The following is a 71,164-nucleotide window of genomic DNA, read 5'->3' as shown; positions in this document are numbered from 1 at the left end:
TCGACTTCCTAAGCAACCTTGTTTAGGGAGTCGGATTCATTGCTTTATCATAAATAGGCTGCTGATGGGACCTCATTCATTCTTGTCCTCACGCTGCCGCAGACGGCGCGTGCAAAAAGGTGGCAACTCCTAACTTACCTCGTGGGAATGAACGCCATTTCCCATTTTCATTTCGCCATTTTCAGGACAATCAAGGGAATTGGGTGAGACCACGGCCACATTCGTAATCTACACCTCAAGCTTTGTGTTTTCCATGTGGTTCCCATCGCGTCAATTTCGTGATGCGCTGCTTTTAAATGGCATCTTCTTCATTACTGATGAATTTTCTATAATTCCGTCCAAGAGTAGAAACAAAACGGAAAGCTTAATTTTTAGCTTTTCAACAAACTTCTTTTGCTTCGTAGACATGCTTCTTTGCTTCGTAGTACTCTCAACTGGACTCGGATAAATACTCGAACACTCTGCAACAACCGTGTGTATGCTGGGGTCAATGTGGTCATAGCAGATTGCAGAGTTTCGAAGAGTCCAAAGGAAATAGCATCGCACATCGAAAACACGCTCCTATCGAAAAGATCGGCAAAAACGCATATTTATTTGGCCAAGTGAACAATTCCTAAATGGAGAAGAATGGAGAACCGGATAAGGGCGACTATATTTTAGTCTGATATGCGGATTACTATGGTGCTGATTTAGTTGTCTCGCTATTGTTACTCCAGAATAATTGAAGATTAAGAGATGGAAATTGCTTCCGTCGCTCCTTCGAGCCATTTCTCGAACATTGACAAAAGATCGTGACTGTTGATAGCTACACCTCCCACATGTATCAACCACCAGTGGAATATCTGCAGATTGCTTCAAGACTGTTCCTTCAACCCGTTGCTGTCTTTTAACTGCATGAATGCTCTTCAAGAAAGAGCACTTTCTGTTACACGTATGTCAAAAATTTCGATTTAGTCGATTTTAAGATTTGAACAAATTCGTCGTTGTACTGCTTCTAGCAAGTTTAAACGTTAACGGGAATTCGTTGCGAATGCCCAAGGAAAGTATAGATAAAGACTAGAAAATAATCATTCTAAATTATATTTGCACTGAACGAAGTTCTCACTTGTTCGTGAACGCTAAGTACAAAACGTTGGATTAACCTAAATCGATAAAACAGAAGTCTTTAGCCTTATTTTTGTTGTTGGAAATATAGAGAGTTTTCATCCTCAGAACATTCGGAACAGGAATTTCAATCACGTTTTCTATGCTATCTACAGCGTATTGTAAGCCTATCCTGTCAGACATTGTTCAACATTGGTTTCCTACTTGCTTCGCTACGGAATATCAGGTTGGGCAAAGAGTTTTACCCAAAATATTCGAAAAAACTTGTTGGTTTTAGCAAAATAAACTAAGAACTTTAGTGCGATAAGTGTAACTTCAAAGGCAGGGTATCACAAACTTGACGTACGGTGATTTAGTGGAAAACATAGAGGTGTACGTTAGGAACATTAGGCTCGCCCAATTTCCCCTGATCGTCCTTGAAAACAGCGTGGAAACGGCGTTTGTTTCTGCGAGGTACGTCAGGACGCGTCACCTCTGAACATATTCCGTTTCCCTCAACGGCCTATTCGTTAGTTCTTCCTGAATATGTTGGTGAGGAAACCTCATTTATCTTCAACCTTTCGCTCCTGGACGCAGCGCTTGCACAAAGGTGGCGGCTTACCTCGTAGGAACGAACTCCGTTTTTCAGGACAGTCAGGTGAATTGACTGACGCCACGCTCATAATCGTAGTCTACGCAACGGATGCTATGTTTTTCATCAGGTTTCCACACAGCGTCAGTTTCGTGATAAGCTGCCTTTAAGAAGCTTCTCGACTACATCGATCATCGTCGGTTGACAACTGAATGACTTGGATCGAAGAACGAGAGTTACGAGCTAGCATCTTTCACGAGTGGCGACACGAGCTACCAATAGCTCAATCAATTTCAGTTTGCTGCTGGATATACGATCCTCAACAATGAACCGGCGAATTTTAGGAGCTGCTCGTACTAGATAAGTCTGACCGCGCTCTCTACTGGCGGTACATGGCGGTACAATATCATCTCTCGCTCACCAACAACAAAAAGAGAAATAAGTGAATGCGGTCGCAAAAAAACACTCGAGGTCATAGATCATGCATCTCCTGCATGATAACGTGAGGCACACATCAAGTTCAGGAAAAAAAAAACAATAGTTAACGAACTAAATGGCAAGCTGTTTCCTATACTCTCGTTTGCGCCTTTTCTTTCCACCTTTTCTTCAGGAAAAACCGTCAACTACCATGAACCTCGACAAAAGTTATTGAAAAATTGCATAGCAGATGGGGAAAGGTCGTGGATAGCAGTGGTGATTGGAACATCGATTTCTGGTTATCGGAACGGATAGGATGATGTGCTACATAATAATGGGTTCAAACCGAGGTGTCTGTGTGGTGTGGTGTGTGCGAATGAAATTCCAGGAGGCAGGAAGACGGGTCGAGCGGCGTTAGACAGGTGCGGTAACCCCGCCTGGGATGAAGCGATTCCTACACGTCGAAGTGGAGCACCGACGAGAAAAAGGGAAAAGGGGTGAGATGGGTCCCACACGTCGAGTTGGTGCGCCGGTGTCCGAAAGCGGTAAATGTGAGTGAGACGAGTCGCGGGACTCGAATTTTGCCCCAGAAAACATTGAATGAGATCCGATGGCGTTTGCTTGGTGACGGTGCAAGAAGCCGGGGTCAGTACGTTATTGGTTCACCAGCTTTGCGCAATAATTCCGTGCGAATTTACAGGAATAAAATAGCAGAGAGACTTATTTCACGACAGTGACAGCTGTGTGAGTAGCGTTTCAACCTAATGTACTGCTCCGCATATATTCGTCATTGATCTCTGAAGGTGTGCTGGGTGAACATCGCAGAAGGTCTGTAAGTGTCACGCTAGCCGCACGTTCTTATTGGTTAATAAAGTAATTGAAGGCTTTGCTGCTAAACTTTCTTCTCGGTCTAATGATATCAGGAATGGCACGAAAAAGTACGCGGTACTTTTGCTAGGGCTGAGTAGAAAGAATAAATGCTGTTGCTTCGGTAGTAGAGGCACTGTTAGACGTAGCGCTGCTCAAAGGACTTGATACTCGCTCTAATAAGCTCCAATTTTATATTCCTCATCCTACATTCATCTAAATCATATGCACGAAATTTTTTAGTAGTGCCCATTTTCATAATTCTTCGTTCATTTTGGCACAGTTTGGTACCATACAGAGTTGTTCCGGCAAAGGCCAATTTTCTATTCCAGAACTTGACTGATTTCTTAATTTAGTACTTTTATGACCTCGGTACCTACTTCATCATTTTCAAGTCATCTTCGAATATTCACACAGTTTTTCTCCTTGTTTGCATGTATGTCGTTGTGCATCTTTATAGTGCAATAAAGTCGATTTCACACGCCGAGTTGACGACCACCTAAATTTTGGTGACATTTACTTCAACTTCAATAATTATATCGATCAAGCTCAAAATCGCGTAACTGGCAATTCGTCTCGCGACTGGTTTTTAAAAAAACTCATGCATGTGTACAGATAGGTCAGAAAAGAAGAGATTATCTCTAAAAGTTCGAATACTTCAGAACTTAACTGATCTGCTGTGGAAGGAAGGAATTCGATCAGCGCCTCGAACAATGTTCAGACACGTTTCCATCGCCTTGGTTCATGCCTCATTTCCGATCGCTTCAGTTCTGTTGAACGTGGACCTCTGCCCTTTCGTTCAAATGTTGTGCCAGGAAACTAGTCGCCGACACTCATTGCCTCGAAATGCCACCTGTGCGAGGTACGGTGCAACCCGTTGCTATCTGGGCTGCCCTATGTAAGCGATTCAAGGAATTGGCGCCGCCACTCAAGCCTGAGCTTCGTCTCCCGGGTGTCCGTGGGAAATCGCGTCGGACGTGCGCAGGGGCAGAATTGTGCTTCGAAGTGCTTTGAAAAATGATGAACACCGCTTTGCGGAATGATGATGAGGGTTTATGTCTCCGCTAAACATTTGTATCCGAACAATTAGTCTCTGCGCTCACAATTATGGTTGCCACAAACCAACACACACCATCGAAAAGATAATAGAGGTAAAAACAGTCCAGATTTCATTGAAGTCCTAGGTTGTACCAACAAGGTTCGCATGAAATTCAGTGAAGCGTACGCAGAGCAATTTTAACATTCAACTCAGCGTAAATTTATCAGTTCTCAGCGGAAGGTGCTTCTAAGAAGAAATCACAAGAAATTAAGGCTATATCATATGTTAGAGAAATACAAGTAAGTGTACCCAACATGAAATCTTTTCGAGCAAAAACTATTAATAACTTGGGAAAGCAACGTGCAATTGACATTCCAGGAGCGTCGCCTGCGAGGAGTACGTCACTTGCTGGATTCCAGCGCATCTGTGTTTGGGTTCACATGATTGCGTCGGTGCATGAGAAAGAAGAGCGCTACGAAGAATAGCAGTGCGAAGAGACCCGTGGTTACCATGAATATGATCGTCGTTGCTGAATTGATAGTTCGAGTACAAGGTAAACAGCATTCTTAAAGAAGTCGCTAAAGCATCGACTCACGCTCGATTTCGCATTTACATGAAGAATTCTCATGGTGGCTCTGAAACGACAGAAATTCCACGTATTGGCAAAAACAAGAAATTAGTGTTTCTTGACTCACCGGACAGAGAAGTTCTGGATGGTCGTTAGAGAACTTTTCCACTGACTTTGAGAAAAGTTCCAAAAGACAATATTGTGTGTTCTTACACCCGTTTACGGAGTGGGTTAGTTCATTGTACTCGTCTGTTCCTGGACCGCGACGATAGAAAACCTGTGATTTGCTCATAATCATGAGATAACCGACACAGTGAATGCGCATATCTATTGTGCTTAATTAGGTGTATCGTAACATATGATATGTAAATGATAATTAAAAGGAGTGTAGTCTCAAAAACCGATTGCAAATTCTGGTCAAAATAGCTTAATAGTTCTGTAGAATTTGTCAAAAACGCGGCGAATAACGAAAATCCAGATTTCTTCAGCAGAACTGAGGATTACATGATCTCCCAGAAACGACTTCCTATAAAATTGTCCGGAGTTTTTTTGATATTGACTGAATGAAATTTTTCTGTGCTTCTAAAAGCAGAATAAAAAACCCGTGATCTAATCAGTCATCATTCATCAACAATTGTGGTAGCGTGATAAGCGGTAGTGGGATAAATTGAAGACGAAGAAAACCGACTAATTTTTTCACAACCAATTCACATTTCAGTCTAAGTCATCGGAATTGTATGTGGCATTGAGCGGTAGGTCGAAGTGATAAACTTTGCTCTCACTTGGTGATAATTAGCAGAGGAGAAATCCCACATACCTTCACATAATTTTGCGTGTCATTCCGCCATAATTCGAAGACAACAGTAGCTGTGAAGGCTGGACGACCTTGTGGAGCTAATGCATGTGGAGCTAGTGCATCTTTTAGTATACCCATAGACTCTAGCAGTGCCGAAATGGTTACGTCGTGCTAAAAACTGCATGCTGCTTGGTTAAGTCAAGGAAAGGAGAATCTGATTTGACCGTGGAATAAGCCAGGAACTTTTTGCCCGTTGGTTCTTGTTTAGTCGTTTTTTGCATGTTTTTTAAAATGGTTGCAAGTAATTTGCCGGATCGCGTGTGAATCCATTTGCGACTGTGAAATTGACCAACACCAGACATGAACTCGACAGTCTGAAATGAATTATAACACTTCTATTTCTATATATGTCTTTTTCTAAAAATTCTATTCCTCTATAGAAATGCTCTACTTGCAAGAAAGTTGTCACTCTGCCCTAGTCCAATTCAAAATTCTTTGAAAAGAAACTTTTCGTAAGAAATTCGACTGACACATTATGGAATAATTGTTTCCTTATACGTGCCTGCTGATACAATTCCAGTGGTCGTATTCATCGTCGGGTTTATCCTACACAGGCGGACCTGTTAGATTGAATATGGGTAAGTCGTGCACGTTTTTTTTTTCAAGTGAAAAATCCACTTAGAAATAAGCAACAAATAAATAACAATAATTAAATGAACGGATCGTCTGAAACGCTCGGCGGTCAAAAATATCGAAGGATTTCGCAATAACCTTCCAGTGAATGAGGACACGGGGACCCGTTGCAGTGGCGTTTTCATTGGACCTCTGGATCCCTCATCTCAACCAGGATCGCTCGCCCCTGCAGTTACTCGGCAGAACGTTCACTGTTGGCATCCAGCAGAAAGTTGAGACAGGAAAGACTTGTTCTAAATCTTCTTCCAAGCTTTCGGCTCGTATCTCTGTGGAAAGCATCTAGCCGGTTTCTCATAGGTGTAAATGTTCCGACTTGGCAACAAATTTGAAAAACGGAACGGTTCGTGTACAGATGTATCATCTTACGGCTAAACTGGTGCAATTTCACTGCTCGAACGCTAAAACCAAATGCGAAACAATGAGCTCACAAGATTTATTCATACTAGTCATCTCTTTGGGTTCCTTGATTTTCCATCGCCTATGCATCCAAAGCGCTCATCTTCAGCAGCTGTTTACTGGCAGCAGTTAGGTCAGGAACCTAGGCTAAAACGAATCTTAAGACACCGTTTTCAAGCAGTTCCTTAGTGAATTCCGAGAAGCGATGCAAGCGAGGTGTTGGAAGGATCTTTGTGGTGCAGATAAGGACTAGCTTGTACCAGTTCGAAACAAGGTCGTAGCCTTCATTTTGTCTCAAAAAGAAGCAGAAGAAGCTAGAATCTAGAAGCAGCTCAAGCAAATCAATAGAAAAGCTACGTCGTAGTGTTCGTTTGGTGGAATAGGGACAAAAACTCCTCCGAAGTGGGACTGTCATATACGATTTGAGTATTATTCTATTTTTGATAACGAGAAGTTCTTTTCATTCTGGTCGAAGTGGTGGTGTCGATAGTGTTTTCGCTTACAGGAGGCTATGATGAAGCATGTGATTACTAAAACGTCAAATAAATATGAACCATCCTTCCTTGGTGAGTGTGTGGTGGTCCACATATGAGTTGCTTTTGTGCGATTCCCATGTCCGCCAGCGATGATCTATATTTATAAGAACCTCACTGATGAGAGGAACGGAAGTCATCAAATCTAAACCTCTTTGTAGGAACCTTCTCTCTCTAAATGATGAGTGTACCGTTACTCGTACTGCTCTTAGTCTGCAGAGAGATCACATTTTGTTATGCCCCAGGGCGTTTGCAAAAAAAATTATTATCCTGCATCCCTCCAGCTAGAAGTAGTCAAGAACCCGTATCAGCGCACTTTTCTCATAGCATGTCGGTCTTCACTCTTCTTTGTAACAGTTCCTTCGGCGTCTTCAGTGCGTATATTATAGAAAACCAAGAAGCGCAGTATATGTTCGTTGACGATGCTATCTTCAATTGTAAGCGAAGTTGAACAAGGAGGTTTCCTCAGTCCTTGACTTACTTGACGCACAAAATGATCCTTTTCATTTATAAAAAAGATGCATGTATCCATGATTTCACTATGTTAAAATGTTAAAAAAAGTACGAGGGGGAGCCAAACTGCTATAAAAGTGTAAAACAAGAAAGCAGAGGTCTAAGAGATTTCCAGTACGCCGACCGTCTAAACATTACTCAAGTGAATAACGTAAAAAAGGAAAGTCACTTTTAAAGGGTCTACGGACAAAAGTGAAGATAAACTTGAATGGCGTAAGAGGAGTGTTTTCTTTAGAAAAAATAGAGAAAATCAGAATTGAAATAAACATGAATTTCTAATTACAACACAATTAGATTAAAAATTCCAAGTGGTGAGTTACTTATCAGCTGGAAGTCAGAGTGATAGGTGGAGAACAAGGAGGCCAGAAAAGCACATTTGTATGCATGAACTATGGAGGAGTTCGTTCAGTAGTCAATGTTTCAGTGTTTACTTGTGCAGATCTACCTCACTTTAAGTTTAAAGATTCGTCAAATACTAAATGCTGCCTAGTTTGTAAACATTTGCTTGTTATGAGGTGAATTTCCAAATTACCAAGTCAAGTAGGTGATCTGCCTCCTTCCTCGCGTCATCATTAAACCATTGTGGTACAGCAAGTCCTGATTCGTACTGCAATAGAATATTAAAACCAATAGAGGGAGTAATTAGGGAATGAAAGAATAAAATTTTTGGAAAGCTTGAGCATTCTTAAACTAGGTGGTTTTTAAATCACTGCAGCAGAAATTCGACTATTTTCCGTGCGGAGTGATTTGTAAGTTTACTATGAACCATCGCAACCATCGCAAATTACAGTACCTACCAGAAATTACTCTCTCGAGCATTGCACCATAAACCACACCGTTTTGACAGGAATGTGGCAAAGACAATTCCTATGCCCAATTTGCCTCACAACACAAAGACGACGAAATGTGGAAAGATAGGTCTTTAGGTGAATCTACAGAGGATGATGCTCATGAGGAACGGATGGTGTTTGTCGCTCTATTCCCGCTCAAATGAGCGGATCTACATGTGCTCTGCGTATCTCTGCTATATATAGCCGGGTCAAAACGACATGAAGCACGGACCGTTGCGTAAGCGGCTGCGCGCTCGAAGCGGTGCGGTGGAGACAGCGTTTGGAATCGAGGTGGGACCATGGCGAACTGCAGAGATGGGTGGCGGTAGCGAGGATCCCTACACGACCCCAACCACTACGCGCCGCTTCGAGCGCAGCGACTTGCGCAACTGTCCCTGCTTACCGACTCAACTATACATATATTTACGTCAAAAGTGGGCATAACAAACGATGAATGGGTGAAGGTAGCGATTGTGAGTTCTATCCTACGCCAACAATCAACCGGTCAGAAAACTAGCTGCAGTGGTCAATGAAAGTGAAGTAGGGTTAGCCCGGGTACGTGATGCGCTTCAACCACAACAGTTGAGCATGAGCTACTGGACACCACGAGATAAACAAACACAGTGGGAACACCAGAGACTCCATTGCCAGATTTTTCACTCAAAGAGTCGCTGTCCCTTCAAATTTGAGGGGGACAAGAATAAAATTAGAAGTAAGAAGAATTCGATGCTACTCATATAACTCGCGAACATATCGACTGATATGAGTGATAATAGTCAACAACACACACTAAAATATGACGAGATCCAGTTACTTTATTCGGGATGATTAACTCGCTTTTGCAAAACTAATGTCACTATAAGCTTGTCAAAACGTTGAGCTAACGTTACCTCGAGAAACAAAGGCTCAAAAATTTTGAGCCTGTCACCGACTACATGAGTATAGTTCATTCGCTTTGATTCTTGTTCGAATAGCTCAGCTAGCAAATCGCCCTAAAGCAAATAATGATGAGTTCGGGCAGGAAGAAAATGAGAAATGTTAACGCTCACCAGATTCCATGTGGCTCCTTCGACTCTGAGCTTTTGCATCATTTCTCTCAGTACAAGAGGACAGTGTATTCGTGGTAAGCACACCTCCAAGAAGGATTGTAATCAACAATATTGACGTGAAAAGGTGACAATCAGGTTTCGAATAAAACAAACGAATTCTTTATCCCTAGGAGCAGTGAAAACTGGGACAAAGGTCGGCTGGCCAGTTTCGGTTTCGTTGAAAATGGCTGATGCAACTGCAGAAGCCGTCATTAAGCATCTTTCCGATGGGCTACTTCGGAACATAACCTGAAGAAACGAGAAAATTTCGGAACCATGCTAGAGGCGCTACCACGTATTTGAACAGATAATCACCTCAGAAGGAATATATCGAGCATCCAAAAGACCTATGTCGGCATATCGACGCTTCAAACTGAGTCCTAGCTCTCGCGCTTGATCGAGACCTTTCTGCAATCTCGAGACCATCTTTCAGTAAGCAGTGTTTGTCTTGAGAAATGAGGTCTCGATCATTGACTCATTATTATAACATCATACATCATTACCTGACTTATGGCTTTGTTCAAGTGCTCGATCATTACATGGAAAAGTAGAGGTTCAATATATTATTACTATGTTATCAGGTAGAGCAAAGAGTCCTTTTTCCTACGATCAGAGAAGCGCTCTCTATGAGAATCGAATAATTGCACTTTTTGGTGAAGAAATCACTTAAGAGCATGAAACAGACAGAAAGATCAAGGGAATAATAATAATCAAGGGATCAAGGGATGGCCGTTCTCCAGTCAAACATCTGAAGCGGGAGGCGCAGCAAAAAAGACTTTTTGGTTAGGTGTGCCGTGTAATCGTCGGTGATAACCGTGCCTTTGCCAGTGAGCAACTTCGACCGTTACCTCCACGAGCAATACAACGAAGCATTGGATTAGCAGTTATTCCGTCAGGACTACCAGGCAGCACTTCTCCGTGGAGAAGCAAGAGGTGATCGTGTTACGAAACTGACGATGTTGAGGTATTTGTAGACATGTATAGAGGTGGAGGTCTAAATTGCGAGTATAAGCATGACCCCCTCAATTCCCAACAATGGTCTTGAAAGAGAGCGTGGGAATAGCGTTTATTCCTACAAAGTACTTGAAGACTCGATACCCTAGTACACGCGACAGTTTCCTTAAAGCCCTATTTATTGGTTTTACTTGAATAGGCTGGTGAGGACACCTCATTGGTCTTCGACCGCTCATTCGTGGACGTGGCACGTACATGAGTGTGAAGCGTTTTCATGTACCTCGTAGGAAGAAACGCCGTCTCCCACGCTTTTTTTTGGACGTCTAGGAGGAATTGAGCAGTGCCACACTCCTACTCGTAATCTACACACCGAACCATATACTTGCCCACAATTAACTCAAAATCGTCAGTTTCTCGATGCGTTGCTGGTATCTACTTCACTGGAAAATGACCTGACCTATGCTGAGAAACATACAGATGTTCCAAGCTTCCAAGTGGAACAACTTTTTGATCGACCCGGTAATGAGACCAGAACAAATCAAGCAATCATAGTACAATATCCGTAAATGAGAGCATCGAGGTATGGTTAGGTACCTGCAGCCGATTATCTCCAGCCGAATAAGTGTCTCCACAGGAGGCTGTTGGTAGGCCAGAGCAGGCACACCTTAGGCTAGCTGTGATCACTAAGTCACGCCCATCCATCACCTCATCACTGAGGTCATGTGCCGTGTTTGTATTGCAATTACTTGGTAGAGTTGGCTTCTGAGAGGGTTCAAAGAACAAAAAGATAATAACGTAGCAACGTAGAAAGTGAAAAAAAAACGTAGGAAATGATAAATGAAGCAAGAACGTAGGAGATTAGTACAAAAACAAAACAACATCAGAAGACATAAATGAAGCTCAAAACGTTCCGAAATAAAAGTTAAAAAGTGTAAAAACAAGAAGATGGTCGTTGGAAGACGTAGATTTGTGACTGAAAAAATTATATCGAAGATATATATATATATATATTCGCATTTATACAGAGTATTTAATGCATGTAAGATGCTGCAATAATTTGTAAAAGTTTGGATTTCTTTGTTTTATACGAATAAAACACTATTATTTTCTATTTCCGGGATTTCGTGTGCAATCGTTCGATATATGAGCGAACGATTGCATACGAAATCCCAGTATTCGTATTCATATTATTCTTCTTTCTATTCTTAGCGCTTCGTGTTCTCTATACGTAAGCGATCAATACTCCGCACAGAAGCAATACCAGAGCTAGCGTGCTCCCGCGAGGGATGTTTCGCACCTCATTTGACGATGAGGGCCGAAGATGGTCAATGTGATGGGCGGGCCATAAGCGAAACGCAGCGCAATGCGCTGCTGACGCTATTAACTGCTGCGCAGCGCAATTAACGATCGCCGTTGCCAGTCATTTCCAATAGGGAAAGGTTGTCGCGGAGGCTGCCGGTACCTAACGATACGCAACCCAGTGAACGAAGTAGTCAATAGGTAACAGATCAAACATAAGGAAATAGTTGCATAAGGAAGTAGTTGCGAAATAGTTTGAAACTTGTTTCAAAGATGTAATAGTGTCAAAACGACATGAAGCAGGGTACAATTGCGTACGCGGTTTCTCTTGAGGCGCTTCGGTGGAGCGTAGCGGCTAGGAGCGTGGTGAAACCCTCAACCCGTCGTTGCAGTTTGGTCCCACCTCGGGTCCAACCGCTGCCTCCACCGCGCCGTTTCGAGCGCGGACACAAATGCACCGTGCTTCATGTCGTTTTGATTCGACTATATCTCTCTAAACGTAAACTGCCTGAGCGAACAAACCAGAAAATGGCTGTTCTTAACAACAGAATGAATGTTGGTCAAAAATCATGAAATCATCCTTGTGCTAGCGTGGAATGCTTAGAAGATTGCTCATTCATTCTTATCTCCATATTCTAATCCTTCTTTTCCCGTACGTCACTTCGGGTGGTATTTGGTGGAGGAATAAATCTTTTTCGAGCTTAAAACTGTAGGTGGATGTAAGAAGTACTTCCAACGTTTTATCCATCATTTGATGGACGTGTTTCCACCCTACAAGATAATTAGACTTCAATTCCTTGATTTCACATATTCTTTTTTTTTATCAGATCATAAAGAGATTCGTCGTCGACGATTGTCGTCCGGTGTGTGATCCGACACTGAAGTCAAAATTTACATTTTTGAAGTGCTAGGATAAGCTAAGACGGAATCTTCAGGCAAGAACTGCACTAACCTCGGATTCAGCAGAGTTATTTTCTAAAATGAACGCAAGAAACAAAAGTGTCGAATAGGCTTCGCTCTGTTCACTTGACACTCCGCTTCAATGACGAGAAACACATGAATCAGTGAAGTGCAGAAATACAACGGTGTCATAGAGCGAGAGATTCTCTATCAAACAATATGTAAATATCTCAATCGTTCAGAAGTAAAAAGTATTGCCTTCGCCAATACGATCAAAAAAATCAAAGGATCACGAATTATCCCTCAACCCAATACAGGTAGTGTACTCTTGTTTAGATTTGTAATGTACTGCTTTCCTAATGTAGGGTGGTTGTCTTCACCATTTTATGGATATCAAACTAGTGAGCGCCAGCGTTAAACACAGCATACAACGAATCTAACGTTGTGTGGAAATCCGCGGGAAAAATAGAGATGGGGATCCGGGTGGTCCCGTCCATCTCTACCTTATCGTCGTAAAAAAAGGCGTTTGAGACTCCCGTTTTTTACGACGATGTCAGTTGCAACGCGTCGCCCTTGTGCACGCGCCCTCTCTCCATCCGAGCGGTCAGAGGTTATCGTCAACCTATTCAAGTGAGACCATTGAATAGGCTGCTGAGAGGACCGGAACGTGTAGGTAGAAGAGTGTTCTGACGTTCCTCGTAGGATACCCACGCACCCTTTTACGACCATAAGGAAGAGATGTGGTGAGGAATTGCTTACTGGGAACCACCCTGGATCCCGCAATCTACAACCCCATCTCTAGCTTTTTCCGCGATTCCTTCACCACGTAAAAATTCGTGGTTTTCCGCCAGCAGCAGTTGTAGCAGGTTGTGATACAAGTTCGTAGATTTTTATTTTCTTCTCTTTGTTTTATTGGAAAAAGGGTGTGTAAGGGGTTAAGATTCGTTTTGGCGCATCCATTTTGGATTTACTAAAATGTAGAAGAGGTTCGATTGGAGTCGCGCCCGGAAGTCCGGTTGGTTCTGGCGCCTTTTTTAAAGTTGCATCTTCCGGGCCGTTTTTTACGGCAATTAGCAAGAAATGGACGGAATCACCTCCCCTTCCGTAGTCTCCCATTCCGTATACGAATACTCCACCTGAAATCTGCACCACCTCAGATTCGTGGGGTGATGCCTTTACACTTGAGAGGCAAGTGTTGTTAAGTTTTAATCGGCACTTCCGACGTCTGCCCTCATTCACTTATCACAGAGGCCCCTCGAAGCAGCACTAGACGTCTGCACTATGTACTATGTATGTTGTTCTCGAAAACGGTTTGCAAAATCCATGGAATTTGTTTTCGTATGCCGCCTTCGGACAAAGACCAGCAGAATACGTTTGGTTACTTCTTTGTTGTAATAACTATTGTAACATTTAACAAAATGTTGAAGTGCAATAAACTGGAAGAACTTATGATTATGATGGTGGAAATGAGCCGGTAAGTATTGGACTGCTAGACACTACTTCCATGGGAAGCAAACGTAGGACTGCCAAATTTTGTGTTGCTCGTTCTTAGGTGTTCTCTATATTCCGTACTCAATGAAAATGAAACACTGACATTAGTGAGATGTTCCTTTCCTCTGAAATAGTACGCCCTAGACTCCGGAGATGTGCTTCCTCCAATGGGTGCCCTATCGCCGTGCCGAAAAACCTGGAAATGTCTCAACAAATTTGCATATCATTGTTCTGATTTTTTGGTTTTTACGTATTTATAAGTTCCAAACTCCAAATAACCTATGTATATAATTTTCTGAAAAAGGTCTTTGCTGACCGAGGATTAAATGCTGAAAAAACAAGTCTTCAAGATAAAATTGGTTAATTGTGTAAACTATTTGCGGGTTGAACTATGTAAATAATAAATAACGTAAGTGGCGAACCTTAGAAATGTCTGTGGGTAGGTCATTTAGAAAGCTTACCGTCTGGACAAGAATAAGGTCCTCACAAGTAACACCCGAAAGCATCCCAGAAACGAAGAACTGCAGCAGAATCATAAGAAGCAGCCTAATAAGAAGTCCTAATAAGAATGCGAAATAAAGCATGCTAATGTTGAAAACGAGCATTCGGAGAAAATACGAACACTGTTCTGATAATATTTAGGGACGGTTCCGCCTAGAAGATTCGATGCTAATCTTATTTGCAAAATAAACCGAATACGAAATGGGTAGAAATTTTTCCGATGCCATGTGATTAATTCCGCAGGACTACATCAATTACTGAGCGCAAATGCGATCAGCCTAATATCCATTCGACGCTCTTATTACCTTTACTCTTTCATACATCCGCATCATTCAGAAGTGGTGCTGCAGCGAAAGTCGATTAAAGGCATCACGCCCCGACGCCCCGATGAGCAATTCATCTCATTCCACGAATCGTAGGCGGGGGCGGGGCGCAATGGTGGCGCATTGCAATAGAGAACGTCGTAAGTCGTAAGGAATCGCATTCCGAAGCCGTCTGCTTACAGTGATGCAGGGAGAGATGAGGGAGATCCCACCCGTTTTTGCAATCTAGGCCCTTGTATAGTCTTTGGCTCTCGGAAACCCATACCACGACAGAATCGTGGGGTGATGGCTTTAAAAGTAAAATGATTCTTAAAAACTGAATAGACAAAATGTTTCATTTGAAGGTGGTGCTTAAATGAAACAATTACTGGATTGAGAAACAAATCGTGAACTTTTTTCAAATTCAAAAATGCGAAAAAAAAACTAGAGACGTGAACGGGTGAGTGCAGAAATGCAGAAATGAACGGCGGAATTTTTGAGAGATTTGTGCTGTGTGCGGAAGTCACTGAACGAGGCTCGAAATTTTTGAAAAGAACAAAGAAACCAAGAAAAACCGAAACGAAAAACAACATTAGGTGTTGAGAAACATATTGGCTTATGGCAAACAATGGCAGTAAGTCAAAGTTGAGAACAGGAACAAGTAATGGTCAATTTGTTGCAGCTCTTTTGTTTTATAAAACTTGAAAAAATCCTAAAAACAACTGTTTGATCGATATGTGACCCCCCTTTGATGCCAATTTCTGTTCCTAAAAGATCAGCAGAGAGTACTAATACTTGAATGTACCGACAACAAACAAAGGAAAAGCATCAAAACCAAAAGAAGCAGGAAAGAAATTAGAAAATTAATTCAATGAAAGAAGGTTTTGTGTGTAAGAAGAGCAGTATGGCAAAATACGAACGAACTCAGGCAAGGAACCGACCGCTCGAATCCATCTCAGCTAAAATCACAGCGGTAAAAATAGACATGTCAAATTTTCAGGATAAGCTGCTCGTGCTAATCACCTGTATCGTGTGCCAACTATGTAATAACTTGTGTTAACTAATCACGCACAAGGTGCAGACGTTCTCTGTTTAATCTCCAACACGGAAAGAAGAAGTGTAGTGAGATAGATCAGGTAAGGAAAAGATGCCCAAGTTGAATGCTCTCCAAGAGTCGATCCAACAAGCATCAGTAGCTGACCAGACAACCAACTAACCAAGCTCCTGGATGATCTTCAGCTTAATAACTCCAGTTGCCAATTTTTACTCAAGAAGTATATCATCCGGAAATAAAATATATTTTCACTAGGACTATCTTAGTTGGCAAAATTCGGAAGCACTCAACGTGAAGGCAACAAACGGTTCGAACATCACGGGAAATTTTGACAAATATTCAACTGAAAAATAGCAACAAGACATCAACTGCCAGAAAGAAAGCAAAAATGACATGTGGTCTCCATGCGGAACGCCGTCACACAGTGACACACACATTTAAACGCAACGGCCTGACTCTAAATAACATAACATGTTTGAGTTTGCGATACACATTTTGCTCCCCCTAAGTGAAGGTGAAAGTGAAACTGGTAGATGACAACGAGTATTATCACAGACCATGCAGCAGAAAGAACAAGAGGCAAGAAGTCCGACTATGAAGTGGCCGCGAACTAATGGAATCCGAAGGCTGTTTCCTGTGTTTACTGTTGCTTGTTTACTGTACTGCAGGTTGTCAAAGAGTTTTCAATTTTTCTTTAGGTAGGTAGAAAAAAATCACTGTCTACAACTTATTTGGCTATCAAAAAAGAGCAAATCTTACATAACTCGGTGTTGCAGTAATTTCTAGCATAATACACTAATTTACTGGCTGGCTGCTCACTGTCGAGGTGTTCACTGTCCAGTTGAGTATCGTTGTTGAGCCAGCCAGAGCAGTGCTTTCTAGTGTACGTTTAGAAAATAGAAATGATAATGAAGAGTAAAGGAATTGTAAGAAGTCGATAGAAATTGTGAAAGAGAGAAGCATGCTTGGATAGTTCCGTGGAACACGAAAAGATCGAAATCGCTCAAACATCATAGCCGTATCTATCCGCAAAACGAAGCGGATAGAGACAGCGGCGAAGAAGAGTTGGTTCATGTGAGGGATGGTAGGAGCGAACATTCCCAGTCAAGTTCTCAACTTTTGCTTCGAAATTGATGTTTCCAGTAGTTGTCGTTGTGTGTGGTCGTAGTAAGCATTCTGCTATTAGAGAACTATGTTCGCCAATAGATAAAATTGAATCTTTTTGTAGATACTCAAAATAGGCTTGGAAGCGTATTTCTTCACAATTTACAGACTACTTTTTACTTGAAAATGGCGCCGTTAAACGATTAGATCCGTATTGCGGAAAAACTATGCTGGTCTAAACTGAGGTCCATCCGCTCGTCCTGATGGAACTGAATTGTGGTTTGATTTAATTCACATTGTTTCTTTTAAAAGATGAAGGATAACGATTCAGGCGATAACGATTCTCAATCCACTTGGGATGCGCCAACGCGTTTTACTGGAGTTGGACATCGTTGGGCTTTAATGAGCGCGTGTTGTTCTGGACACTGACTTGCGGAGGCCAGCCCATGTATCAAGTCAGTGTTTGTATCCTGCCAGACAAGTCGGGTATCCCATGGAGATGAAGAGCTTGGTTGGCGTTAGGGCGGTTCCGAAACATGGATCTTGTATGTGCTGTTTGTTTTGGTGCAACTATATGATTACGAACGGTAGCAGCGAGGAACTATGCATCCATCCTTGAAGCTCAGAACGTAATTTTCCCTCATTCTTGTTTGATTTTCACTGTCTATGCTGCTTCTATACTAACCGGCAAACTCCTTAAAAGACCCTCCTTAAAACTGAGGGCTTTTGGAAGATTCTGCCAAAACTAAACAAATCCTCTGTGGCTCCGAATAGTTTCGACGGCTTCAATAGCTCGCCAACGATTCCTCCGTCAAACATAGGAACCCGATTCTTTCATGGCTAAAAGTATCTAAAAGGATCTTTTGAGAACACGAAACTTGGTACCGCTTAAAAGTATGGCAAAGTATGGACTACTGCATTTACTCCCTTTCCGAAAGCGTTTTGTACTTCTTTGATTGTTTTGGACCCGTTTCAATCAATCTTTGTTATAAGTCCGTCGTTTCGCCCATCCCTCCTCCCGTTCTCAAACCGGAAAGCCTAGATCATTCCGAACCCCTCCTTCTCCAAACATTCGATATCGCTTCAAACACACCTCATACTAACGCAGCTATGAAGATCAAACTGATCAGTCCAACTAACGAAGCCGAGCCACAGCGCTGATGCGCTTTTGTAACGTAATCACTCCTTAGCAGCAGAATACAGTGAAGATTTTGGTAAAAACAGAGCGTGGAGATTTCACTGGATTGCGAAGACATTGTTTTTATGATGGAACTGCGGACCACTGCCATGTGTTGTGGTCGTGGTCGAGCAAACTTTAGAAAAAGTCACTTCACTTCGTAGTTCAAATGCTCTCGTGTTTTGGAGCCTCTGGATACTTAGCCATGCTTTCTATTGGTGTCCCTATGAGGTTTTTAAATGGAGCCTTTACTAGCATTACGTTTCGGAATGTTCGCCGTCTTCAGAGGCCTAAATAGAGGTTGATTGGAACAATCTTACGTATATTCCGTCGGTGTCCCACTACCCTGGGTCAGTGTTTCGATAATCGTTCAAAGTAGTGGAAACAAAAGCCATATACATTTGAATTAGTCTTACGTAACGTCCATTGCACTAACCCAGGGTAGCGTGTCACTTGAGAACGAAGTAAACGTAAGATTGTCCCAGTCAACATCTATTTAGGCCTTTGAAGACGGTGAAAAAGCCAAAACGTCAGGATAATGAAGGTCTCATCTAAGAACCTCAATACACTGTGATTTGTGCTTTCCGCTTCGTGGTTGATGAGCCCACCCTAGGTGGACATTCATGTCAACTACGTCTTCGCTTGCGCAGTCCTGGGAGACCTCTTTCGCTGAGAAGGTGAGCGCATTGACTTTGGGTGAATTTCTAAGTTGAGCTTAGTCGGGTTTTTAAACGGAAGTTGATCTACATTTGGCTGTCTACATTTGGCTGCCCGCAGACTTCACAGCCGCGTGCGCGGCGTCACCCGCTCGCCCGGATGTTTGGTGGTTATTGCGCGTGATTTTGCGGGCGCTCAATAACCATCAAGTGTAGACCCATGCGCGCGACGCCGCCCGCGCGGCTATGAACTCTGCGGGCAACCTTTCTGCAAGTATTTCAGCCCTTCCCTCATCTTTCGATTGGCCCTTTCTCGCCATAGATATCGTACCTCGTATTAGTTGACTGCTTTAAGCTATGAGCACAACACAATAGATTCTCTCAATCTGAGCTATTGGGAAGATATATTATCGCTCCTTTTAAGTCCTAAAGACCTTATTTTTGCAGTATTTTTAGTAAAAAAAACTCTAGCACGAGGATAACATAGATTGGAACCATTGCAGACATCCGTTTACCCTGCAGAATTAGCGCTACTGGCTCCAAAAAGGCCAGTTCTGGAAGAGGGATAGCGTTCTTCAGCAACTGTTATGCACATGTTATTTATTCCAAACTGCATTCCTCCACAATCCCAAAAAAACTTCTTTCACCATTTTTTCACGTTTATTCTGAAAGCTCTCCGAAAAACTGCATATAGTAAGGTTATATTCTGATTATTATCAACACTGATTTTCTCCAGCACTTTTTACTCTATGATTGCGTCGCTAACATTTGTTTGCGCTCTGTCCATGTTATAACTACCCTTTTCCCCATGCCGCACCGGTCAGGACTAGGTGTAATTGGAGGACATACTAGGATGATATCCTGCGTCATTACATAGCCGGCTTATGGTATTGATGGAAAACTGTTTTTTGACGGCAATTAGTCTTTTGTCTATTCACCTTCCTTTCTAGGCTAATTCGACTAAGGTGGTATTCCTAATTCATGCATGCATTTTTTAAAGCCGGGTTAATGGCAGCTTTGATTCCGTCCTTTCTTCCTAATTCCCGTAAAAAACCCCCCGGAAAATACCTCCTTCCTTTTTGGCCCCTTTTTAAAAAAGGTTAGATTGGAGGGCGCCCCTCTTTTGTGGCGCCCCCCCCCCCCCCCCCTTTTTTTTAAAAAAAAAAAAAAAAAAAAAAAAAAAACCCCCCCTTTCCCTAATCTCCCCTCTCAAAAAACAAAAAAAAAATTAAAAACCACACCACATAAAATTATTTTAAATTAACATGGTCACTGAAAACAGCGAACCTGAGTGCAATTTTAAGCAACCATATGACTTATGTGCGATATAAATGGGATGAGGACAAATTCTGACAACATTTTGTGCTGTGATTTCGAAGCATTGCTACGGAGCAATAGAGTGAAATGAACAACAATTTGAGGCTGAGCAAATCAATCGTAGGGAGGAATCACGGAGGAGGAGTGTCAATAAATGACACTTAAAGAAGGTAGAAAGGAACGAATAGAAAAAGTGCCTAAATGAAAAGATGGGCAGGGCTCACTTCCTGCTTTTCCGTGATCTTTTTTTCAATCTCATCTTTATATTATGACAACATCTTCCAAACATTTCTGATTCTAGAGGGGTGGTCCACGCCCAACCGAGAACAACTACCGACGGTGCTGCTCTATGCTTTCCCTACACATTTACTTTACACTTAACCTAGCTATCTAGGTGCATATCTTAATCACGACACCGAGGCATTGTTGCTTAAAGTTCCAGTTTATCGTATCGCTCACCACTATGAACTTTTCTTTTGACTTTTACACGAAGTTCGACAAACGATATCACATGACTGGTATATCACAGCATCTGTTTGCTACAACCAATTTGGCTTCCTTCGCTAAATTTCGTGTTAAGGTCAAAGATGTGTATGAGAGGGTCAAAAATGTCTTCTTAATTCTGGTTTCTTAATTCCGGATTCTGAATACCGGATCTTTTCGAGATGTGTACTTCAACCACCTGCGCCGAGAAGACAGATTTTTTTTAAATAGTTTGTAGGTCTTCCAGGCTCAAGCTGAGAATAAAAATTGTATAATACTGTGATTCGGGTACGCTCACTCGCCGTCGCTGGAACGTTCCCATTTTCAAAACAAAGAGTGATGTGGGACAATTTGCTCCGATCTTGTTCATACGCATTAAGGCTGAGCAAAAAGCCGCCTATGACTTAAATATAATTTCAAAGAAACATCTCCAAAACTCTTCTGGCACATTGTGTTCCTTTTCTTTATTCTTAATTGACTTTCGACGTCAAGAGTCAAAAAAGAAGGTACGATGCTATGCATGGACATTGAAAAAGCGACGGCGAGTGAAGGTGCGGCATGGCCGGCCACTTTATCTTTGAGACCTATCCGAAAATTAAAATATCATTGAAATGTCGCTAGACATTCGCCAAAAAGGTAATTATTCCAACCTAGCATAGCTTGAGACACACTTGGAGAAATGCTCAAGGAAATAAACTTCAACATTTCATCAAAACGTCGAGGAAATTTTGAAGGCAACGTGATAGAATTGTCGACGCATTATTTCTTCTCGCTGTGCGATTTGACTACTGTGTAAAATTGTTGTTTCTCCTTACTTATACCTTTGTTGCAAAATCAAAAGTTATCAAAACAGCCAATAAAACTGCTATTGGGTAAATATATATATATATATATATATATCAATTTCATGATAACTTCGTATATGTGAGGAGTGGGTGTGGCGCAGTCGGTTAGAGGTCCGTTGTAGCCACACGGTCGAGGGTTCGAAACCGCCCTAGTGCAAACCAAGCCTTTCAACCCTCCGGGGTACCGATAAATTGGTACCAGAGTTGTCTGGGAGGATAAAACACTGACTTGATCATCGGCTGGCCCCCGCAAGTCATTATATAGGCCAACACTCTTTCCAAAACCTCCGATTACGAATTCCAGTAAAACGCGTTGGCGCATCCCAAGTGGATTGATACGTCAGTGACTTTATCCTTTTATTATATGTGTGAGCTGACGAACTTTGTTCGTAGACTAGAACTGCACAAACTTCGAAAATCCCACTTTTCATCCTTTTCCTTCCATTTTTCTCTATTTTGGACACTCGGTAATCTCCAGAGCTCCAAATTAAAATAATCTGAGCAGAATCACACAATATACTTCAATTCATAAGGCTGTTTCCCCTCTGACGGATTTTCGCAGTGGCTTTCGCTGTTTATTCAGATAGCTCCTCCATGGATGTTGAGACGAGGAGCAAGTGAAGGGAAAAGGTACCATTTCTCTTTTGTAGGGACTCTTCTACCATGGCTTTCTTATGTAAGAACTGCACCTGGCTGTACGTAATCTCTGGGTTGAAATTTCTCTTGAAGTCCCCGTGAATCGCAGCTAACGATCACCCTTCTCTGCGCATAACATGAATGATGTTATTGTAGCGAACAAAAGAGTTACAAACACGTAGATAAGTCGTTAGCAGCTCACCTTCTAGGCATGTTTCTATTGACCAGGTCCCTTTGTAATAACCTTAGGCGGCGGACTTACCACCGTGTTAATTGATCGCTACAGATAGGCAGCACTCTGCATCTACTGGCAACATCCCAAATCGACCGACATGTCGACCCATGCTGTTGTATTTTTGCTGTGTGCTAAAAGTGCTAATATTATATCAGTAAGAGCTGTCGCAGGAACTCCCATCGTAGGACTAGTTACTAAGGTTCGGTGCCAGGGAAGAGTTTTTCGCGCGAAGGTTAGATATATTTATTGTTATTTGATTCTGTTCTGAACGTTGTATTTTTATTTTTGTTCCTTTTCGTACGTTGAACTGTTTCTCCATTTTCAAGATAGTGTTCCTTAGTTCGAAAATGGCCTGTGATGCGGCAATTAAAAATGTGACAGAAGATGGCGACATGAGGAAGAACTTCTCCGTAGCTAACTGTAGCGGCACCTCTTCAGAACGAGAGAACGATCAACAGGAGAGCTTCCGCTTATGCAAAGCAATTAAGGAATTGATCATTCTAGTTCGCGAACATCATGAAGAAATAACGGCGATGCTCCGCGAACAACGTGCCGTTGTGGATGCGAGATTTGGAAGACTTGAACTGCGAATCTCCAGGATTGAAGAAATGTTGGAGAGGAAATTTGCCAATGCTTCGGGTTAAGCCTTGGGGCATTATAAAAAGTAGTTTTGCACGCATCAAGAAGAATAGGGGTATTGGGCAGAATTGGCACAACATTAAGAACACTAAGAAGTAGAACCATATTAAATGTGGTCTCACATTCTTGGTCTGCTCATTCTTTTGTTGTAATTTTCGCCTGTGACTTTGCTTGTTGTTGTTAATTGCCTGTGAATATATACAATATTTGAGAAATTGACTTTTTTTGAAAGATACCATAAATTTTCTGTTGGCAATTCTTTCGAAAATGTTGCATTTTCTTCTATACTCAACCATTCCTAGATGAAATGAATCGCCTTGTGCGTCAGGAATCTCGAACCTCGATGGCCACCTTCCCCGCGGACGCAGTAGGTCCGATGAACACGGTTCGCTGGTAACTGTATCGATAGCGAAAGCGTTCCTGTTTGCCGCAAGTTAATAAGTAATAGCTAATATGCCCTTGACCCTTAATTAATTAATTATACATTATAATTGATTAATTATACATACGTAATTATACATTTATTTGATTACGAATGAGGAGTGTGCTGTGTCTCTCATGTTTTAAAATCATTCACTGCATAAGTGAATTTGTGTAATTCATCATTCATATATTCCATCGTATTCACGCAATATAGATATTAACACTCATGAAAACTCCACGTTACAGCTTGATAATTATTGGAGCAGCAGTCCAAAGATCCGAGATACTATGTGTACCGAGACGACATCTCAACCGTATTAGAAGTGTAGAAAAAAACAGTTGTGCCTAAACTTTGGGCAACTTTCTTTGCTTTCGCCCTCAGGCACAGTCAGTTGACCCAACTCCTCATGAGCAGGAATTTTTTTTTGCATTTGAGCTAACAGTGAAATGCGTAATATCTATGACAACCAGAAATGGAACCGAAAGGAGATGTTGTGGTTGGAATTGACTTGGTTGGTTGCCCAAAGTTGACGGGTTGATGGTTGACGAAACAAAGAAAAAAATCAGCCAACGTAATGCAAAACTCGACATATCTCACATTTCAAAAAACCACTACCGTAAAACTAGGGACGACTGAGAGTAAAATTAGTTGTGCACTTATCAGAATTTAGGATCTGCTGTATACATATGTGTACCACTGCTTGACCAGTGAGTACATTATTGACAAGAAAAAAACCAGCCAACGACAGCATTCGCAGAAATCTTTGACTTTGAGTTTCTTCCCACTACTAGGAATTGCGGTGTACATACTTTGCCAGTATCACAGCTAAAACACGACTACCCCACGTGTTTACATAAAGGACAGGCTGACTTGCTGAAGCTGAGGTTTTACGCTCGTACAAAATATGAAGTGAAAGCCAATAAAATGGGTTTAGAATCTAAGGGTGTAAGGAGTTTACGGAGAAAAGCTTTCTGTTTCGCCTTTCGAATTTCTGTGGTTGTACGTTAGTTAGATGCAGGCGCTTCTGATTCGCTAGTTTTTGTTCTTCATTTAATCATTTAAAATTCGCAACCAATAAAAGGAGGATCAGCTGATTCATTCTTAAAAATTAGTTGCATAAATTTGACTGCAAAAAGTGAAATCCAACCTAGAGAAGTTGCAAAATATTTGAGAATTTTCTTTTCAGAAATTCTATGGAAGAAACGAGCATCTTGGAAATGTTAAAGAAATAGAGGTAGATGCATATATGGGACAGCTACCTCATGTGAACCACTTTCGTGTGTGCTTGGAAAAACTTGAACCTGTCATCAGTGATAATTTCAAGCATCCTTAAAATGAAAGCAAACAGTTCAAAAATTGGGACTTGAATTTTCATGAAAGTGAAACTTGTTTTAGTGGCATTTTTTCAAACCGGATGTTTCAGGGACTCCCAACAACCTAAAGGGTGCGTAAAAGTGGATATATCAAAGATGAACAGCGAACGATTACAACCTTCTTCATATCAAATTATCTTAATTTGAAATCGTCAGCAGATGTACGAGATTCATTCGCGCACACACGCAACACATTTCGCGCAAAAAGATCTATATCAATATCAATACAATATCTCTAGGTTTCCGTGACAGCAATGCAAAAAGAGGTTTTGCATTGCTGTCACGGAAACCCAGAGATATTGTAACCAGTTTAGTTTTCAGAAAGTCAGTCCGCAGGAACAACTGATGTGTTGAATGTTGGAATTAATGCAGTTATCAATGTACGCGCATGTGTCACACCATTGCAGTCGCTCGTTGAGTAATGCTTTAACGCGGGAGAATATCGACACTAAGGCTGCACATTGTGACAGTCTTAACACAAATGGTTCCAGTGAGGGAGGTCATAGAAAGGAGCGACCGGAAAAATTTAAAGACATCACTCCACGAATCTGAGGTGGTACGGATTTCAGGTGGAGTATTCGTATACGGGATGGGAGACTATGGAGAGTCTGGTCCAACTCTTTGTAGGAAATAGTGCGCCAGAACGTCTGAAGCCGTATCTTCCGAGCCGTTTTTTACGGCAATTAGGAAGAAATGGACGGAATCACCCCGCTCTCCATAGTCTCCCATCCCGTACGCGAATACTCCACCTGAAATCTGCACCACCTCAGATTCGTAGGGTGATGCCTTTAAAGACGGATCGACGGACATGCGGACAACTCACACTTTCCGCACTGCGGGATCACCATTCCAGATAATGATCTGATTTTTTCATCTCCATCATGTCCTACCTACTTGTCATACAATACACTATCAAATCATATCATGACACCGTGCTATATAACAACAGGTTTAGTCTGTGTGTGTCTGTGTGCCTGGATGTCCTGAAAGTATTAATAATCGTGACATCCAAGCACACAGACACAATTAATTTAATTTTATGCGGGGAAACGGGTTCCACTTCTCTAGAGATGAACGCAACTTTATCAAATTGATGCATCGGCACCAGAAAGCAGAAAGATGGGATGGGACGACACCCACGGCGTCAGAATGGTGCATGGGCACATGAAAATAGAAAGATGGGAAGATTTCCGCGCCAGGGAGGAGGAGGGAGTCTCACGAATATCATAGGTGCGGCAAGAAATTGTAATGAGTGGGTTCATTGGTACACGAGTAGACGATTCGGTAAGGAGCTGAATGGGATTTGAAGAACTGTTTTAGGTTCGTGACAACTGTCAACCGCTTTGCAAGTATCGCAGTGTGACTCTTATCTCTATCAGTATCACAGGGACGTTCACGACATTTCGTGTTGGTACATTTAGATTAGTGGTTGGGGGAAAGGGGTAGAAGACCTTTACCTAATGTTTTGAATGTTTTTGAATTCGTTGCAGTGTCGAAGAAATATACACTTATAATCAAACTTGTGTTCTCTATTCTAGGAGTAGTATGATATCTTTACAAAGAAGGCTCCGAATTCACTGCTGCTGTACTACAATGCTTCTATTTCAAAAAAAAAAAACAGTAAAGAAGCATCACGAGACCCGACCACACACAAGAACCATCACGACTGGTTTTAGATTTGAGCTGAAAATTTGCAAAAAAGGGACTATTTTTCTTTAGCTAGATAAACGAATGGTTTATTGAAAATGGAGGAATAACGCTCTCAAAAAGGTGAAAACAAATTCTAATCTTTTTGCTCTTCTTTACTACATCTTTGATGCCATTATAGAGCTCTGAAAGTTAAACTTAACGTAGACAAAGAAATAACGGAATCAGAGGTGTGCAGTGTGTCAGGAACTTAGAACATTGTACGTTGTCAAAAAGCGCGTGGCACGCCAAAAACGTGGTCAACCTTCATGATGCTATGCTATTTGCAAGGTGTACACTTCTGAACATTTATTGGGTCAGAATCGGGGTAGCGCGGTCGAGATGGTCTATACCTGCGCTATACAATAATGGATGCTCAGGCCCCACATAGATCTGTCATCACGTAGGGCATCCATCCATAAATGTGGTTCCGCAGGATATGTTGTTACTGACTGGTTCGCTGGTTCGGTCATGCTTATCAACTCGAGCTAATCCGGCGTCTGACACTGTAATCACAGATTTTTGCGCTCCAGTTACTGGAGGATTATAGGACTGTTGGAATAAATAAGCGAATACAACATGCGCCCATAACCTCAGCGATTCCGAATTACAGTCAATCGCGTTGGTGTATCCTAGGCGGACTGATACGACAGATCTTTTTATCGAGTATATGCACTGACATGCATATACTGGAGTTCTCTGGTGGTCGCTTCGCTAACCTTTACTGATAATAGATTTGAAAAAATTAGTAGTGGTAGTGGCATTTTTGCAAAACTAGAATCATGTTCTTCTAGCGTGGGTTCATTCGTTTTTTAAGGACAAATGTAAGCATAGACGAAAAATTTCATAGTCTTCTTCCTAGAAGCATCAATTCCACATTTGGAGAACATTCAGACTTGATTTTTTCACCTGTACTCCTTCGATGCCGTCATAATTCGATATTTCCCAACAATTAGCAAGTAATGACGTACTAACATAAAATGACGTGAACGACACCATCGTACTGATGAAGATAATGTTCCACGTCAGATCATGCAGACTGTTGGCAACTATTCGAGCAACCGCTTGCACGGGTGTTTCCATGTTCCCATTTCTGAAGAAAGGATGTCACCAACCTGAGGCAAATTCGCAGGGGAAGCAGTTCAAATGCTCTCGTGACCTGAAACCTCGAAATACTTCTGTCTGTGTTTTCTAATAGTGTGCCTACTAGAAAACATACACATAAACTTGCGGGGAAATAGATACGCGAAGTCATAGAGGTAGAATGCACCACGCGCAGTGGCAACGGCTATCGAACGATTTACAACGTCTCGTTTGATTTGATTTTGCCAAATCCACATGAAGCAATTGGATGCCACTGCACACCGATTGCACACTGTTGGATCCGTCCAACCCCATTTTATAGCTTGTTAGTTGTTACATATATATATATATTTAATTAGAATTAGTTTAGAATTAAAGGATAAAAGGATAAAGTTTCTGGCGTTGATCAATCCGCTTGGGATGCGCCCCCACGTTCACTTCAATTCAGAGTCGCTTGAGGTTTACGAACGTGTAAGTGGCCTATACAATGACTTGCGGTGGCTAGCCGATGTGTCAAGTCAGTGTTTTTATCCTCCCAGACAAGTCTGGTCTCAATTTATCGACCCCGGAGGGATGAAAGGCTTGTTGAGCACTAGGGCGGATTCGAACCTCCGATCGATTGTGCAGAAAGCGGAACCTCTAACCGCTACACTACATCCGCCCTTCAGATTAGAACTACAATTAGCAATTAGAACTACAGCTATAATTACGTTACTCTACGCCTTCACGAGCAATGAAATCCACTTTGTGCTTTTTGCTTCGTCAACAATCAGGATGTCAAGAGTTGCCCCCTGTTAGCGCCTCTCCCCGAGAGACCCATTATTTGTAGGTAGATTTGCAAGAGGTTCTCCGTTCATACTTGTGAACTACATCTCTAACTCTCTCTAGTAAATTAGTGAACACACTACCGAAAATTTCGCCGAACGCTGTCTTCGTCCAATAAGCACAAAACGACAACTGTTTGGAGGGTCTTGTATGACGTGTGCGTTTTTATGTGATCTTGTATCTCCTAAACAACTACGGATTACTATTCCCGAAGCTAACAAAAACTGTCTTAAAGCTATCTTTCCGGCGAAAAGGTTAGATTTGCAGGTGCAGTTACTTTCATCCTTTTCCTTAGGTTGTTCGAATGTGTAATGTTGGATTCGCTATCCTTTTTCTAACACCATAGAGGAGAGTACCAAAATCCCTAATTTACATGGACTGTTTTATGTTTTATCGGTTTTATTGTACAAAGCGATTCACACATTGACAGATTAAAGTGTGGCGGTGGATTTTTTTTCTAAAGCAACGAAGGAACGGATCAATAAAACCTAACGTCTCCGTAATGCACAGGGTCGATTGACATCGATGAGTGCGAATCATGGCGAATCAAGCGAATTGATAGTCAAGAAGGAAGGCCAATGTTACAACAGTGCGCATCGATAAGAACTGGACATCGACCTCAGCAAATCTCTTGTTTTGGTGTTCATCCTTGGAGAACAATTTTCACTTGTGATAGAAAGAAAATAAGTTCACGTTGACTGAAAGAAAAAAAAGAAAGAAAAAGAATCACTGAAAGGGATGTGAGAAGTAACAAAATAGAAAACGGCTTTGGGAAATAAAAAATGCAATTCAAGAGTTCCAATTAGCATAAAAGGAACAACGGTAGCACAGAGAGAAACGCATTATGATAGTCTCATCAATGCCATACATTTGAAGGAGCCAAAAAAGAAAACAGTCAGAACTTGTTTGGTACCAGTGTATGTTTTGCTAAATACGGGTCTGCGGTAAAAGTGTTCATCTCTCGAAACCGGTTAAATCCTGCGGATTAGTGGACTAGCAGCGGTAGTTAACTCCTATCTCCTCATCAGCATAAACTACTGATCTTTTCCTTATGTACTTGCCAAAGAAGAGTGTGATCACTCTCCTACAGCAACTGCTGATGTAACAGATTGGAAGAACACCGAAAAAGAAAATGAGAGGTAGACAGACGCGGTGCGCGGCTGTTATGTTGTAGCGTTTGATTTATGGGAGTGATCGCAGCGATGACTTAAAGACTGCAAATTGCTACTACGCAGCAATTGTAGGTTAAATATCCATTTCTACATGATCTAAACTAGAATCCGTCTAGTTTGGACTCCGAATTTGAAAATGATCGAAGACTAGCTGAAAAAACTCACCCTGAAAATAGTGATTGGCTTCGCATTCAGGACACTCGCAACGTCTCTGAAAACATACACTCGGAAGGAAATAAGTATAATCTAAAGCGGTGCAATGCGATTATGATTTATACACTTCTTTCCCCTTCAATTCTGAAAGAACAACCTCTGAAAAACCAGTGCTTCTAATCATTTTACAAGGGAAGTCCGAGAAGTGAAAATACAGGGAAGAGATTTCGCATCTCGTTTCATCCAACTTCTGTTGTGCCGTTTCGAAGGTGCAACATCTGACGCCGATTTACTCAATTTTAGCGCTGATTCGGTGGTACAAAACATTCTGCTTTTAAGGATGTCGGATCTTCTGGTTGTAATGTGATGTTTGAAATAAGTCAAAGCTCGCTATGTTTTCATGAGAAATGCATCTGAATCGACAGCTAAATCGTCGCCTCTCCCTTTCTAACAATAAGGCAGATCTTCTATTATGAGGAACTAACCTAAAAAAAATTCCTTACTTCTGATATCAGTCCGCAGAAAACCTCCTATTCGTCCATCCAATTCAAATTCTAGACACCGTACTAGTGAATGGAAGCATTAACGGAATAAGAAAGAAAGAATTTATGTTTCCTCCAAAAACGTAATGCTCTAACTAGACATGGGAGAATAGCGATTCAGCTCTCAATTTGCTTTTCGCAGCCAAACTGAAACATTGTGAAGGATAGATCCGAACATTTTAAAGAAATTTTTCACATTGTTCCAATTTCACAATTTCACCTTCTCTGTAAAGAGCGTTTCAAGCAGTTAACTGTGGGTGTTCAGTTCAATGTCACCAAATATCAAAGTCTCTTGTATATTAGGCCCAGGAAATGCCAATTGTTAATTGCTGGTTCGTGTTTGTGCTTCTTTTAAGTTCTCTAGGTCAAATGGGACGAAAAATTTCTTTTCTGTCGATGGATTTTATTCCATATAAGTAATACAAAAAAGAAGTTCTGAAGAGAAGCTTAAAAAGGAACAATGAATAATACAAACCTATGTTAGTTACGGTTATTACCAATAGAGAACAATGTAAGTGTTTCGTCTTTCAATAATTTCTTGATGGTAACCGAAGCATATAGAAGATACTTACTAGATTACTATAGAGATATAGTAATAGAAATGGGTTCGGGAATAAATCATATTATATTCTCTCAAATTTAAGCCTGCTCACCGATGTAATTACATGTCTTACATCGTTTGATAGAGAGTGCTTTGCCTCATAATGTAGTATGCTTTTGATTTTTCTAAATTTTATTTATTCTTATCTCTTTTCGGTTCACTGAAATAGTGTTTATGGGCAAAAACAGCGTTTTCGACCCTCTTTTTTAATACAGACGAGGCAATAAGGTGATTATGTTGAGATTGTGTTGAAATTGAATTGGAAATAAATTGGAATTGAAAACAGGAACGGTCTATTTTCCGGTCGACCAATTATAGTCGACTGAGGAACTATCGTTTTTCGGTTGTTAAAACAGAATAATCCCAACAAATTAATTAAAAATACACTCCCCGTCGTTTTCCCAGCAATTTCAATGACTTTTTTCGGCGTTCAGCAACTCTTCCTATGTTGTTTTTTTTTCTTGGTTTTTGATATTTTATTTTTTTTCAAATTTTACAGACGTTTGCCCTCCATACAGAGTAAAAATTCTGCGAGTACGCTAGATACGCTAGATGTTGGTTATGAATCAACAGGATTGTCTACCAACAACAAGGATGATGAATTTGTAACCATCCCCAGTGTGTTTGAAAAAGCAATAATAAGAAATCCTTTTGCGACATTTTCCTGCATCGCCTGTCTAGTGAAGGAAGTTACGAGGAAGTTACGACGCAACAATCCAGACAAGGAAGTTACGACGCAGCAATCCAGACAATGAGCAAAGGTGGCATAATTAAATTCAAATCAAATCGAAAGTCAAAATTTGCATATAACCACACTGCTGAAGAATGAACTACACATATGTGTCGCTCCGTATCTTCGTATACATGACAACTGTACGGATGGCGCTTCATCGTGATGTACTTTTCCATATGTCCAAAGTCCGTTGCTCTCATTATGTTTCTCAGATTCTTTCTTCAAATTGGAAGTCCACCTCCGATGGTACGGTCGCACCAATTACGCACCATGAATCGAAAGTCCTCCAGAAGGATAACTACACTCTCAGCAATAGATGTAGATGAGATGTACCAGAAAAGCAACCAAATGCCCGGGTTGATACGATTTACACTGAAATGAATTTAGTTGGCATCCACTCTGATCAAGCGCACGACCGAACGAAATGACCTCATGTGCAAAGAAAAGCGGACCCCGCCACTACACGGAAGAAACACTGAAAAAGAAGAAGAAGCAGACACACCGGTATCTAGATGTGTTTCTGTTAGCTATTCATGTAAGTGAACGGTTCCTAACACGAGCAAAACATAACAACCACATGACGAAAAAACAACGCGAAAGTTTTCATCTTATAAGACAACGGCGAAAAACAGGTAATCATTGGAATCTAAGTTGATAAATATACAATCAAATGAGATCTGCTAACTCTTTCATGAATTCATTATAGGCTTCGTCGGTAGTCTTCGCCTGCTGTGTTGCTTCTGTCTGTGGCCGCCGAATAGCAGGTTTAGGACGAACACCTGCAGGTTTGCGCTTGAGCACAACAGGTACAAGCTGAAAAAAGTAAAATGGTATGAAACAACCAATTCACAGGAAGAAATAAAACATATAGAATGGAAAGTAGAGTGAAGGTGCCCTCTGAATGCAATACTAGGTTGCGTTTAGTTTTCAATGAACAAACTATCGCAACACATTCTTCCTTTTTAATTGAATAGATAGATCCTCGATATTATTATATAAATATAACCACTGCAGATAATTCGAAGGAAGGCAGTCTATCACGAAACTGACGTAGTTTTGAAACCTACGTGAAAATATAGAGCCCGGTGGGTAGATTACAAGTGTGAGCGACTCAATTTGCCCTAATCGTCGTAAAAAAGGCGTTTGTTCGTGCAAGGTATCTTGGAACCCTTTGTACACGCTCTGGTCTCTTTAGCATCCAATTCAATGGTTATACTTGAATAGGATAGTGGGGGACGTCATTGATCTTCGGCTGTACGCTCGTGGATGCGGCGGGTGTACAAGGTAAAGCGTTTTCACCTACTTCGTAGGAACAAACCCAAACTTCCCACGCTGTTTTTCAGCAGGATCAGGAGGGACTCATACTCGTAATCTACACCTCAAACTATATATTTTCCCATACATACCTGAACATCGCCAATCTCATGATACGCTGCCTTTAAAGGCAGCATACCACGAATCTGGGGTGGTACTGATTTCAGGTGGAGTATGCGTATACAGGGTCGTAGATTATGGAGACCCGGGTGGTTCCGCTCATCTCTCCCTGAATCACTGCCAGCAGCCGTACCCTGAATGTTGTTTTGTACGAGCGCGCCACCTTTGCACGCGTAGCGTCCCTTACTGCCTATCGGGGCAGTCTAAATTGATTTTCGACGAATCGCAATGCGAAGGCGGCGCAAGGTGTGGAGCGTTGCAATAGATGGCGTCGTACAAAACAGCATTCTGGAGGGGGCTGTTTGCAGTGATGCAAGGAAAGATGAGCGGAACCATCCCCGTCTCCATAATTTACGACCCCGTATACAGATACTCCACCTGAAATCCGCACCACCTCAGATTCGTGGTATGTTGCCTTTAAGCCAGAACGAAGTAACTTGAATAATTGTGTGCGATGACCACGGATCTCCCTCACTAGGGGGATCACAGCCGGTTAGTCGCGCGGCTATGTGGCGTGTTCCCAAGTGGCAGATAGGGGGGTAATCACAGATCAAAAGCGAACCTGTGCTTGACATGAGACGCAAGTGGATTCAGGAGACGTGCTCTATGTTTCTGTTGTCCCAGCACTGACTCCTTGTAACCCGCACGTCGTTTCGGCCAAAAGCCTGCATTCAAGGGACTGGAGGGGGGATGGGTGCAAGGGGGCGCTTTGGAGTCGCCTCCAACAAATAACCTCCACCTATCCACTCTGGGTGTACGTAACGTTCTCCCAAAAACTCATGGGACTAGAGAAGAACAAATCGGACGTCTACGGATGAGAAAGTGGTCTAGTCCAACGTGAGTTTCGACAACCTTCGTCGCTTCGTCCAACATTTAGCTACGAAGAAGAAGTGGAAGCATGTGGATTGCTTTCTATAGAAAAGTTCTACAAAGAAAACCACGCCTACAAGGTCATTGTTGGTGATTTTAACGTCAACATTGGCTCCAGAAGAACGCCTGAGGAACTTCACATCGGAACCTACGGCCTACAATGGAATGAACAGGAGAGAAGGTTTCCGAGTTCATCATGGCGAATAAAACCATCCATGAGAACTCGCAATTCCAGAAGCCCTCCTCTCTACGTTGGACGTCACCCGGTCGAGGATACCATACTGAAATTAACCACATCATCGTCAGTAAAAGGTTTTGCTTGACGGATATCGTTGTTGTGCCGAAGTTTTATACGGGATCGGACCAAAGCCTTCTTCGAGAAGTATTTTCTTTCACACAGAGAAGAGAAAAGCCGCGAAGTTCACAAAGCGAACTTTCAGAATCGTCGACCTGGAGCTCCTTGCTTCGTTTGTCGGCTTTTGGGAAGATGCCGTCATAGAAAACATCGACGATTAATACGATCGGCTCGATGAAAACGTTCATGACCCCACGAAAAAGGCTCAAAGTTCTAAACCACCAGGAGACGCCTGTCTCCGGAAACTCTAGAGCTGATACGTCAGCGTGGAGCTGCACGAGTTGCAGGCAACCAAGAACTCACGTCCGAACTCATAATAGAAGACCTCAGAGAGAGAAGAGGAGAAGTGTTGAAGCTGTAGAGGCGGGAAATTCGAGAATTCGCCAATCGAAAGACAACGATGCTCTCCGCAACACAAATGGAACAACCATCGCGCTGAGAAGGGGATTGGAGAAAATTATCTTGCTCTTGCTCTGATCTCTTCGACATCCATGCCCGCTTGCCTCGTCACCGTCTAAGCGAAAATGGACATGTTATTCCAGAAGTTCTCCAGTCCGAATTACGACATACTATCGATATACTGTCGATATGAAATCGTACAGCACCCGGTCCTGACAAGATAAGACAGTGGAAGACCAACGAGACCGTGCTGTTGTATAAGAAGAGAGATCCACATGAGATCGGCGACTATCATTCAATCTGCTTACCATCCCTAGTCTACAAGCTCTTCACAAGAGTGATCCTTAACAGGTTTGAAAAGGTGTTAGGTGAAGCAGGGTTTCGAAAGGTGTTCAGCACGATTGGCCACGTTTTTTCTGTTTCGAAACTCATCGTGGTATCGCGAGAAGACAAGATGTCGCTCTGTCTCACCTCTGTCTACCTAAAGAGGGCATTTGACTCAGTTGAGACGGAAGCGGTCATGGAGGCTTTGGACAATCGGGGTGTCCCTTCTCAGTACATACTTTAAAGGTGCTTTGAGAGGCACAGTAACTTCTCGACCAGAATTTCACCACTCTACAAAAATATCATCTTTGGCGTAAATAGAGATGTTCGTCAGGGTGACACAATTTCACCCAAAATATTCAGTGCCACTCTAGGAAAAGCAATGCGAGGATTGGAAAGGGATAACATGGGAGTGAAGGTTGATAATTGGCAGCTACAAAATCTACGGTTTGCTGATGGCATCGTTTTGATAACATTTAGCATCAGCGAAGCTGAACGAATGCTGACCGAGCTCGACGAAACATGTGGATGCACCGATCTTCAGCTAAATCTGCAAAAGACGATGATTATACGTAACGGATGGATCTCGAATGCCTCATTTACGCTCAGCGGAACAAATGCATTTGATTGCACCAGCTAGGTTCATCTCGGTCGAGAAATAAGCATGAAAAACGACCTCACCCCCGAACTGTGCAGGAGGAAACGACCAGCTTGACGAGCATTGAGGATGTAATGAAGAAGATCAAGAACAAGCAGCTTCGTGCTCATCAATTCAACACCGCCGTTCTTCGCGCTTTAACCTATGCTTCAGAAATCTGGGCACTTATCTTAAATCAATCTTAGGCAGGAAGAAAATGCGATGAGCGTCGTTGAACGCTCAGTCAAAAGAGTGATGGTAGGAGTATTCCGCTTAATGCAAGTGAGGGACGAGGTTCGAAGTTTTATGCTACATCAGCGATCGAAAAAATGAGACGCCGCCGCATTTTTCAAGGACAGCAAAATAAGGTAGGTCTGACACGTGATGCGTTTCAACGACAACCGTCGGAGCAGAGCCGTGAGCGAGTTGGTTCCATGGCACACTACAGAAAGATCGCCGACCAAATAGTCTAACTTTTTCACTCTGGGACGCCGCCGTGACAAATAGAAGCATCACTAGCGCTCGCTCGACCAGTTCGAGAACGACGGGAGTCAAAGTGATCAAGGTGACTGAGGTTCCCGATAAATTTAGCCTGGGGTTTATGATGTCTACAAATTTTCACGCTAGTGAACAATCAGAAAGAGAGGAATGTTCTCCTAGCATCTGCACATTGCGCGGGCAAAAAAAGAAAAGAGAAAGAACCACATATCTTATATATATTCTTAAAAGCTTTGCATCATAATGCTAAATATTCCAAAATGATCTGACAAACAGTTCTCTGAGATTATATTCACAGTCATGCAAGTTAGAAGGCAGGCAGGAAAACGCTGAGGATCTCACATTGAAACACTGTGAATCTGACCAGCACGTACTCAACTATTTGTAACCAGGCGCTGGATAAAGACAATAGTTCTTACCATGTTAACGCTGGAAGGAGAAGATAGTTGTATGTTAGGAATTGCGTTTAAAAGTTATTTGTTCGTCAATCTCTCCGCACAGAATGGATTAGAGTAGGCCATAATGCTAGCCAAATAAAGCGTGATACTAATCTTGGTTATGGCTCAACTATTACCTGCAATATCGTCCGCTTGCAAATCAAACCTGCAGATTTCGAGAATTTTGTGCTTATCGGTGAATAGGAATAAAGCTTGATCTCACTATCGTCAAATCTCACTTTTGGCCTGTACCCTATGTAATTAAAGATTTTCGCATTCTCCAATTTCGCAAATATTGCATTTGTAACTGAACATCATGGAGGTAAGCAGTGCCACGAAATTATTTGATGGCGGTTTCGTAGCACTGTTCATCATGATTATGTTCGGCTAATATTTGTCTAATAATAATATTATAATATTTGTAGAATTTGCAAAATCAAATATTCATGCATGTGAATCCACATGATGGAATTTCGCAGAAAATTAATACGAACGAAACGTGAGAGGAAGCGTATGCCAAATATATGTTACAATTAGAACAATCAAGACATGAGAGCGACATTTTCCATATTCCATTTCCATGAGATAATTAACGGACAACAACAATGGGACGAGCAACCAGTCACTTCACAATAAAAAAGAATACCTTCACTGTTTCTTTGCGCAAATTTCTCAGCTGCGGAGCGGCTGAAACTACTGTTGGCGCTTGAGGACCAATGACCGGTTGTTCTCTATCACGGCGGATAACAGGAGCTGATGAAATAACAGCACCTCCTGAAAAGTAAGAACACGTTAATATATTGATTTAGCCCAATTTAGAAGATAGCTGCACGCTACTCTATGAACCAACAAAATCTGGAAGCTGCAAACTTGCGCCTAACAATATGTAGAAGAAATTCACCATCATTTGATGCAACAGGCAGTGGAGGCATTGGAATCCCCATAGGATTGAACCTTGGGGGAACAGGACCAGGAGGAGGAGGACCAGGAGCTAGAAAAAGGCCGAAATTTTGATAGACAGGTACTTTGTTTGATAAATAGAGAAAACATGAGGAACCAAAACTGCAACTCACGTTGGCGTAAAGGCATGATTGGAGGAAATTTAGGGAACTTGTTCGGTGCATCAAAATCAGGAACTAGAAAGATTTAAGGTTAGATCCAAAAGAACTTCCGAAGACATACAAGGTCAAGAAAGACAAATAAACTCACTAATTACTGGGGCTAGATCATCATCGGCTGGTAATGGGACATGATATGGGTCGTGTTCATCACCTTCTCCTTCGCTATCACTAAGTTCTGGAGGAAGCCCACATGGAGGACCAGGCGGACGAATGCCTTGACGTCGAGGTCCACCTCTCGGCAACTTGAACTCGACTTTTTTCCTAAATACACATTACGGCTGCATTAAGAAAAAGACAACGAAGGGCGGTAGGTACAAAAAGCAGATGTTAGTTTGAAAAATTCGACATTTTTTCCTCTCTAGCGATGCAGGTGGCCGCAGGTATTGTTTTGGAGAGAAAAAAAACATTCAATTGGAGTACTTCAATTGAAGTTTCAATAGATGCAATAACTCTCCTTGATAAATTCGCTAACTCAAAGAAGATTCATGAAAAAAATGCAATTTGGGGTGCAAGCGGGTGCATGCCATCATACATTATCAGTCGTAATAATGTTCACTAAAGCAATAACTTCGAATGAGAAAGATGCATCAAGAGTAATTGGAAGAATAGTTTTAATTCATCCTCTACGATATATAAAACCAGAAAAACTTGCAGTTTGGTGCACTGCGAAAAGCAGCAATACCAAGCGAAAACACAACAAGCACTTGAATTAAACCGTTAAAAGAGAAAGATAAGGAGATATACATTCCACCACATCTAATTACAGCTAGATCAGGTCCATAAGTGTTAAGGGACCGGAATACTCTATAACCTTAGAAAAGATTACCGACGTAGAGAACTATTTTGCTTTCTTCTTTTGAACAACACCCTTTAATTATCGGATAGTTACAACGACTGTATTTTGTTACCCCTATCGATACAAATTCTTTCCCATAAGCTGCGAACGAGAAAATGAGCTGATGACATGAAATCGAAAAAGTGATATCAACTTCCTTAGATTTGTTGTACGAGCTACTTTTCCTAGTAATATTGGTATGGATTGAGGTGAAGTAGAAATAGATAGGAATAAGTGAAAAGTGCGGGAGGATAGAGCCATGTTGTGGGACTACTACCCTGTAAAGCACTTGTCAGGCCTTACGTAGAAAAAGCAGAGACGAACTCAAAATAGTGTTCCTCCTGTTTGTGCAAAATATGTTATGTTGCACAATAAGAAATCTGACGTAGGCCCAGATTATTATTCAATAAGGCAGATGAACGTCTAAGAATATTTTTTAAAATGATGCAAATCAGAAACTTGAAAAAAGGATGGACACGAGCATCAAAAACAGATACCAGAAGCTATAAGAGAATATTAAGAAGCTCAAATGAAAATTGAAACTTACTTGACAGGAGCTGAAGGTTGTGGACCCATGATCTGCACCCTACGCAACTCACCTTCAGCCTGTTCTCCTTCAGGCAGCGGGATAAAGTTAACGTCAGCATTGCGAGCAAGTCGTTCTTGCTCTAAATATGGAAACGTAGCAGAAATTTTTGTGAGTGGCACAATGCAAGAAGTTAAGCGCACCAGCAAGAGCCTGCAGCTTTTTGCAGTCTGAGTAGTAATGCTGGAGCTTTTCATTCAATTCCTTGAGTTCTTTCTCGTCCTTCAGCGTTTGGAGCACAGAACGCCTTTTGTTCACCATGTCCATGATCGTCTAAACCCCTAATAAAAGAAGAAGAAACGAAAGGGCCACCTCTACCGCTCCCTCACTCTACCTAATAAAAATCTCAATGTGTAATGAACGTATTTTGACTTTAAATTTGATGACTACAGACTCATACTAGTTAACAAAAAAAAAACAGGAACTCTCACCCGCTGTTTCTTCCTAAGAACGTCGATGTGGAACTGGGGTTTATCAAGACCAAGAACTAAAAATTAAATATGAAAAATAATACATGTTGCAATATTCTTCCCCTAAAAACATGATAAACTCACTTTGCCTTTCAATTGCGAGCATTTTGGTGGTAGAATCATCGACATCGTAGCATTTAGCGATAGTTTGACGGATCTGTTGTCGATCGCGCTTATTCTTTTTATTCTCACGCCTTCGTTCAAGCTTTCTCGCCTATAAAAATACAGCAGCAGTGTCAGTAAACATCCATAAATTTAAACGAAGATCCACAAAAAACGTCCAAAGGAAAACCGACCTGATCTGTAGGTGCGCGGAATATCCTTCCACTTTTAGTTTTTGCAGCGGACGGCATAGATCTCAAACAAACATGCATGATTAAGACACAATAAATAAATAAATAGTCGATTCAAATAATAAGGAGAAATGCTGTCATTGGTGAGCAAGGATGCTTAACATCATAAAGGGACCAACATAATTCACGGGACAAATCAATTGCAAGAACACTAGAGGATGAAGGAAAGTACCTGCAGATTACTACGAAAAATACACATCCAGTTCACAGCCTACAGCTATGACGCACAAAACGAAGTGTGCATGCTACACACAGCACAAAGGGTCCTACGCCATCTGAAATAATATTTTCTGATTTTGATTAATACGTCTTTCCAATCTTACACTATCAGCCAGGTGAGTTTCCTTTTCTATGATTTCTTTTCATTTACATGTTCATGTTGATTGTTTTTTACATGTTAGTGATATACGATTAAGTACTCACTCTCACTGTGTGCTTTTTCTTTCCAGATGTACAATTTGTCCTCTAATCTCTGTAACTACACTGCGATATTCTATCTTCAACGTTTTTCCTCTTTTTGACATTTTCTTTGACATCGTGTGCTGTGCCTCCTGTCATCCTTTGTTGACGCATGCATGTAATCATGCGAACCATTGGATGTTCTGGAGGGGAGGCTTGATGTATACCGTAACATTTCTACCTGATATCTCCCTTAAGATACTGTCACCTAATTAAGATCAAGTTCTGCCGACTTGAGGCATTTTTAGAAACGAACCACACGAACGTTTGATGACCCCCAATAGAACAGGATACACTTCTTGCCTACTGGTGTTGAAAGAAGGCCTCTCTATAGCCCGTGATCTGGAAGGAGAACATCAGGTCATTTGAGCGTACAGTCATTGTGTGAGGCTGTTCTCAATCGAATTAGTCGAACTACTTATTATCTCTGTTCTTAACAACTTATCTTCAATTTACGTTATGGATGCCACACGCAAATTTAGTTTTTTTACACTACTTTGCTTGCCTATTCATATGCAAATTATATTGCTCTGATTCTACTACAGCCATGACTGTATGCCCGGTTTGTGATGCAGACAAGGGTTAAAAAATCCAGAGGCACCGCGCTGAAGTCCGTGGATATTCGCTAGAGCAAATCGCGGAACTCGAAGCTGAGTAAAAGAACCAGAAAATTGCCGCATCAGGAAAATCAGTATATTGCTGCGAGTATTGTGATGCGGCATTCAACGGTATGAGTGGGCTGGCTGACAGAACTATGAAGCATGTTGACGAGTATTCACCACCAATTATTCTGGGGTAAAATGTAGGTGGCGCGGGGGGACACTCTGACGCACCCAAATCGAACTGCTTTCCTACTGTATTTAGTGCGATTACCTGAGGCGATTCGTAGCGGGAACTTCCGCTGCGCTAGTACTGTACCTGCACTCAGAGAGCGATGAAGGTCATGGAGCATAAAATAATAAGCGAAAACTCTCATAGAACAAGTTAACCGTTCTCGCCGTTAAATCATTCTATTTGCTTAATGGGTGCCTCTAACTTTCTGACTCTTCGTGGCTTTACTCAGATTACTGATTACTACTTGGCCGCAGCTTGCATCGAAGTCGAAGGAAGAGTTCGGCGAATGGTTCGCTGATTGTTGATTGCTGTGGAAGGAGCGACTTTGCCCCAGTTGTAGAAGTCCCGTTAAAGTCGCGGAGCATGCGAATGTGCGCAACAAAGGCTAACACAACGGCCCTATTTAGGGCCACTAACTTGCGAATACAAATCGAGAATGTGTGAATAAAAGTTGTTGCATGCGTGCTCAGTGATCGTGGATTGCTGTAGAAGTCATTTTCGGTTCTTTTTTTCTTTGGAAGTAACACATGATATTACTTAGTTATTTATTTCTCGTAAACTTGTTCGGAGTAAAACGTAGTTGGGGGTGGCCACTCAGTGGCACCCTGATTTCTGGAAGTAAATTACTAAATCAGTAGGGGTCCTAAGACCAAAGCATTAGCTTCAGCGGATCTATGACATGTGAGCTAAAGTTACTAAGAGAAAAAAGTAAGACAGATTACGTCCAGAAGTAAAGGTGCCACTGAGTGGCCTTGCAACTACATTCTCCCCTTGTTTGGAAGATTAGGTAAAGTTAAGAGAGTAGTAGTTCCAGCTCCGTTTTCTTTTCCTTAGTAGTTTCAACTTATATGGTCGTAGATCCTCCCTAGAAGATTGATGCTTAAGTTTTAGGGCCCTGACTGACTCAGGTACTTATGACTCCATGCTGACTTGTGCTCCATGACTTTTATCGCGCTCTAAATGCAGGTACAGTACTGGCACAGTGGAAGTTCCGCAAGAAAACAGTGGGTGCGTGTAAAGAGGGTCCCGACGGAATTTCGAGCATGCCCCGGTCAGGCCTCGTCAGAGCAATTAGCGATGGTGCATGTCCTAAAGAGATTCATTTTCGTTAGCACTTAAACAGCTGACTCTGCTTACCTACCGCTAATCATACGCTGCATCACCGGCTAGGATATAATTCACTATCCAATAAATTGTTTTGGAGAATCATACACATTCACTGCAATTTTGTGACGTGAGGTGATCTCAATTTAGTAATCGTACCAGAAGCAAGAGAAATCCTCACGTGAAATATGAGATAAGGATGTATCTAATAGCTTCAAAATACGTGCATAAAAGTTTTCGTTAGAAAAAACATTCCAGGTTTCAAAAGTAACGGTAATGAGAATTATCGTTATCCTGTAACTCCCAAGCATTTTTGTAGCCTAATTTATTTCTGGACAGAGGGACCTTCTATATCTCTGACTTCTTTGAAGTTACAGGAAGAAAAAGAGTTCAAATTTCGTAAGATTTCTAGACTTTCTGAAGGTGATATAAAGCCAAACTCACTCCCTTTCTTTATTAGAACACCATTCAAAATCCCACGTACTTCTATCTAGCACTATTATTTTTTGACTTAATTTCGACAGCTCATACCACTCTTCTTTGCATATTTTCTTGTAACTCCGCAGTTTTCTGCGTCTCTGTGGCTAGAAGAACATCTAAGACGGTAGTCTGCTTCTTCATGAATGAGTGGAGCGTGATTCGAGGTATGCTCGCGTATCCGCCGGCATATCCACTGTGCACGTTATGTCTCGGAGACATTCGCGGAGAATCCGCCGGGACCCTCTTTACCGTTCCCCGAAAACAGTAGCAAAGCAGTTCGATTTGGGTGCGTCAGACAGTCCCACCCTACTACATTTTACCCCTATTCTGTGCCCCACCTGCAGAGAGACCGTCAAAGTGAGCCACATTGATGAGCTGCAGCTTTCACAGTGGTTTTGTACACGCAGTAGTTGTCGTTCACATCTTTATTGATTACTGTTTCCGATTCTACCAAACTTATTTATGTATATTCCGTGAGATCGCAGAGCATGCTCATCAACAACATCCTGAAGACTCAGACGAATTTGTGGTTGAAACAGTCGGTTTCCAGAATGTACAAGGTTCGATCATCAGGCTCGAGTAGTACAACAATTTGCGTATAGGTCAGTGTATATGTTGATTTTTCTTCTCAAGGGTTGGAAGTTAACAGGAGGAAGAAGTTGGAGGAAGCGGGTGTAATAAGTCGCTTCGACGGACTAAGATTACGGAGCAAGGACTTTAACAAAGACTAACATTACGAAGTGCGCCAAAGTCACCTACCTACGCTGTCACTGCTCGTATCACTGTCCAGCTTCGCGACCTGAAAGAACGAAGAAGTCTGCGCACTGCACAGCGTATATGAATGTTTGTGTACTATATTTTTTAGCTGAAAAGTATATAGTATCGCTGTTAAGGGATGGTGTCACTGTCCGAGTATATTAATAGTATATAAAAGTATAGTATATAAAAAATAAGAATGCAAGTAAGAGGAGGCCCGCGTACTCGCCTGTACTTCACTACAACACGAGATACAAGGTAAGTCTGATACTCTGCATAACTGTAGAATTCGAAGAGATCGGTGAAATAGATTTTCAAGAATTTCGCTGCAAAGTGTGGCATGCAGCCAGAGAGACTGCACAACCTTGACACGGTGTCCATTCAGATGCAGAATCTGATGGCATTCAGCTATATAGACCAGCATGAAATGCGAGCGGAGATGGATTCGTGCTGGGTAAATGAAATCCAGAGAAAAATCTCAGTAGTTTGCAACTTACAAGATATATTTAATCGTCATTAGTCTAACGCAAAGACAGTGTCTGCGGAAGTGTGGGCAGAGACCGTTGTGTATGGACGACACGTTCAACTTAACGTTCCACACGCTGAGATTGGCAAGCTATTACTGTTGCGGTTGAATGGGATAGAGCTTTGCCAACCGCTTACCTACTTTCTTATAGGTGATATACTATCAGTACATTGAAACCGCACGTTCGGAACGGCTATAACAAGGTCTTTCCATCATCTTCGACTATGCGGTTCCCGTGTTTATGGCATGTGCAACAGGCCATGAAGAGGAATGCCAACACGAAACTTATCAACATGTGTACTCTTTTTTTGCACTAGGTTGTTCCTAGTGAAAACTGGTCCTAATTACCGTTCTTCAGCATGACCTCTTCGAGCCGTTCCTCTGGAAGATGAAGGAGATATGCCTCGTCCGTAACAGAAACGTGTTCGCGGCGAAATACACGTTGATACTGAGGTACCTCCGTGAAAATGAAGAAACGTTCTTGCATCGTACATGGAGAATCCATGGGACGTGCTTGTATTGTGCTTTCCGATCAATTGATTATTCAATATATGCTATCTTCTTTTGTAGGAGTGATAGGGTGGACCAGTGAGCAGCGTTCGGGCAGCTAGAGTCCTGTGTAAACAATTATATGCACACTATCATTTAGAAGGAGAGAGGGCTGGAGGAAGGAAGGCACAAGCTCCAGCAACATCATAAGGCGCACACGTTGGCTGTCAACAAATACTGTGGGCAGCAGCACCTTGTCGCTGTTGTTGGTCTTGGAATCAGGGATGTGGGACGATAGAAGATCAAAATTGTGTGGAGGAGCACTTTTGTCCATGCGACTAGAAAATAATTATTTCTATTTTACTTTACTACTTTAATTACTATTTCCAATTTAACAATCACTGCCGCAGAGAGAGGTCTGGTGCACGCCCATATGCTCTTGCTTGCACTTGTTTTATGGATGTGAAAAGTGGGATTAGCTGTATGCATATCCATGCAGCTTTGTTGTACGCAGCCACAGATAAATCTAACAGATTATTCTTTATCCAGTTTATTGGTCTAACTTTCATATATCTTTAGAGCGCCGCTCGCAGCAAAATTATGGGTTGTCATTGTCCTCGGTAGTAGGTGGAGAGGCTGAGAATGTGCAAGATGCACTCTATAGCAGCGATGGAGATGAAGAGATGATGGAGGTTGCAGCGGAAGATGAAGTGGAGAACGCAAATGTAGGTGTAGAGGAGGTCCTACGAAGGACGGAGCCAGAGACCTCCTCCAGAAGATTGAAATTGTAATCGTAACCGGAATCTATGGTACAGTTTTCAAAAACCAATAACATAAATTCAGGGGATGGCATTGATACGCGAAAATATCATTATAATGATGAGAAGGCCAATGGAAGACGCTCCAAAACGGGAATTACACAAGGCTTGAAATCAATTCCATGTGAAAATTCCCCTTAAAATACTTGTTCAGCGAGCCCATCAACGCAAGGAGGAGCAAACTAAGCGACGAAAGCCAGTGCTGGACATTCCGGACTGTGCGCAAGACGAGAGGGGCGCGTTTGTTGTTTGCCTTCGGATGCAGCCAAGTAATAGCACAGACAATCAGATTTGTTGGATTCGTTGTCACAAGTTAGTTTTTCTACTTTGTTTCTGTTTTCTTTCTGTGAGTCTAATGTTGCCATAAATGAGTCTAATGTTGTCTGCGACGTAACTAAAAGGGGATGAGAAGGCATCTTGTCGACTTTCATGGATATTTGAAAGACCAAATTGCGGAATTAAATACTCAGAAAAAGAGCCAAAAAATTGCAGCATCGGGAAAACGAGTATACAACTGTGAGTACTGTGGTGCCTCATTTAACAATGTGAGTGCGCTGAGCAGACATGGAACAACAAAACATGCTGAGGAGTATTCATCGCCAGCTATCGTGTGTCGCATCTGAAGAGAGAGCGTCAGAATGAGTCACATTGATAGTCCATAGCTTTGATGATGGTTTTGTCCGTGTAATAATTGTCGTTCACATCTTCAATGATTACTCTTTCTGATTGTACCAAACTTATCTATGTAGAGTCACCATGAGATCGCAGAGCATGCCCATCAACAGCATCCTGAAGACTCAGACGAGTTTGTGGTGGAAACATTCACCTTCCAGAATGTGCAAGATTATCAGGTTTGTATAACAAGGAGATTGTAGGTGATTATGTACTGCTCAGGATTGTTGTCTAGTCTCAGATGAGATGGGCGTGTTTCAACTTCGAAATGGTTGAAACAGTGCCAAACTTTCACACCATCAACACTCTATCACCTAAAATTTGTCTGGTTTTATTAGATGTTAGAGAATTTATATAGGGTTAAAAAAAGTCAAGAACGAGGACGTAAAAACGCACCGAAGTCCCCGATTTGCCGCTTGCGCAACTGTCCGTGTCATTTTGACCCAACTATGTGTAGTAAACACGCATTCATATATGATGTGCAGGTGCACCACAGACTTCTTTTTTTCTTAGAGCTTAAAGCGCGGACACAAAGCGGCGGAAATGGGTGACTTGATGACTTGACTCGTTGACTACAATGATAAACCATTTCGTAGCAAGAACGAGGACGAAACGCACCAAAGTCACCCATTTCCGCCGCTTTGTGTCCGCGCTTTAAGCTCTAAGAAAAAAAGAAGTCTGTGGTGCACCTGCACATCATATATGAATGCGTGTTTACTACACATAGTTGGGTCAAAATGACACGGACAGTTGCGCAAGCGGCGCGGTATACTCGGGCTTCGGGTGTGCAGCCGCTTACGTAACAGTCTGTGTTTCACGTCGTTTTGACCCGACTACACATTTTTTAACAGCAACAAGAAGTGGCTCCCTATATAAATTCTCTAACATCTAATAAAACCAGACAAATTTTAGGTGATAGAGTGTTGATGGTGTGAAAGTTTGTCACTGTTTCAACCATTTCGAAGTTGAAACACGCCCATCTCATCTGAGACTAGACAACAATCCTGAGCAGTACATAATCTGTTAAGGGATGGTCTCGCCGTCCGACAAGTGTGTAAAAAATAAGGATGTAAGTGAGAGGAAACCCGCATACTCGCTTGTATTTCATTACAACAGAAGCTATACATAACACTACACATTTGTTGTATTTAGAAAATATCGACAGAAGAGAAATTTTTATAAATATCTTGTCGAAGTGTCGAGTAGAGCCACGATCGCTTCGTAATCTGGACACGCTGTTAGCTCAGACGCGAATTGATGCCAGTTCGTAATCTGATGGGATCCAGTCCTACAAGCCAGCAGCAGGGGACGAGACGCCAACTCAGATGGATTTGTGCTGAGTACATAATATAGAGACAAATCCGTACTTTGCGTCTTACAAGATACATATATTCTTTTGTCATGTCTTAAGTGACTGCACGCGTGAGTAGCTAAACAACCATATATTTGACGCCATCCAGCTTCGCAATGTGTGGGTTTTATAATTTCCTGCCTAATGAAGCTCGAATCTTGTGGTTTTTGGAGATTCTCAACAAGCACTACAAGCACTACAATCTTCTTAGCAATGTGTATGAACCAATAATTTTGGTACACATATCCAAATCTAACGAAAAATAGTCTCGTGAAGGTTCTTTGGAGTTTCTCAGTATTAACTATGTATTTTTAGCATAGATACTCTAGATTTGTGAGCAGTATTATAAGTGAGCTAAAACAAACGTTTTATGCAACAGTGTAGGGATTTTTAGATAATTGGAGCAAATGTTGCGTAGGGTTGGGAATAGCACCATGAAAGCTTTGTTTAAGACGTAATCAATGTGCATGTGCAAACTTCATTGAAGAAGTAAACAGTACTGCTATATCTTTAGTATTGCAGTGTTTCAACTGATCCGTTTGATCTCATAATTTACTGGGGCGGTGTTGCCAAGATGTATAACGCAACTTTTGCTAGGATTAATTGAGAGGCACCATTTGGATGCCCAGAGAACAGACAGCATTAGACATAGTAGAATGTAAATAGGAGCGCTTTACATCACGGTGACTCTGACTGTAGATAGATAATAGTAATAATAGTAATAATAATAGATAGTAAATTTTAATATCGTGTGCATACATTTGTAGTGATTTGTAGTGTAATATGAAATGGACCTCTAAGAAAAGTTGGTAGGTCTGTTTTATATAAAAGGAATAGTAAGGAGAAAAGTGCTCCATCTTGTGCTGCACCACTTTCACAGTTGAATTTTTTGGAATATGCAAACACTACTTTAACGGTCATGTACTTGTTGGTTAGATATGATCTAATCCATGCTAATATTTTACCTCGAATCCCAATAGTTTCTACTTTCGTCAACACGTTGACAGAATTTCCTTTGGATAGAGCAGTGCTCCAGTCATGGATAGTATCTATAAGGTAAGTAGTTGTGACGTCAGGCGAAAGTACTATGTTGTTCCTAAGCATTTTTTTAATACTTTATTTTTTCCCGTTACTTTAAGTGACGTAGACGTGAGTATTGGACGAGGGATTCCTAAATTTTATTATTAGCTGGTTTTTCTGTTTTAGAAGAGAGCGCATATGTTGACGATATCGAGAGGTGGACAGTTGAGAGGATTTTGATGTGACAAATTTTGAGAATGCCTGATGCATAACACTACAAAATCTGAGATATAAATGAGAGGTGGAATCATATTGATCAAATAAACTGAACCAATTAAAACACCCAAGATAATTATTGATAACGACGTATTCGACGTTGTGAAGATCAGGCAATGAAATTACAACTGTGCTGAAAGCTTCCTCAAGATACCTGATCCTAATACCACTGTGGTCGAATGAGGAAAAAAGAGGTAGAAGCTAAACATTTAAGACTAAGGATGTCGAAAAGAGTATGAGAGCGAGAACAGCATTTTTTAGGGTTGGTTCAAAGATATATTGGACTAAACCACAATTTTTAAGAAACCTGAAAAATTTCTCAGAAGAGCTATTGGAGAGAATATTGTCAGTCAATTTGTAAATTGAAATGCTGAGAATAACAGTAAAGCTTCGTATTGGACAAAAATCAGACAGAAGTTCAAGAAGCTGCTCATGATTTGATTTGGATGCATTAAGATGCCGATATACTGCAATAAAGGAAAGATAATTGACTTTATCCGGAATCGGTATAACAACACATAAGAAATCAGCATTTAATTGGATGTTGTGTTGAGCAGTATCAGCTAAAAAGGAACATTTGTCAATGCAAGAAACAAGAAGACATTGCGTCTAGATGTGAAAGAGCGCAGGATACGACAAGGTATATTGCCTTTGCCTATGACTTCAGAATCGAGAATTCTGGAGGTAAGCCAAGTTTCAGTGAAAAACACAATATCGAGTTTGTTTTCAATCAAAAAAAATGTAAATGATAAAGTTCGTTGAATTCTAGCGTTAAACAAAAAACAAGTCATTCCAGGAACTTTATGCGAGTTTACTTGTTTTCAGGCCTTCTGGAGAGTTCAGAAATATGTTGAAGTTCAGTCCTGAAAACAACCCATCCTCGGCCTTGTTTGCCGTGATTAAGCTCTCGAGTTTGCTGCTTTAAATTGAAATCATGCTCTTCTCTTCTAAGGCCGTGCTTTTTCTAACATAAACATCAGGAAAGTCATTCTTCCGCAGCAAACAGGCGTTGCATAACGCCAATTATATGATGTGGGAAGAATGACTCTGACAAGTCGTTAACGTCTGTTATCAGTTCCACGGATGCGAAAAATGCTTAAGTGGACGACACTCAACTTTGAGGAAATCAAGCATAGCAGAGACTTACTTAGATATTTAGATGGTCTTCACTGGACATGCGGGCCCAGCATCTCTTCCACTCGTTTCGTTCCCTCGCCAATGTCATCCAAGATGTTCTCAAGTTCAGGGTGACGTTGATGAGGTCCTTGAGCCGTATCCACCTGAGCCCTCAGGTGGTCCACCTGTGTAGCGAACACGTCACCCCATCTCGTTGGCTGTCTCCCTCGAGGGCGCATAGCATCTCTTAGGATCCACTCTAGCGTTCTTTTAGTCCATCTATCGTCGATTCTTCTCATGATGTGACCGGCCCATCTATGTTTTGCTTTCGCTATCTATTCCGCTGGATCGCGAAGACGGGACATTCCTCTCAAGTTGGAGCTGCGAAGACCGGCTAGGTGCTGTGTGCGCGGATTAAACTTCAGAAGACACATCTCAAAGGGTCTGTGGGTAGTAATTAGCTTCCTAGACGTGGTAACACTGTCTGCCTACGTCTCCGCTGCGTAATAGAGAGCTGGAAGAACTGTCGAGTCGAATAGATAGGCACGAGGATCTTGGTCAGTTGGTCCGTAGTTTCTCAGATGGCTGCGAATGCTGCCCATGCTGCTCTCATTCTTCTACTCAGTTTTTCCTTCAAGTCGTTTTCTATGTTCATAGAACGTCCGAGGTATACGTATGACGAAGTTCTCATGGTTTGGGAGCCTTCAAGTTGTACTCCTCCGTCCTCGCAGTAGGCGTTCTTCATGAACTAAGTCTTCTTTCTGTTTATTCGCAGTCCTATTCTCTTCCCTGCCTCGTTCAATTCGTTGAGCATCGTTTCTGCTTTATTGGTATTGCTCGAAAAGAGAACGATGTCGTCCGCGAAACGAAGGTTCGATAGAAATCTTCCATCAACACGTATGCCCCTTTCTTCCCAGGATAGTGATTTCATTATCCATTGCAATGCAGCCGTCAACAGCTTCGGCGATATAATATCGGTGGTGGAAAAGCTGTATCCTAGTCGTGCATCGATCGTAGCAATTTTCTAATGTCCTCACATACGACGCGTCCACACCTTGATCGACCAGCGCTGACAGTATTGCATTCGTTTCTACACTGTCAAAGGCTTTCTCATAGTCGACGAAGGTTAGAACAAGGGGCAGGCGGTATTCCCGGCAAACCTCTATGACCTCTATGAACCTCGACACGGTTTAGATGTGGTCCAAGCAGCTGAACCCCTGACGGAATCCAGTTTGTTCTTGAGGCTGGGCTTCATCCAGCGTCCTGGATATGCGCGTGAGGATGACTTTGGCAAACACTTTGTATAACCCGCTCAGCAAGCATATCGAACGGTAATTCCGAAGGTCCTCTCGGTCACCTTTCTTGTGGATAAGAACGGTTCGCGAGGTCTTCCACTGGTCTGGGATCCTTTCTCTCTGAAGTCTGAAAAGAATGTCATGTGCGCTGCTAAGATTACATGAAGCGGATGGCCACCAGCCCGAAGAAAGTCAGCTGATATAAAATCAGGTCCGAGGGCTGTGCCAGGTTTCATGCTCTTGGTAGCGACTCGTACTTCCGAGGGGAGAATCCGTGGTGGAGCTTCACCAGCGGGGATGATCGGACTTGACACAGGAGTTGATGAGCGGAAAAGGTTCGAGTAGGACCTCTCCGTAATGATTTCCACTTCACGATGAGAAGACGTGCGAGTCCCGTCTGCGCTCGGCAGGGCTGCTAGCGGAATATTATATTCGCGAAGATCCCTGCGGCAGTTCTTTAGACTCGATCTTCTTTGTGCTGCTTCCAGGATCTTCTTCTGCCTGTGTTTCGAAAGATCATCCTGCAACGCTTTTCTGCAGCTAGTGTTTGCTACTAACCGCTCAATGTGCGATGCATTTATATCAAGCCTCAAAGTCCTTCTTCTTTCCAACAATTCCTTGGTGGTCTTCGAAATTCGACCCAAGTTTGTCGTGCGCGGCTTCGAGGCACGCTCAACACATTTGGCAACGGAACCTCCTCTCCGCGATGGACGAGTGTACCATCATTCATCTGTCATACATCGCTCTTTCTGCACTTGGTTTCCTGCAGAGCAATCACGTGAAATTTGATACGCTCCGCAGCTCCGAGAAGGGCATGCAGGTCAGCGTCTGTGGAAACTGTTCTCGCGTTTTAAGTACACAGTCTGAGACAGTCTTCATGGCGAGTCGTGCATGTGTTGCCTTGTTCCAGAATCAATGACGTCCTGAGCAACCTGAGATTTGATCGCCTCTCACAGGTTGCCGTACCGTCCGACGTCTGAGACGGCAGGGCCCAGTGTGCAGGGTACTGAGGCAGTGAATATGCTGGAGTGGCAAAGAGACGTTTCCCCAAACTAAGCAGCCATGCCACGGCGAGCTTAGCTTTCATCGTCGCCCAACCTATATGGATCAGGGAACCACCTTGCGACATTTTGCCAAGACGGTGGTGAATCTTAACAGTGGTTTACTCTTAGCTAAGCTTCCGATTCCGAGAAGTCGGAATGTCGGATGTGTCGAACTCTTTCTCAGCTTGGGAGACCCTGCCGGAGGACGAACCTCCACTGTGCAGTTCGACGCCCAGTGTCACCTCCACGCCACTATGAGGCGGTAAACCGTTATGGAGGATAGCAGATACTTTTTTTTTCAATATCAAATTGATGTTGCGAAGAAACTAAATTTTTATCTGCTTTCTTGATACCACTGATAATTACTGTGGGCGAGCTACTTCACCACGCTCAGCAGTTTCAAGAATTTTCTTTGTCAAGAATTGGAGCATAGTTTCTATGTATGAAATGGTCCTGGTTGCGTTCCTTAATGAGCGAAAGGAAGTCCTGCACTGAGAACTGACTGAAGCCAAATTCAATTTCGACAAGGACTTCGTTCACGCTCTGGGAACTGCTACAAGCTGTTCTTGATTTGTATGAGCGAATCGGTTTAGCTGACATAGTTTAACGAAATATGAACTCAAACCTGTGCAAATAACCCAAAACAGGGTATGAAAAAACCAAACCAGTGTGAAAGGGAAGGCAACCGCTCAGCAGCGAGACGGTCACAATCACGAATCAAAAACAGTTCCGAACGGTTCAGGTTTTGAGGAAGTTAGTTTTTTGTGCAATTTACTTGCAGCAGTTTTTTTTTTACAATTGCTGTTTTTAGATGACCATGTATACAACAAAAGAAGTACATCATGAGATTCGAATTCAATTCGGAGAGTGTGCTTCCCACCTACCATAGACTTGTGAAACTTTTTTTTTTGCAAACAGCTTCGCAAAACTCAAGGTCATGAAATGAGATTTCCTTACCAGTCACCGAAGTATGTCGGATAGCATTTCGCACGTCATGAAACTTTTTATATCATCCCAGTCTTTAGATGCTTGCTCGCGAAAAATGAGTCCAACGGACATTCAAGTGAATTCTAAAAAATGAATGCAGATAGTGGAATGACTGTTTTTATGAGATGTAAAGAATAGGCGAAAACGTCAATATAATTCTGATCTTATCGACCGCAGTACTGCAGTAAGTGCGATTTGAGGAAGACACGCTGCTATCCTCTATCAGTACAAATTTGGAGAGCAATCAACGGTTGTTGTATGTTATATGTTTCTTGGATAACGCTTTAAGCGAAATTCGATGAAATTGACAGGGCATAAGACAAGATCAGCGTAATAATCTACTAACTGCACTGTTAGCTACCGGTCGGCGTTGCCAGCCGCTCCTCCTCAGGATTTGTTGTAATTTGTGGTGCGGGTTTCTTACAGTACGCACTCAATAACCAGTCGTGGATGGTGCAGGGCACATGAGTGTCGAAAAATTGGTTTTTGCGGGATTCCACTACACTAACATCGCTTCATGGGTCTCGTTTTCGGGAACACCTCAAATATGGCGAAAAACTATGGGCGCGAGGGTTAAGAATACATTTTCTTTCTAAAAGGATCAATTTGGATAAAAGGTTATTTAAATCATAATATATATCATAACAATCAACCATCATAACAGTTTCTTAAAATTGTCTCCATTGGCTTTTATATAAGCGTAAAAACTCTTCTTCGCAGGTTCAGCGGTGCGTCGAAAGCACTTGTGTCGAATTTCCTCAAGTTCCTTCTCTAGTTTATCTAAATTGGTCACTTTCTTGCTCCACAGCTGTTCTTCAGAGAGTTCCCAAATCGAAACCGTCCGGTTTATTTGTAGGGAATTGATCCTCGCTAAAAGCTGACCCAATTTTTGCATCCAAATACCGAATTGTCGTTTTGGCTCTGTGTGTAGGTGCCCAGTTTTGTTAGAAGATCTAATTCTGACGGTTTTGCTTCTAAGGGAACACCGGTTTGCCGAAAATATCAGTTTGATAGGTTTGACCATTGATTTTGACGTTTTTTTCGATGAAACTCAAGTGTGCCTTCCTGGTTGCACTGGTTCCGCCCTATACCAATTTTTGGAAAAAGACTCCTCGTGGAAACTTTGCATTTACGACTATTCTTCGAAGCTGGACTGAGACGCTGGTTTTGGGCGTTGTTGGGCACTTCAATGGAAAACCTCCTAATCTGATCACAAAATCTCTTCGATGCGGCGCACTTTGAAAAGATCAAGGATATTGCCTATATTTTTTTTTTGAGAAGTCTTCTTTGCTTGATCAGTGAGAACTAGTCCATTGAGCAGTCGATAACTCCTGAGTCCTTGCTCGTTATGGATCATCATCTGATGAGATTTTCGAGAAATCACGAGCTCTTGAGCGATCTTGTTGAGATCGGTGCTTTCCTTTGAAAAGTTTCCTTAGAACGATTTCGCGAGTCCTTCGAATATTAAGAAAGTCCTTCGGCGCCGCGATTTTGGTTTGTCATCAACGTTCCTATGATCTTTCTATTGTTTAATATAAAATATATAATAATATATAATAATCTTTTCGACAGCTCGAAGTGAAGTCTTAAGTCGAGGCGTTCATTGGCTCCAAAAAGGAGACTTTACAACGAAAAAAGTAAAAAAGAGCATAGTAATAGCAAATCAGGTACATCCGAAACTAAAACTTGGTTCAGAAATCCGAAAGAAGGTACGCCCCCCCCCCCCCCACACACACCCACACTCTGTGGTGCGCCCGATATTAAGCGCACTACAGCAAGATCGCCGACCCGATGGTCAGATTTCTTCACGAAGCCCGTCGAAGAAAATTGTGATGCTCTTCGTGTCCCACGCGAAAGGAGGAACCACTGCGCGACTATCGCACGCGATCAGTACGAATAGAGGAATTACTGGGGTCCGCTCGACCACTTCGAAGATCAACGAGAGTCAAGGTGATCAAGGTCTTTAATCACAAAAATAGTGGTTTTGTAAGACTGTAAGACTGCAAGGAAACTTTGCCAAACTTACAACTCAAAATCAGCTCTAACCTAGGACGTACGGTGATGGATTCTAAAATATTTTGAAGGCAGCGAGCAGTTCTATAGATTGTTGCCTGGGCAGAAATGACTCTCTGTTCGACAGCTGTTCATAAAGCATTGAAAATAATATTGAAATTGAATACTGCGAAGTTGTAATAACTTTAATCGCAGGAAGTGCGCAGCAAATCTTGCTAAGCTAGAAAAGACTGAGATGGCGACATTCTACAACTGGTATTATGTTGCTCGTGGCACTTTCTCGATAAAATGCTTTCAGTGGTAGGATATAAGAGCCTAAGTTAAATCTAATCCATAGATGTTACCTTAGTTAATCGAACGGATTCGAAGAACTGTTGATAGATACGAAACTGAAGCGACCTGTGAGGAAATTCAATTTCAAAATTTCAAATCCAACGCGGATCCGCAATCGTTTGCTTTTTGCAGTAGAAATTTTATAACGCCTAAAGGCATCACTCCACGAATCTGAGGTGGTTCGGATTTCAGGTGGAGTATTCGTATACGGGATAGTAGATTATGGAGAGAGATGTGATTCCGTCCATTTCTTTCTAATTGCCGTAAAAAAACGGTCCGAAAGATGCGGCGCGTGCACAAGACTGGCGCGCTCCACTCGAACTCGTTGTAGAAAATAGTGCGCTGGAACGCTCGAAGCCGTGTCTTCCGGGCCGTTCTCTACGGCAATTAGGAAGAAATGATCGGAATCACCCTTCTCTCAATAATCTACGTTCCTGTATGCGAATACTCCACCGGAAATCCGTACCACCCTAGATTCGTGGGGTGATGCATTTAAGGAATTCTACAGACTTCTACAGAATGAACTGGAGAGGCAAAGTTTCGCAAATGGGATTTTTTTTTAGATCCCCTATATAACACGTATATTTCAAACAGATTTTATGCTGGAATCATGAAATTTTTCGAAATACTGCTTTCTGCAAGAAGTGTATAACACTGAACAATCTGTTATGACCGTCGTCGCAGTTGATATAAAACAGTTTTATTCTGAGCATGTTGTAAGGTAGGCAATTTTCTATCAGAATCCCGATTTTGCTACTTTCCAGGCCTACCCTCTCTTTTCGATATTCAAATGGAACATAGATGGGAAAAATCCCAGCATTCACATCCTGTCTAAATTTCACTAGAGCAACCTCCTATAAAATATGTTCAGAAGCATTTCACGAAGTGTCCCTTTTACAATGTATTACTATGTTCAAAACTTATTTATATTCACACAATCACACATCGCAAAGTATCTATGTAATCAAGCCTTAAATTTACGTGTAAATAGTTGAAAACTGTGTAGTATTGAGTAACACATTTTTAGGTGCAGTTTCAAGTCCCTTTCTCTTTTGCAGAAACAAATCTTTCATCTAAGAAATTTTGGCCGAGGGTGTGATTGAACTCTTGAGATCCTGTTCTCACTTCTATTGCGTCGTGGTCGTGTTCCAGTCGCTATGCTTGGTCCTGACTTTGCCTTCTATGCACAAACGGAAAATTTTCGTAAGTAGAACCAAAACAAAGCTCCAACTTGATCTGGTTAGTTGTGATAATCCGCTTCTTCGAAAAAAAATTTTCACCTAAGAAAAACTTTTCATTGCATTCTTTAAATGCGCTTGGAATAATTTAAGTTAGCATTAATGAGACAGCAACACTTTCATCGGATGGTATATAAATAAATACCATGATCCTTCTCAAACGCAATTTGCCCCCTTTCAAGTTTGTGAAGATTCGATTACCATGGTTCTAGAATAATATTCTTTAGATTAGTTCTTCACTAACATCCGGCTATGCCTGCTCCATGTATAATCAAGGACAATTTTTAGCTAATCTTTTCTCCACATTTCCCACATGCGTGGACACTTGTTTATCTTCTCATAACGACGATTTATACAACAGGGAATAAAATACATGATTTGTTGGGCTCGAATTAGAGATTCAGTGATAACGCCAATTCTCCTGGTTTTTGTTTCGTGCTGGAATGAGCGTGGATTTACAGCTCTCACGAGATACTCAAGCTAGATAGGATCTGCCTTACGAACAGCAGATCTCGGGAGGTGGATTTGCTGTCCGTTATCCCATGAGATGATGCAGCATTGTTCACCCATGAGCTGAAATTTTTTTTTATGAACTAAACGAAATAAGGTTAAGAAAACCAAGCAGAACAATGAGAACCACATCATCCAAACAAAATTTCCCATTTGAGGAACCACTAATTGGATACTAACAGTGAGTACTGTAAAGTCCTATAATATTCAAAGTTGTGAAAAACATGGCAGGGAAATTTCTCTAGTGCAATGATATCTAAGATATCCATCAATGAAGTGGAGTCTACAGTCGTTGTAAACTCTGCCTTGTCATGATATTCAAAAAGAGAAGTAATAGGACGGTTTGAGCGATTAAAGATGAGCACATTCATAATTGAGTAGTGGTCTGATTGGATTATTTTTTGAAAAACTGATGCCACCTGTGTTATTTCACCCCTCATCAGCAGCATATGGTGCTTCATAGGCTCCCAGTCCTCGTATCGAATATCAAAAAGATATGAACACTTCGGATCCTGATACTCTTCGCAACCAATGCATTTGGCCAATGTGTGGTTGTTCCTTCAAAAAAAAGTTGAACAAAATAACAGAGCATTTTCATATTACCATAGTATTAGTACCTATCATAAATAAAAGGGAGCGTTAACGAGTCGTCCACCATGTATCTGAAGTGAAGCGATGAGCACAGCACTTAAAGGCAGCGTATCACGATTTTGACGTTGTACGGAATCCACGGCGAAAGCGTAGAGTTTAAGTAGTAGATTGCGGAACGCTGCGTGGTTCCGATCATCTTTCCCTAGCCATCGTAATAAGCGAGGTGGGAAGTGCTTCATTTCCGACGAGGTAAGAGCGCATCTCTATGTGCACGTTCCGGTACTCTTAGCAGCCTATTCATTGGTTTTGCCTGAATAGACTGCCGAGAAGACATCGCTGAACTTCGACTTCTCGTACGTGGACGCGACACGTACACAGAGGTGGCGCGTTGCTAATGAACGCCTCTTTTTACGACGATTAGGAAAGGAGGAGCGGAACCACACTGGGTTCTGCAATCTGCTATCAATCTCATATCCGGACTACGGCTTTCGTTGTGGGCTCCGCACCGCCTAGAAATCGTTGTACGCCTTTAATCGTGAGGTGGTAAAAAAATCTCACCTAACAAACGGCCTCCAGTAGAGGCCCACTGCCTCCCTCTTCCATTGTACCTCATCGCCAACGTTCAGTACTTGTGGCGAACATAGCTCAGCAAGTCCAATTAAATTGTAAAACTACAAAAAAGGTGAATCAACGAAGCCTTGGGAAGTATATTATGCTTTTCTTTTTAATTAAACGTTCGTGGAAATCCACACCTTAGTATGCTGTTTTAAAGAACAGTTTTCAAGGCAACGAAAACGCGAAAGATCGCTTCCAAATTCACAAATTCAACAAGTATGTTAATGCCTCAAGAGCACGAGATATCCTGATTTACGCAACCAAGCAATTCTTTGAAACGACAAAACAAACGAGATTAAACAATGCAGAATGAATTGGTGGTGAGATTACCCACCAAAGCAATTCTGTGCACGCATATAAGCAATTCTCTTTTTATGCGGCTTCATTTCGTCAACGTTTAGAGTGAAGAGAATCATTACTATGAATGAGTTGAAGCTTCCTGCTGCTGCTCTCGAAGCTTCTCGGATATGTACAGAATGCGCTTTTAGCAACATGGAAATTTAACACCGCCTGTCCGCTAATGCTATCTTCAAGTCCCATCACAAGGGTGGAAAAAAGCTTTTGCAGGTGCACTAAATGACTAAAAAATGTTCAATTCTAAAAGTCTAGTCGTTCATGCCTTTTCGCCTTCTCTCACAAAATACATAAAAATCAGTGTTCCTGTTATTAGACAGAGAAAGACTAAGCAAATACAGTACCACCCTATCCATTAATGACGATTCGACATTCGGGGTCTTCGTCATCGCCAAAATTGTCAAATATAGCGAAATGCGAAACCTACGAATTCGAGCAACATGTTAGCAAACTAATTGTCTGGCCTGGTTTAGTGCACTAGTAAGAGGTTCCACCGCGGCCGCGCGCTCGATGGCTCGAAATTGCCGTTGGCCAATCGAACCTTCCTGGTTATCCATAAACTGGAATAAATCTTGTCTATGGAACAAAAACACTGACTAGATACCTAACCCTGCATATCATCATAATTTTACTTATTAGCCTACATATGCGTGCGTAAAGCATTAAGGATTCAGCATTCATTTAAGCATTAAGGAGAATTGAAGTTGAACGTTAGCACATCCCAAAGGGAGTGATTACCGTCAATACTTTATCCTTTACCCTTGGAACTTCACGGATAGTCGAATCTGGGCAATATAAAAGTGCTCCATCCGGATTAAAGAGGCCTTGTGGAGATTTTAATGTAAGAACGACACGATGTTCTCCAACGCCTCGTCACGTTACCTGCGCTTCTCTTCGCAATTCTTCGCATGCATCCCTATCCAAAGGTGCGCTGAATTCGTCGCCATCCCTCAAGTAGTTCAAAATCTGAAAACTATGCTTCATAAGTGGTGTTGCAGTGTCATAAGAGGGTGATGTGAGTGGAGGAAATTAATGAAACAGTGCCATAAAATTTCTGTTTTAAAAAGGACAGATATAGTAATGTTTTTAAATACACTGGAAGATGCGCTACATGGAAGAAAGACGCAACTCCTATACTTATGATATTTTGAGCTACAATGACGCTGTTTTTTCACATTCCTGTAATGACCTATTAGTTCACTCTCTTGCTATAATAGGTGAGACATTGCCCGATCCTTTCTCGAGCTTTTTTTTGACTTAGTATGCGATCCTGGGCGATTTGATAAGGAGATTTCAAACTAGAGGTAAACACCAGACCGTAAATAGATGTGCTCTCACTGACATGTATGTGGGTAGTACCTATTAGGTACCCAGTGAGAGCAGAACTAAGCAGAAGCTATGATAAGGTGTCCAAATATAGTGAACAAATGGAAATTTCTTGCGTATAAAGCTCATAGAAAAGGGTTCATAACATTTGGTTCGACGTCAAAGCTGGCGTAATCAAGTGAGTATAATCGTTATTCATTGTGAGAGTTGTGAGTTGCAAAAATTTCTTCCAACTATGGTTGCTTAATTTCAATTAGTTTGTCATTTTTGTTCAAGCAAGTGAAAGTGGATGAGTTGGAATATAGAAGTATTGTAAAAGGAGTAGGAAAGGCAGGAAAAAAATTTTATTGCTTGTTTCAAATAATTTCTTCACCGCACACATACCTCAACAAAAAAGTGTTGATGAAGGATAGTAGGAGAAGTACTTGTCCGCCAGTCTTTTTCGAAAGTTCCTATTTGTGTATCACTATCACTTGCATTCATCACAAATGATATACATTCATGCAAACGCAGTAACGCAACGAGTATTTTTCATTATTAGTATATTTATTATTATTTGTATCATTATTTATAAACATGGCCATAGATTCTTACATATTTACATCAAACCTTTGAAAAGTGTGTAGGATCCCGGTCAATGAACAGTTCACCTTCTCCTCTCCAACGTTCGGCTACGATGGTGGATAAAACCTAGAAATGGAACAGGAGGAGATTCGTCTAAAGCTACTAAGGCTAGCCGAAAAGAAGATCACTTACTGTTCCTTGAATTTTAGTAAGAGTAGAGATGGTCGTTTCGAAAATCTTTCCGCCTACATTTAGCCTAACTCTGTCTCCCGATGGAGAAGAGGATGATGGCCCTTCCATCTGTAAGCATACAGCTTTGAAAATGGGTACTGCATCAAGGCATTAGCAAGAACAAGCGCAAAATACATTCACGACGAGAAGAACAACTAAAACCAAAAACACATAATTTTGACATCGCAGAACTGTCTCTACTTTTAGCAGAGTACTGTTTGTTTAAAATCATATAACTTTGACTTTATAAATCCCACTGTTCGCTGTTAGGATAGATGGCGATAAGTTTTTTGAGGCGTAAAGGTGATCCCGTTTTGAGACGGATGAGTTAACCAATTTACGTTCCACCCTGGGGAATAGGTGTCGAATTATGCCTTTGCTCTCTTTTAGAAATTTTAAATGGTTTCGAAGAGGAGGGTTCAACGGTGACTGATTGATGCATGCCATCCACAGAATCAAACAAGTCATTGTTAGTACATTGAAGAAATTGGAATTTGATCATACAATTAAGAAGGGATGGATCTCTGACTATCTCGCAGGCGCCACAGGTGCGTTAATATTTTGGCTAGAAGCACAGCGCCATAAGCATTCAACATTTATTCTCTAAGCCTTGAGGATCTTCTTATTTTATAAATTATTCCTGACTCTCGAGATTCAGCGCCTTCAAACCTGTTCGGAGGATTTCAGAGATTAGCAGTACCGATCAGATCTATCAATAAAGCGATAGGATGATGCGGAAGAGACGTATGGATTCCCACTGATGAACTGAGTGTTGCCATGGAGAGTGTCGATATCGCTTCTTGAGTTTGATTACTAGAAGCCAAAAAAACAAAGAACTCTGGTTTCTATAGAAACAGAAAACACGTCCAACGAGATGAGAGAAGAGGCGAGTACAATGAGACAAATGTGGGAATAATATAAGATTTGAAGATTCGAAGGAGACAGCTCAACAGCTCTTGTTAATATGTACGTGTTCGAGAGCGCTGGTGGGAAGCGGTGCCCACGAACGAAGAAGGATGGATCCATTTCTAGTTAGAATTTCCATCTTCGGCATTACAAGGTAATCCTTTAAGTCATCGGAAGTAGTTTCTATCTAAAAGTTGCAGCTTCGTCCTGTAACAAATAGACAATAAGGCAACGTTTCTATGAAGCGCATTTACAGCGATGCTGAGGTAAGGAAGGAGTGCTCGAATCGTTCTTAGTGAGTGACCTTCACTGCTATACCGTGCAATTTCCTTGAGGTCGCCCGATCTCTACAATTCACTATTCGCATGTGTTTGTTTAATTGAGCGACGAAATATGTGCGATTATTGACACAGGACTTCAAGGCCACTCAGTCAAATCCAAGCGGCAGTTATAATGTTCGAACGATGACCAAACTTATCGATACTTATAGGACATAATCATGGGCTAATTCGATTTTCGATTGCTACATAGGAATGAACAACAAAGAAACTTGAAACAAAATTCAAGCAAGATTTCAAACACCGCGAACGGAAGGTTGTAGAGTTTGCTGTGAAACACATAAAATGGACGATATTTTTTCTTCAAAAAAGTGCAGTACTGGCCGTGAAGTGAACCATAATCGAAATACGAACTGGTAGTAACCTCTAGAGTTATCAATGAATTACCAGCTGTCCTATTATTTGTATAAGTGATAGAAGAAATCAGTTGGCTAGTGCTGATATCTGCAGCAAGGAAGCGATCGATTTCTGCACGGACATCTTCTCAGAAAATGTTTCAACGTAAAAACTTCACGACTACTTGCTTGAAACGCTTTCGTTACTGCTGCGAGGGTCTTTAATTAGTTATGAACGTCGTGTAGCGAGAAGGGGCGGGAAGAAGACCTTATCTCTAATAAAGCACGATTGTGATTGTTGAAGAAGGGGTGTTTGCGGGGTGGATTTGTGTCGAAAAGAAGACATAATGAATTGAAATCCATTGAATCACTCGTCTTTCCTTTCTTACTACTCAATTACTAATTTCACGATTTTTCCGAAGGAGGAGATGCTGCTTCTCTAAAACCTCCTTAAAGAGAGGCCGGCAGCCGAAATCCACATATGGTGAAGCCGGACAGTATCTGTTCGTTATCGTTAAAGGCATCACCCCACGAATCCGCGGATTTAACGTGGAGTATTCGTATACGAGATAGTAGATTATGGAGAGAAGGGTGATTCCGTCAATTTCTTCCTAATTGTCGTAAAAAACGGCCCGGAAGATGCGGCGCCGCACAAGGCTGGCGCGTTCCAGTCGAACTCCTTGTAGAAAATAGTGCGCCAGAACGCCTGAAACCGTTTCTTCCGAGTCTTTTTACGGCAATTAGGAAGAAATGAACGCAATCACCCTTCTCTCAATAATCTACGATCCCGTATACAAATACTCCACAGGAAATCCGTACCACCCTAGATTCGTGGGGTGATGCCCTTAAATGAGATAACGATGTCGCTTTGCGGTGCGAACTGCTCGATGATTAGTGATTTTGGGTAAGTCGGTCTGTAATATGCATGATACCGCCTCACAATACGCTAATCCAGTGGTCTTCACACTGTTCTCTCGTCTTACCTCAGCTAAAAATAAAATTGAAATTGCTTACCTCCCACTCATCACTCTCTCGCTGTTGCCTAGGTGACTGATAGCTATGACTTGAATGAACTTTTTATGTGGAATCATTCAGGAACATCACTAGTCTTAGATCGAGGGGAGATGACTCCTTAAGGTTGGCTTCACCTATCGATAGCCGCGCAAAACACAGTGCAGTCATGAAGTACCTTTACTAATAATATATTCATATTAATGGATTAGTAGTTAACATTATGTTAAGATCAGTTGATATTAATTGATTGATCATCTTTAACGAGATTATTTTTAATATATAATAACATATTATTATCATTATATTGACAAGAGCTAGTAAGAAAAGGATGAGCAAAAGAAATGAGCGTATGAGTATACAGAGTGGAGCATAATTAAAAATTCAAGCGGATGAATGTTTGATTGAAGAGGACGCTGTCGGGACATCTCTTTCATTCTCAATAGTAGAGCAAAAAACCCTTTCCACCTTATCACGTAGCTGTAGCTTCTTAGAAGGTGTCCGTCAAGACGGAGAAGGTCTTCTAAGAAGGCATATCGGCACTTCTAAGGAGGCATATCGGCAGTTGTCCTCCTCACCAGCAACAAGATGAGAAATAAGAAATCATATGTAGTATGCACGGATCTACGTAACGGCGCAGAGCAATATTGGCGTAATTATTCAGCAGGCGTCATTACGCGGCACCCGTAGAAATGCATGCTTGATCGGATGCTCGGAATGCTCTACTCAGTGTTGCACACCAAAACACCACTTTCCTACCTCCTTCCCTTTAAACTGGAGTGAATTAGCTTGGATTTTATAGGAAGGAGATCAACTTCAGTGTAATTCAACGTCAGATGTCGCTTAACTTTTCAATTAAAACGCTTCTTCGTCATAATTTCAGCAATTTTTGAGCGTCCGACGAACATTGGCAACACGAATGAAATCAAGTATGTTTATGCTTCAACGGCACCACTAACGTGGAATGAAATGGGTCAAACGCAAATAAGTCAAGTTCTTCATAATAAATTTTAGAGAGTGGTAATTGAGAGATGAACAAGAATAACTATCCAGCTTTCTCCACTTCCTACAGTTTATACAGTATCGGATCACACTTTTCAAAGAACATTTAGAGACTGATTCTACTTTATTTGTTTGATTAAACAACATGCATGGAGAAAGTGCTGGTAGTTGAGAAACCTCTCACAGTCGTACTGAGAACAAATGAAGCTGGAAGTTTGTTGATTGGAAAAGGTTGCAGTGTTCTCACATTTAGCAAACGAAATAAAAGAGTTTATTCCAAGACAAAAAAGTAGCGAACTATATCCTTTGATTATCAATGGGGCTACATTGATGACATTTTCCTGAGATTAGAGGTTGGAGGACAATGTTGTAAAAACGATAGCAAAGCTATTAACATGGTTACCACATAAACGATCCAACACTACCATATTTATTTATTTACTTACTTGTTTCACACCACATAGGGCATAAAACTAAGTACAAAAACAAAGTGATGGCAGTGTACCTCGATCTGATACCAAAATAACTGCACAGACAGAAGTTTATAATGAAATTGAGCTAGAATAAGGTCGCAGATATTTTTAGCACGTCATGTTAGCAATTAAAATGGCACAGAGAACGAATGACCGGCACTAGTTTTAAAACTTTGGCAGCAATGTCCGCCGTCGTGGGATTTTTTTTTGCCGTCAATCGGGAAAAAAACGCTCATAAACATATTTCGGTTGAGACTGTATTGTACTTTAACTGGGAAGACAAGAATTTCAGGATAAGCGCAACCCGCGAATGTTGCTCGAGCATTCCATGTAGATGGAGGCGTGATAGTCCGCGGATTTAATTGCTAGGGTGCAGAATACATCGCAAGCTGTCAAGATCGAAAAGTGAAGGGTTCTGAACCCCTCAAATACGTAAAAAGATCGACTTCTACAATCGCGGCTAAAAGATCCTCCAATATGTGTTATTAAGCATGAATGGCAAACGGTATTAGTGTTTTTAGTCAAGTGTTTATGTGCCAGTGCATTGGCTAGGATTGCTATGTGATTTTCGGTTATGATGTTTCTTCACGTAGACCATCAGAGGTATGACATTACCTTGAGATTTAAAGAAAAATGAGACGGCAAGAAAATTAAAGATATGCATGTGTGTGCGATAATTGTTGGTCTCGTATTCTGCTCCGTCACATTTGGATAAACAAACAATAGAGCGAAGCATAGATCCTCACATACACAAGAGGAGAGCAGAATTTTCAACAATTTTTTGGTGGTAAGCAGCGGAATCGCTAACCCTGACCAACGCTACGGCCCATCATCTTCTCAGTTTATCAAATGACTGCAGTTTGAGTTTCAGTTTTAATGCATTGTAATGTTTATCTTCCTCCGGTTAGAAATCCGCTTTCCGAAAAGCATATTGTGAAAAGCTTTCTCACAGTGTCGATAGGACCGGTCGGGTGGATTCTCCAGTTGTTCTAACATATCCTTGAGATAAGTATTTGCTCTAGGATGATGGTATGTGACGTTTTGATTTAAAAAATTCACTTCTGTTTTATTGTAGGACCAGGAAGGCACTGATTTTTTTGAAGGATCTAATAAACCGCCTCTTTGCACCCTTTCCTTGATGATAAGCTTAAATGATTAAGATTAAACGAGTGATAAGAGATTAAACGTAATCACAAGATTGCCTTGATCCCGTGGTTCACTTTGTGTTCGCAACAAAAAGTATCCTAGACACTATCTGTGTGAAAGCTTTCAAGATAATGAAATTTTTGGGTTTAGTAATCAAAAAGAGTGAGGCCAGTGTTGAAATAGCGTAGTAAAGCAGATTTCCTGCGATGGATGCTCTCCGGTCGCCTTGCTGTGCACTACATACATACGTGAATGCCCAAATGACAGCAACTAAATCAAATAATTGAAGATTACAGCAAAATGACGCACATAATTTGGGATTCCCAGACGAGAACGCCCACCTTCGCGACCTCTCTGCCGTAGTGCCGAATGGCTCAGCTTTGTCACTTAAACGGATCGAAAACACCAACGAAATCCTTGTATTTTCTCCCAAGGATTTACTCGAATTCCGTCACACTAAGGAATAAAAGAAAGTAAGGTTCTAGTGCTACCGAACGCGCGAAAGAAGTGACCACAACAGTGTTATTGACGATTTGCTAGTCGGCTTGGATTCACAGCTACAGGCAAAGAGTCCAAGGACTGATATGCTTCAGAAAGCTTTTTTTGCAGCCACTTATTTTAGGAAGAAAGCCCCGTCTCGCTAAAGATTGTGGTTTCAGCATCTCCTCAACAGATATGTTGATTTTCAAGATACGTATCAAATATCTTGCGTAAAAGAAAAAATAAAAAGTCTAATGTGTCATTCCTCTTGGGATGCGCCGGTTCGTCGAGGTTTTAGAACGGCCTACACAATGACTTGCGGGCGCCAGACGGTGAATGGAAAGTTGCTAAATCCATGAACCGTTTCGGCAATATATAAACACGTTGTAACCTTTTGTAATATGCATTTATCCTTTCGTCTTGTTGCACACTCTACAACAATGGCAGATTTGGTGGATGTCTTGTTAAAGGCATCACCCCACGAATCTGGTGTGGTAGGAATTCCCGGTGGAGTATTCGTATAGGGGATCGTAGATTATTGAGAGAAGGGTGATTCCGTTCATTGTTTCCTAACTGCCGTAAAAAACGGGCCGGAAGATACTTCGAGCGTTACGGCGCGCTATTTCCTACGACGAGTTCGATTGGAGCGCGCCAGCCTTGTGCACGCGCCGCATCTTCCGGGCCGTTTTTACGGCAATTGGGAAGAACTGGACGGAATTACCACCCTCTCCATAATCTACGATCCCGTATACGAATAGTCCACTTGAAATCCGTACCACCTCAGATTCGTGGGGTGATGCCCTTAAGAGCGCTAGTGGCATTCATTCCTCCACATTTTGTCTAGATCAGAAAAGGTCCTTTTTTGTTTCACTGGCTACCACAACTGCGGTCCAACTTTTGGAGCACTTCTGTAAACCCTCAACAATAGAAATGTGATAGTCCTTGCGATCAAGCCATGAAAGTTTGTTTAAAGGAAATAATAGAACAGAAACGTTTGAAATGACATTGTTGGATTAATTTCAAGCAACTGTTCCAGTAACACCAATTCACAAGAAGTGTTCAAATCTATGAAACGGGTAGTCGGACAATAAAGGATAAAGGATAGTTTCTTAATATTTGGGTTTTTTTTTCGTTTTGGTCGGACAATAATAAACGTAAATTGGAGGTCGTTCTCAATATTCAAGGAGAGTTTTGATTTCTATAAGTAAGAAATCGCTGTCGAAAACAGAATGCAATTTTTGTCGAACGGACAACTTGGCATGTCATTACATCTACATCTCTAAAGACCTTCATCGGGATATTTTGGATCCACCGTTGCAAGACAGTGAAAACTGAATAAATGTCTAGCTTTTAACCAGAAATTCGTTTCGTATAATAAATATTTCTTTATAGATTTGAGTACTATTGCTCGAATGCCAACAGATTTAAAGAGGACCACAAGAAAAAGAGAAAAAATTTCGCACTTTTCAAGACAAGATACTTCTGTGAGTTACCCAACGATGCGAGGAATTTCGATGATGATTCCGTAACTTACCACCGAATTTTCGGAAGGATTCATCTATTTTTATACATTCTACACGCGAACATGATCGGAAATTCCGTGCATGAATTAAGACATGACATCGATAAAAAAAATGCAAACTGTGTTATTTGCGAGGCAGTCGGAGCGAATTAATGGCAGGCATCAAAAAATCCGCTTGAGCATCAAAAACGGGAAAAATATGACAGCTCATTGTGAAGTACGCGAGACGTGGTGGTGAATCGATTTCCAGAGGCATTGGAAGCCGCTAAGCGTCTGCAAAACACAACAGCTGTTGGAGTGGAGCCGTAACGAATTCGAAACGAGTCCAAAAAGGTAGGAGCAGAGCAGGTGAATGATAGCCCTGTGGCGCAAACCCAAAAAAATCCCCATGTTTATTTGAGTGATGTACGTATTTCGCAGGAGGAGCACCCGTTGGAAGCGCTGCCGACTTTTTCCTCCGTCAATCACTCTCACCCTTATCACATAGTCTGGCCTCGTCCTCTATTGTTTGGTTAGAAGCATTATCTGGAATCAGTTTTCGTTATGCACTAAATTCCTTTTGCAACTACAAACTACATGGAAAGATTAGACAGGAGGGTTTTCCCGTATTTTCCCAAAATGTATGACCTTAGTTGATGGACTTTAGTTGGTACTTTTACCCATTTCTTCGGGACTTCCTGGTAGAAGTTTGCACTGATCCAATGAGTATGACACACAAAAATATATTAAAGGAGAAATTATAGGATGAAATGGTTGGCCCTGATCAATCGCTTTGGGATTTGCAAACGCTTCGACTTCAGTTGAGAGCCACAGGCTCAAAATTTGTGATAATTTTGTCACTGCGCTACACTCACTACAAAAGTTCATCACTGTTGTCGTATAGGGACTGCTTACGGAATTTTCCGACGTTGGATTCTTTCATTATTACGTGAATTTCAGAAGTGTTCAAGGGTGGGAAACTTGGAAACGATAGCAGCAAATAAAAGCCAAAAGAGGGTCTCAGTTCTCACATCGCGGTCTCTATCACGAACGTGATACTACTTAATTAGCTCAACAGCTGCTTTTTGTGTCTTATAGCAATGCATAGCTGTCGATGATTCATAACTTGAGTTAATACAGTCTGGCGGCCGAATTTGTAGTCCTTAGGTTCGCAGTAGCAAAAAATGATTAATTGGACAAAGATGTTTACAGGGAAACCGAGTACTTCTTTGTGTTAGCTTCTACAGGACATCATAACAGTCTACTCCGTCCTCAATGTACCATATAAATAGCCGTAGAAAGTTCATTGTGCCATTTTTCTTGCTTTTCATGTTGTTTATAATTTTGCTAGCTCTTCTTGCCTACATGTATCTCTTGTCTTTATTACTGTTAATCATTTGCCCGCTTTGCTTGCCTTAGTTACTGTTAATGTTATGGTTTTAACCCAGTATCTCAAGGTGGTGCTGAATAAAGTTGCTAAGTAATATCCCGCGTGGCACATAATACGAGAACAGTCTCAGTTTTCCGATGCACGAGGCAAGTCTTCATTCCTGTTCAAGTGGTAAAAGCGCTTGAACGATAAAAGTATAAAAAGTTGCTTTGTCTAGTAATCTCATCACAAATCCTTCACTTTGTCGACGTTCTTTCCATGTTAAGAGTTGTTTCGTCAGGTAAAAAAGGTGACCGGCCTTCCTGAATTTGTAGCTGATGTTCCGCACCTTTAGTGCAATTGAAAACTATGTCCTGGATTTACCAACCAACGGAAACAATCCATCGTCGAAACGTTCTGCGAAAGCTGAACTCCCGCGACTTCTAACATTGTCGTATGATAGATATCGAAGCTAAGGCATGAAAGAAGCGTTACCTTCCTTTTAGAACGAAATGTGAATAATGCATTAGCCGTTGGAATGAATACCACTGTAAGAAACATGGCACGTTCACGTTCCCATCAAAATGAGATGAAATCACCTCTCTGCCTTCTTGCTAAGATCAAAGAATGGAGTTCTTCTCTTACCGGATCTCTCTCACCAGGGAGAGTCCATCTCTCACTTTCGAGGCTGCACCGTTCTCCCAAGCGGTGAAGAAAGTATAAAAGGGGAACGAAAAGCGACCGTGTACTTGCCTCCGTACTCAGATCGAATCACTGGGTGCATTTTCTGTTTCTGTTGTGCGAATCTTTAGTTATCTTTTTATGTGAACGATAATGAGTGTTCGTATATTTAAACGTGTAACAAATGGGTCGTTTCCTCAGTGCTAGTCGACCCACACCTCCTCACGTAGTACTGGCCCCAGGATAGAGAAAAAAACGGTCTGAAGTCTCTGATTTCGAACAGCTTTGAGGACATTTTGATTTCTGGTAGAAGTATAAGTTGTTTTTCCTTTTACGCGTCAGTTTCGAAGCAAAAATAGCTTTCCGAAGAAAATGACAAATGGAACACAATCCTTAGGCGGTGTTGACATTCTCGCGTTAAAACTTGGGTCAGCGAATAAAGAGTGCGAAATGCTGAAAGTATCAAAACTAACCTTGACTTTATTAGTTCAGTCAATTTTTGTTCAAATCATCAACTTTGAACTCAGGAATTAGAGGATTCAGCTATCGGCTGTTGTGAGGTTTCAAAAAGTTTACCTTAAGATGTTATGACTGTGTTAAACTATCTCATTGAACATGGATACGATTGAAAACTCTCGCAAGAAATCCTTAATCTTCAAAATTACAAATTTACATGAATAAAATTTAGAGGATAAAATTAAAATTCTAACATTTTGGGACTCTTGTGGGTGCTGCTTATAAGGTTTTTCTGTTCAAATTGTGTACTTGCTACGAAAATTACTTGCGTATTGTTATATTGATCTAGCTAAAAACATTTACATCGAAGATTAGATCTTAACGATTTCTCGAGGTGTGGTATGTTGGGCAGGGACTCTCTAAAGCTTTGAAGACTCTCTGCTGAACATTTTAATGCCTCTGCAGCTTCCCTGATATTTCTTGCTTTTTTGCATTGTTCTCTCGGAGACTGCCAGCTTGCATTCATGATCTCCCCTGTGGGATGAT

General features: G+C 41.6%; 7 protein-coding genes across 12 annotated transcripts; 2 read left to right on the top strand and 5 right to left on the bottom strand.

The window, feature by feature from the left end:
• Positions 1–4,399: 4,399 nt before the first annotated feature.
• On the bottom strand, positions 4,400–14,595 carry RB195_018195 (uncharacterized protein; the record flags this gene model as incomplete). 2 transcript variants are annotated; one of them, XM_013444038.2, is made up of 12 exons in its annotated part: positions 4,400–4,527; positions 4,594–4,633; positions 4,694–4,843; positions 5,384–5,533; positions 5,587–5,736; positions 8,030–8,104; positions 9,218–9,319; positions 9,377–9,460; positions 9,530–9,664; positions 9,731–9,823; positions 14,163–14,255; positions 14,521–14,595. In XM_013444038.2, 12 exons carry the CDS (start codon positions 14,593–14,595, stop codon positions 4,400–4,402), a joined length of 1,275 nt encoding a protein of 424 aa, XP_013299492.2. The 2 variants fall into 2 exon arrangements, with proteins under 2 accessions (XP_013299492.2, XP_064041410.1); XM_064185529.1 differs by having other exon boundaries at positions 14,521–14,565.
• A 7,871-nt stretch (positions 14,596–22,466) lies between these two features.
• RB195_018194 (uncharacterized protein) lies at positions 22,467–23,013 on the top strand (the record flags this gene model as incomplete). 2 transcript variants are annotated; one of them, XM_064185528.1, is made up of 2 exons in its annotated part: positions 22,467–22,601; positions 22,696–23,013. In XM_064185528.1, 2 exons carry the CDS (start codon positions 22,467–22,469, stop codon positions 23,011–23,013), a joined length of 453 nt encoding a protein of 150 aa, XP_064041408.1. The 2 variants fall into 2 exon arrangements, with proteins under 2 accessions (XP_064041408.1, XP_064041409.1); XM_064185527.1 differs by lacking the exon at positions 22,467–22,601 and having other exon boundaries at positions 22,717–23,013.
• Positions 23,014–32,266: 9,253 nt separating this feature from the next.
• Positions 32,267–39,940, bottom strand: RB195_018193 (uncharacterized protein; the record flags this gene model as incomplete). Its single annotated transcript, XM_013444037.2, has 10 exons — positions 32,267–32,413; positions 37,201–37,328; positions 37,456–37,545; positions 37,628–37,690; positions 37,764–37,936; positions 39,058–39,178; positions 39,240–39,369; positions 39,528–39,583; positions 39,651–39,780; positions 39,863–39,940. 10 exons carry the CDS (start codon positions 39,938–39,940, stop codon positions 32,267–32,269), a joined length of 1,116 nt encoding a protein of 371 aa, XP_013299491.2.
• A 3,997-nt stretch (positions 39,941–43,937) lies between these two features.
• RB195_018192 (uncharacterized protein) lies at positions 43,938–50,013 on the top strand (the record flags this gene model as incomplete). Of its 2 annotated transcripts, XM_064185525.1 has the most annotated exons (8): positions 43,938–44,006; positions 44,073–44,229; positions 44,282–44,395; positions 45,147–45,292; positions 45,540–45,654; positions 45,878–45,930; positions 46,135–46,236; positions 49,864–50,013. In XM_064185525.1, the coding sequence occupies 8 exons, from the start codon at positions 43,938–43,940 to the stop codon at positions 50,011–50,013; spliced, it is 906 nt and encodes a 301-aa protein (XP_064041406.1). The 2 variants fall into 2 exon arrangements, with proteins under 2 accessions (XP_064041406.1, XP_064041407.1); XM_064185526.1 differs by lacking the exons at positions 43,938–44,006; positions 44,073–44,229; positions 46,135–46,236; positions 49,864–50,013 and adding an exon at positions 44,437–44,566 and having other exon boundaries at positions 44,349–44,375; positions 45,540–45,697; positions 45,878–45,905.
• On the bottom strand, positions 49,871–50,119 carry RB195_018191 (uncharacterized protein; the record flags this gene model as incomplete). Its single annotated transcript, XM_064185524.1, has 1 exon — positions 49,871–50,119. One exon carries the CDS (start codon positions 50,117–50,119, stop codon positions 49,871–49,873), a length of 249 nt encoding a protein of 82 aa, XP_064041405.1.
• A 1,013-nt stretch (positions 50,120–51,132) lies between these two features.
• On the bottom strand, positions 51,133–52,202 carry RB195_018190 (uncharacterized protein; the record flags this gene model as incomplete). 2 transcript variants are annotated; one of them, XM_064185523.1, is made up of 3 exons in its annotated part: positions 51,133–51,616; positions 51,674–51,814; positions 52,048–52,202. In XM_064185523.1, the coding sequence occupies 3 exons, from the start codon at positions 52,200–52,202 to the stop codon at positions 51,133–51,135; spliced, it is 780 nt and encodes a 259-aa protein (XP_064041403.1). The 2 variants fall into 2 exon arrangements, with proteins under 2 accessions (XP_064041403.1, XP_064041404.1); XM_064185522.1 differs by lacking the exon at positions 51,674–51,814 and having other exon boundaries at positions 51,133–51,649.
• A 4,815-nt stretch (positions 52,203–57,017) lies between these two features.
• RB195_018189 (uncharacterized protein) lies at positions 57,018–60,989 on the bottom strand (the record flags this gene model as incomplete). Of its 2 annotated transcripts, XM_064185521.1 has the most annotated exons (9): positions 57,018–57,167; positions 57,234–57,302; positions 57,659–57,797; positions 57,857–57,901; positions 58,389–58,501; positions 59,252–59,359; positions 59,682–59,765; positions 60,735–60,815; positions 60,882–60,989. In XM_064185521.1, 9 exons carry the CDS (start codon positions 60,987–60,989, stop codon positions 57,018–57,020), a joined length of 897 nt encoding a protein of 298 aa, XP_064041402.1. The 2 variants fall into 2 exon arrangements, with proteins under 2 accessions (XP_064041402.1, XP_013299490.2); XM_013444036.2 differs by lacking the exon at positions 59,252–59,359.
• Between the last annotated feature and the right edge of the window lie 10,175 nt (positions 60,990–71,164).

The sequence above is a fragment of the Necator americanus genome, chromosome II, assembly GCF_031761385.1.
Source record: "Necator americanus strain Aroian chromosome II, whole genome shotgun sequence".
NCBI classification, from domain to species: Eukaryota; Metazoa; Nematoda; class Chromadorea; order Rhabditida; family Ancylostomatidae; genus Necator; species Necator americanus.
The sequence above is the reverse complement of the archived record's forward strand: the minus strand, read 5'-3'. Positions and strand labels throughout refer to the sequence as shown.